Genomic DNA, 72,089 nt, shown 5'->3' on the forward strand with positions numbered 1-72,089 from the left:
CTATCAGACACTGTTGAGTATAAATGAAAACATTGCCATAAATAAAGAGGCAAAAATGCCCCAGCACAAGGATGGTTACAATTAGGAGCTGGGTCAGATTACAGGACTGAGTCTGAGAGCCAGATAGGGACCAAGCAGAAGCCGGGGTTCCATATCTGAATGCCCACTCCATGCACACTTCAAGCACACTCTCTCTGTCAATGTCCTGACCATTGGTGACATTCTTAACCCACCCACACTGGGGTTTTCCTGAGCCTTTTATATATTCTCCTGAATCTCCCTAGAGACTGTGGGTAGGTGACTGGCTTAGGGTTGGGGCGGGCACCCTAGGACAAGCTCTTCTGTCAAGAGGCTGGCCCTGAAGGACCAAACTAACTGATCAATAGGTTAACAAGCTGGTTAGGGGTAGAATTCCAATTGTTCCACTGCTCATGCCTTCTCAAAGTTGACCAACATCTCCCTCCTCCAGGCTGTGGGATCCACTTTGAAGTGTTCTCTCTCACTGGCCATCCCTCAGACAGGCCCTCCCACTGCCTAACCTTTGCCCTTTCTTATTAGCCTGATCTCATCCCAGCCTCCATAGCTATGTTTAAAGTCCACCTCCGGGGAACACACAGATTGAATGTTCCAGATAATTCCTTTTCCAGTCCTGCCTGACATTTGGCTGGAAGGCTGTGTATCTGGACTTCCTGGGACACTGGCTGAGGTTTGAGGAAAGACCTCAGTACTACCTGACTACAGGATGAAGCTGGCCACTGGCTTCTTGATTTTGTGGCTCAGTCTGGGGGATGGCCTGGCTCAGAGTGACACCAGCCCTGACGCAGAGGAGTCCTATTCAGACTGGGGCCTACGGCACATCCGGGGCAGCTTTGAATCTGTCAACAGCTACTTTGATTCCTTTCTGGAGCTGCTGGGAGGGAAAAATGGAGTCTGTCAGTACAGGTGCCGATATGGTGAGTGCAGTGTTTCTCTTCTCGTAAAAACTATTACTGGTGGACTTGTGAACAGCTGGAGCAAGGTCACAATCTGTCATGCGCTTTTTCCTGTCGTTCATCTCTTACGTAGGGTTGCCGGATTCAGCAAATAAAAATATAAAGACACCCAGTGAAATCTGAGTTTCAAATAAAAAACAAATAACTTGTTAATATATTTGAAAAATTGGGGACACACTTATACTGACAAATTATTTGTTGTTCATCTGCAATACAAATTTCACTGAGCTTCCTGTATCGTATCTGGCAAACCTATTATAAAGAGCTTTTCAAGACTTGTTCCCTGGGGCCACTTTAATGAGTTTGTTGTGAGGCTGGTACCTAGGAAAAGGCAGCATGGGTGGGCGGAAAGAATATGAAAGGTCTTTGTGAGGAGTTCTTAGGGATGAAAGCTGAAGCAGAACATTCAGAGAAAATTCCACCAGCAGGTGAAACAGCTTCCTCAGTCACTGTGCTAAGCTTGAAAATGGATTCTCCTTTCCCCCTAATGCAGTTCACACCTTCCTTCAGCTCTGCCAGTCTCTGATGGGCATCAATTTGCCTGACTCTCCCAAGAGAGCTGTCCCTGCTGCCGCTGCCGTAATGAGCAATGGCAGGCTTTCAGTGGATGGGAAGGGATTGCTGCCCACTGACTCTGCCCACTAGGAATCATACCCTGAGCAGGCCTGGGACTGTTCCTCAGGCCTGGTACCAGATGTAGAGTTGTGAACGGGTAGGAGCACCATCTTGCCTGGGTCGTAAAGAGGGTAGCTGGGTGCCAGGGTGCACGTCTGGCTGCCAAACAGGAGCCCTGGGGCCAGTTCTTCCTTCACTCTGCACTGGAAGTCAATGTAGTGGGAGCAGAATGCAGAGCCCTGGACCTTGCAGCTGGAGGCAGGGGGTAACTTCAAACACGAATGAAAATGTTTTTGAAAGCATACACAGTCTCATATAGCATTAATTTTATGGTTTAGTTTATCAAATATTTCATCATGGGATTAGAGATGAAAATGGTGAGTCAGTTCAGCCTAGTGGGAAAACACTGGAGAAATATTTTCTCCACTCAACAGGTAAAACTCAGCTTCAGAAAGACCCAACAAAGCTACATACTTGCTGGACTCACCCAATCAGTCTCTCTCACTCCTTTTTTACCATCCAGCAGAGGAAATCGCTTCCTTCTAAGTAGAGAGTGACTAGGAGACAATGGTTAATTGTTCCTCCAGAACCAAAAGTTTTGCCACATAGAAGTTTCGACCACATAGGAATATGGTGAAAAATGAAGCTGCATCTTCTCTGTGAAGATTCCAGAGGGTAAAAAGCCTGCTCTCTGCTCAGACCCACTGGGACCCTTAGCCTTGTCTTTGTTGGAGATGCCTTGTTCCTGGACTGTTCTCACCTAATTTGCATGGAGGGGGCAGAAAATGGGTTAACTCACTTCAGATATTTGATCAACACAAGTGCTGTTTTCCTTCCTAAAGGCAACACAAGACTGAAGTCTGTGGTTTAGGGTAACAGCAGGAAGTTTTTAGGAAAATAAGAATCAAACCCTCTTCTTCCTTCTCTAGCATAACGACATTAAAAGATCTCAGCAGATTTTGGTTGCAAGCCTCTACTTGGGCAGGGTCGATGTCAGCAGCCACTGGTGGGGGATGGGAATAGTCAACAGAGAGATTGCAGGAAAGCAAATAACTCCACTTGCTCTGCAAAACAGAACCTGTTCAAGGAAGGGCCTGAAAAACACTTAGGAAATAGGGGGTTAAGCTTGTTACCTTTGGAACCCAGCCAAGCCACGAACCTGGAGGCTGTGCCCAAACGGTAGAAATATCTTCTCAAGTTGATTGTGAATCAAGCAGTCTTTTGAACAGATAACATCTAATAATTAACTGGGTCTGTTCTTTTTCAGTTTGCTTTGTGATACATTTCTCGTGCACAGTGCTTCTCTTCTCACTTTAAAGCAGTGGTTCTCAAACTCACTTGTCCTTTGAATCCCCTGGAGAGCTTATTTAAACACTGCTAGTCTCCCACTCTTCTTAGTCTGATTCTGTAGGTCTGGGGTAGAGCAGAGAATTTCATTTCTAAGAATTCACACATGATCCTGATGCTGCTGGTCCTGGGACCACACTTTGAGAAAAAACTGCTTTGAAGGCTACCATCTTTTGCCAGAAGGAACAATTTAGCAACAGTTAGTTTACAAGAAAAAAATTTGATAGAATTTACCACTACTTAAAACAGTGGTCTTCAACCTTGGCCCTGCGCTTAGAATCTCCTGGGGGTCTTTAAAAACCCCTGTCCCCCAAATCAATTAAATCAGAATCTCATGGGTTGGACATAGGATTTTAATCATTTCCCAGGTGATTACAAAGTACGACCAACGTCCGCAGCACTGTTTAAGAGGTCATTCTTGGAGAACTTCAGCCCATGTGTTGTTCAGGTGGTGAAGGTGTGTTTGTATCCTGGTAGCCTACAATAGCACATCAACTGCTTTCTACACTTCTTATATCAACAGCAATTCATTTTTATATCAACACACAAATCTGTACTTGTCAAAGGATTGGGCTATAAATATAATGAGATTCAGCATGATCAATAGCATACACAGCACAAGTGGAATAAGGGATGTGCACTAATGTGAACAATATTCCCTCTCCCCCCCGCAGAGATTCTGATTCAGTAGGTCTGTGGTAGGACCCTAGAACTGCACAGGTGGTCCTGAACCAGACTTTGAGAAATCCTAGGAATGGAAAAGTCATGGCTTTGAATTGGGGGGAAAGGCAATCCTATTGCTGATGACCTTAGGCAAGTTACCTAACTCCCTCAACCTTTGTTTCCTCATGTTTGTGATGTTAATAATACCTACCTTGCAAGGTTGTGGTAAGAATTAAAGATCATAAATATAAAGAATTAAGTGTTATGTATGGAGAATGGCAGGTACCAACCAAATTTTATAAGTGTTATGAGAAAGACAGTTTGGTGAACAGATTTACCATGCATTCCAATTCTTCCAGTTCTCTTTCAACATAAAATAAAAAACCAGAAATCTCAGTGACTAGATAATACCTTCTCAGCTTCTGGAAGAAATTATTGAATGATGATTTAAGTGTTCTGTGCCTTTATGAAGGTCTCTGGAGGAGGATATCTGAAGCAGAATTTCGGTGTCTTATAAACCATGATTGAAGATACTGTCCACACTGTCACATTTTGATAAAAGGACCTCATGATGAATTTCTTCATGGGTTTAGTTCTAAGAAAAATGTATCTTTAAACGTTGATCTTTTTTTCAAGGGATCTTTTTATCTGTTTGAAATCTTAGAGCAAAATTTTATGAACCTGTGAGTTTGTATATTTTTCCAGGGAAAGAATTCACAGCCTTCATTAGATTCTTAAGAGGATCCATAGCCCAAAAAAAGAAAACAGCTCCTGGCTTAGAGGCAGAGATCATTCTCGAGCTAGGGTGACCAGCTGTCCAGATTTGCTGGGACTGAGGGAAGCGGTGGGGGTTCTTAGGACATGGGACTTTCAGTACTAAAACAGGGACGGTCCCAGGTAAACCAGGACACGTTGGTCACCTTACCTCATGCAGTAACTTAATCTTAGCAACCAAATAGAGATTATTGCAATAATTTAATCTTAGCAACTAAACAGAGTAAAATTGTCATAGTTCTGCTTTGTTCCCTTGGTGTGTTACTCATGCTGTATTTGAATGTTTCTGGAATTAAGCAGGATATATATTTCAAATACAGTACTCTGAAGCCTTAGTAGACTCTGGTGGAACACAGACCTTCTTCTGCAGGAAACAGTTGGATGGAGAGAATGGGCACACTCTCTCTCCAGAAGTATTAAACCTTGACCTGGGTGATAAAGCCCCAAAAGTTTTTACTGTTCTTTTCTTTTTCTTTTTAAACATCATTATTATTATTATTTTTATTTATTTATTTGTAATTTTTAAATTTTTTTTAATTTCAGTAACATTAGGTTATAACAATATATAGCTTTCAGATGTATATTGTAATATATTTCGAATTCTGTGTAGATTACATCATGTTCACCACCCAAAAACTAATTATAGTCCATCCCCTCACATGTGAGCCTAATCACCCCTTTTGCCGTCCCCCCACTTCCCCTATGGTAACCACCAATCCAATCTCCGTTGCTATGTGTTTGTTTGTCATTGTTTTTATCTTCTACTTATGAGTGAGATCATATGGTATTTGACTTTCTCCCTCTGACCTATTTCACTCAGCATAATACCCTCAAGGCCATCCATATTTTTACAAATGGTGGGATTTCATCATTTCTTATGACTGAGTAGTAGTCCATTGTGTATATATACCACATCTTCTTTATCCATTTGTTCCTTGATGGGCACCTAGGTTGCTTCCAAGTCTTGGCTATTGTGTATAATGTTGCAATGAACATAGGGGTGCATGTATCTTTATGCCTTTGCATTTTCAAGTTCTTTGGATAAACACCAGCAGTGGAATAGCTGGATCAAGTGGTAGATCTGATCATAATTTCCTGAGGATACTCCATACTGCTTCCATAGTGGCTGCATCAGTTTGCACTCCCACCAGCAGTGTACAAGGGTTCCCTTCTCTCCACATCCTCTCCAACGCTTGTTGTTTCCTGTCTTGTTAATTATAGCCATTCTGACCAGAGTGAGGTGATACCTCATTGTAGTTTTGATTTGCATTTCCCTGATAGCTAATGATGTTGAGCATCTTTCATATGCCTGTTGGCCATCCGTATATCTTCTTTGGAGAAATCTCTGTTATGATCTTTTGCCTATTTTTAAATTGGATTGTTGGTTTTTTTGTTGCTGAGATGTATGAGTTCTTTGTATGTTTTGGATATTAACTCCTTATCTGATATATGGTTTGCAAATATCTTCTCTCAATTGTTAGGTTGTCTTTTCATTTTGTTGATGGTTTCCTTTGCTGTGCAGAAGCTTTTTAGTTTGATGTAGTCCCATTTGTTCATTTTTTCTTTTGTTTCCCTTGCCCAGTCAGACACAGTACTTGAAAATATGCTGCTCAGACCAATGTCAAAGAGCATACCGCCTATGTTTTCTTCTAGAAGTTTCATGGTTTCGGGTCTTACATCCAAGTCTTTAATCCATTTTGAGTTAATTTTTGTGCATGGTATAAGGGAATGGTCTGCTTTCATTCTTTTACATGTGGCTGTCCAGTTTTCCCAACACCATTTATTGAAGAGACTCTCCTTACTCCGTTGTATGCTCTTGGCTCCCTTGTCGAATATTAGCTGTCCATAAATGTGTGAGTTTATTTCTGGGCTCTCGAATCTGTTCCATTGATGGGTGTGTCTGTTTTTATGCCAGTACCATGCTGTTTTGGTTACTATGGCTTTGTAGTATATTTTGAAATCAGATAATGTGATACCTTTGTTCTTTTTTCTCAGGAATCCTTTGGCTATTCGGGGTCTTTTGTTGTTCCATATAAATTTTAGGATTCTTTGTTCTACTTCTGTGAAAAATGTTGTTGGAACTTTGATAGGGATTGCGTTGAATCTATAGCTTGCTTTAGGAAGTATGGACATTTTGACGATGTTAATTCTTCCAATCCAAGAGCACAGAATATCTTTCGATTTCTTTGTGTCTTCTTCAATTTCTTTCAACAATGTTTTATAGTTTTCAGTGTACTGATCTCTCACCTCTTTGGTTAAGTTTATTCCTAGGTAATCTATTATTTTTGTTGCAATTGTAAATGGGATTGTATACTTAATTTTCTTTCTGCTACTTTGTTGCTAGTGTATAGAAACACAACTGATTTTTTTTCAAAGATTTAATTTTTTTCCTTTTTCTCCCCAAAGCCCCCTGGTACTTAGTTGTATATTCTTCAATGTGGGTCCTTCTAGTTGTGGCATGTGGGACGCCACCTCACTGTGGCTTGATGAGCAGTGCCATGTCCACACCCAGGATTCAAACCAATGAAACTCTGGGCCGCCTGCAGCAGAGCGCGCAAACTCAACTACTCGGCCATGGGGCCAGCCCCCAAAATGCAACTGATTTTTGTATGTTGATTTTGTATCCCACGACTTGACTGTATTCCTTTACTGTTTCTAAAAGCTTTTTAGTGGATTCTTTAGGGTTTTCTATATATAAAATCAAGTCGTCTACAAAGAGTGACAGTTTCACTTCTTCTTTTCCAATTTGTATCCCTTTTATTTCTTTTTCTTGCCTGATTGCTCTAGCTAGGACTTCCAATACTATGTTAAATAAGAGTGGTGACAGTGGGCATCCTTGTCTGGTTCCTGTTCTTAGAGGGATAGCTTTGGTTTTTCTCCATTGAGAATGATATTTGCTGTGGGTTTGTCATATATGGCCTTTATTATGTTGAGGTATTTTCCTTCTATACCCATTTATTTAGAGTTTTTGTCATAAATGGATGCTGTATCTTGTCAAATGCTTTCTCTGCATCTATTGGGATGATTGTGTGATTTTTATTCCTCATTTTGTTAATGTGGTGTACCACGTCGATAGATTTGTGGATGTTGAACCATCCCTGAATGCCTGGAATGAAACCCACTTGATCATGATGTATATGATCTTTTTGATGTACTGTTGTATTTGATTTGCTAGTATTTTGTTGAGGATTTTTGCATTGATGTTCATCAGTGATATTGGCCTTTAATTTTCTTTTTTTGTGTTGTCCTTGTCTGGTTTTGGTATCAGGATGATGTTGGCTTCATAGAATGAGTTAGGAAGCCTCCCCTCCTCTTCAATTTTTTGGAGGAGTTTGAGAAGATAGGTATTAAGTCTTCTTTGAATGTTTGGTAGAATTCACCAGGGAAACCATCTGGTCCTGGACTTTTATTTTTTGGGAGGTTTTTAATTGCTGTTTTGGTCTCCTTACTGGTGATTGGTCTATTCAAATTATCTACTTCTTCTTGGTCTAGTTTTGGAAGGTTGCATGTTTCTAAGAATTTATCCATTTCTTCTAGATTATCCAATTTGTTGGCATATAGCTTTTCATAGTATTCTCTTATCTTTTATATTTCTGAGATGTCCATTGTAATCTCTTCTCTTTCATTTCTGATTTTATTTTTTGAGCCTTCTCTCTCTTTTCTTGGTGAGTCTAGCTAAGGATTTGTCAATTTTGTTTATCTTTTCAAAGAACCAGCTCTTGGTTTCATTAATTTTTTCTGTTGTTTTTTTTAGCCTCTATTTTGTTTATTTCTGCTCTGATTTTTATTATTTCCTTCCTTCTGCTGATTTTGGGCTTTGTTTTTTGTTCTTTTTCCAGTACCTTTAGATGCACTTTTAGATTGTTTATTTGGGGTTTTTCTTCTTTGTTGAGGTAGGCCTGAATTGCTACTTCCCTCTTAGAACCACTTTTGCTGTATCCCACAGATTTTGGCATGTTGTATTTTCATTTTCATTTGTCTCCAGGAATTTTTTTATTTCTCCTTTGATTTCTTCATTGACCCAATCGTTGTTCAGTAGCATTTTGTTTAATCTCCACATTTTTGTGACTTTTCTGGTTTTCTTCCTGTAGTTGATTTCTAGTTTCATCCCTTTGTGATCAGAAAAGATGCATGGTATTATTTCGATCTTCTTAAATTTATTGAGACTTGTTTTGTGGCCTAATATGTGATCAATGCTGGAGAATATTCCATGTGCATTTGAAAAGAATGTGTATTCTGTGATTTTTGGATGGAATGTTCTATATATATCTACTAAGACCATCTGGTCTAATGTGTCCTTTAAGGCCAGTGTTTCCTTACTGATCTTCTGTTTGGATGATCTATCCATTGGTGTAAGTGGAGTGTTAAAGTCCCCTACTATTATTGTGTTACTGTCTATTTCTCCTTTTATGTCTGTTAATAATTGCTTTATATATTTAGGTGCTCCTATGTTGGGTGCATAGATATTTACAAGTGTTATATCTTCTTGTTGGATTGTTCCCTTTATCATTATGTAGTGCCCATCTTTGTCTCTTGTTACAGTTTTTGTTTTAAAGTCTATTTTGTCTGATACAAGTATTGCTACTGCCGCTTTCTTTTCTTTGCCATTTGCATGGAATATCTTTTTCCATCCTTTCACTTTCAGTTTGTGAGTGTCTGTAGGTCTGAAGTGTGTCTCTTGTATGCAGCATATACATGAGTCTTGTTTTTTTATCCAGTTGGCCACCCTATGCCTGTTGATTGGAGCATTTAGACCATTGACATTTAAAGTAGCTATTGATAAATATGTATTTATTGCCATTTTGTTACTTTTTTCCTGGGTGTTTTAGCAGTTCTTCTCTGTTCCTTTCTTTTTCTCTTGCTCTCTTCCCTTGTGGTTTGATGGCTTTCTTTAGTGATATGTTTGATTTTTTTTTGTCTTACTTCATTGCTTTCTTATTGTAGGTTTATGATTTGTGATTACCATGAGGATCCTATATAATATTCTACGTATATTACAGTCTATATCGAGTTGATAGGCTCTTTAGCTTGACCTTTTTCTAAAAGCTCTACTTTGCACTCCCCTCCTCCCACGTTTTATGTTTTTCAAATCATATATAGTCTCTTGTTTAGTGTGTCTGTCCATTACCCTCTTATCATTGAAATAGGTGATTTTAGTACATTTGAGTTTTAACATTCATGTTATCTTCACAAGTAGTTGATCTGATACCTTTACCATATTTTTACTTTTACAAGTGATTTTATTGACTGTTTTTTTCTGGTTTTCTTTTTTTTATAACTTTTTTTTAAATCTCTATTTGTGGTCACTGCTTTCCCACTTAAATAGGTCCCTTCAGCATTTCTTGTAGAACTGCTTTCTTGGTGATAAGCTCCTTTAATTTTTGCTTGTCTGGGAAGCTCTTTATCTCTCCTTCCATTCTGAATGACAACCTTGATGGATAGAGTATTCTTGGCTGCAGGTTTTTTCCTTTTAGCACTTTAAATACATCATGCCATTCTCTTCTCGCCGGCAGGGTATCGGCTGAGAAGTCCGCTGATAGCCTTATGGGCTTTCCTTTGTATGTCACTTGTGGCCTTTCTCTTGCTGCTTTTAGGATTCTCTCTTATCTTTAATTTTGCACATTTTAACTATAATGTTTCTTGGTGTGGGCCTCCTTGGGCTGATCTTGTTTGGAGCTCTCTGTGCATCCTGTACTTGGAGATCTGTTTCCATCCTTAGGTTAGGAAAATTTTCATCTATTACTTCTTCAAATAAATTTTCTGCCCCTTTGTCTCTCTCTTTTCCTTCTGGGACACCTATAATACGAATGTTAGTGCACTTGATATAGTCCCAAAGTTCCCTTAGACTGTGCTTATTCTGTCTAATTCTTTTTTCTTTTTCCTGCTCAGCTTGGGTGATTTCCCCTAGTCTTGTGTCTAGCTCACTGATCTGTTCTTCTGCATCCTCTACTCTGCTCTTGAGTCCCTCTGGTGAATTTTTCATTTCCAGCATTGCATTCTTCATTTCTGATTGGTTCTTTTTTATATTTTCCAGTTCTTTGTTGATGAGCTCACTATGTTCATCCAGTCTTCTCCCAATATCTGTGAGCATCATTATGAGATTTTGTTTGAACTCTTTGTCAAGTAGATCACTTGTTTCTGTTTCATTTAGTCCTTTTTCTGGGGTTTTGTCCTGTTCCCTTGCTTGGAAAGTATTCCTTTGTCTCCTCATTATGCCTCTTTCTCTGTGCCTATTTCTATGTATTAGGTGAGTCGGCTATGTCTCCTGATCTTGGAGGAGTGGCCTTATGTAAGAGATGCCTTTTGAGGCCCAGCAGTGTGCTTCCCTCTCGTCACCAGTCCAAATGACACAGGAGTGACCCCTTTGTTGGTTACTTGTGTCTTTCTGCTGTGGAAGGCTTTCTCTTAATGTAGGTACCCAGGGAGTCTAGTCTTTCCTTCCCTGGCCAGCTGTTTGTAAATCCGGTTTGGGGAGCTTCAGCACCATTGGCTACAAAGTCTATCAGCACACTCCTGTTGCAATTTTCCTCTTAATTGGGTTGGTACCCAGTGTAGATGGTTGCTAGGCTCAGGGGTTTACAGTTGCTATAGGCCTCAGGCCTACAAGGCTATTGTCAGGTCTCTTAGGAGTGCAGCTGAGTGGGTCTGGCCCTAGGCATGGGAGCACTCAATTGTTTCAGGCTTTGGAAGGTGGGGCTGATCCGTTTTATGGCTATTTGTGAAGCACAGGTCTTCTGCTGCTGATAAGCCTCACCCCCCACAGGACCACATAGACTGTCAATACAGTCCTGGTCCATGCACACTTCCCAACCCCCTGGAGTGTACCCTGATGCCCCACTGCAAAGGCCTCCACCTCTCCAGCAATGCTCTCCAGAGTTCACCTGGTCCTCACACAGGCCCTGCCCCACAGACGTGCACACACTTGCCTGCCTGTAGAGGATCAAGGCACCCAGTCAATGCAGGCTGACAAGTAGCCTGAGGGCTTGCTGTTGGGTGGGGCTGATCCCTAGGACAGGCTGCCTGCCTTGGCTGAACTGGATTAAATCTGTGCTCCAGTGGGTGTGGCAGGCCCCTGGGCTAACAGACCAAGGGAAGAACGTCAATGGCGTCCACCGGGGTTTGTGTCAGCATGCTTGGACCAGGTCAGAACAATGGCCCCCACCAATGTCTCAGTCTCTGAAGAGGTCCCTCCTCTCACCAAGATGCCCCCAGAGCCCACCAGGTGAGTCTCATTTCACCAACGTACTGTCAGTCTTCCCTCTGGTGATTTTAGGTTGCTGAGACAGGTGAGTTTATGCATGGGCCCTTTAAGACCCGAGTCTTTTCAGCTTTCATCTGATAGCTTTTCTGGGGGTATCCTCACTGAAGTTAATAGCCAGCCAAGCCAGACAGTAAGATCCTTGTCTCAGTTGTGCTGAGTCTGAAGGATGCTTATAGCAGTATTGGCCCCCACTCTGGACCTCAGTCCTCCAGCTGCGTACCTTAGGGTGGCTCCTGCCTGGCCAGCTGAGAAGCTCTGCTGCTCCCAAAGGTGGCTTTTTTTTCCTCTTCAGCAGGGATTTCTGCCTCTTCTGCCTTAGTCAGCACTGTCCCTTGTTGTGGGGGTTCTTTTTTATCCAGTTTTCAGTTTCCTATCCAGGATAATTTTTCCAAAAATAGTTGTAACCTGGTTGTGTTCATGGGAGGAGACGAGTTCAGAGTCTCCTTATGCCACCATCTTGACGCGATCCCCCTCCAGTTTCTAGAGGTTACTCACTGTGATGGTTAATTTTATGTGTCAATTTGACTGGGCCACAGGGTGCTCAGATTTACTGTTCTTTTCAGTGACATAATTGAGAGAGAAAAAGATTGGGCCCAGGAGGCAGTGTACACACCTGTGGGTAGAGCTCTTGGGTTTCATGGCTAACGTTCCTCCTAAATATCCATTTGTCTTTTAAGCATTGTGTTTTATGGTATTTCACTTTATTCAGAAGTTTTTAATTTTCGTAAGATCAAGTCTATCAGTCTTTTTCCTTATGGCCTCCAAATTTCCTGTCTTGCTTAGAAAACCATCTTCATATCAAGATTATAACAACATTCTGCTAGTTTTTCTGTGAAAGCAGCCATAGCTAACATATAATAAATGAGTATAGCTGTGTTCCAACAAAACTTTTTTATGGACACTAAAATTTGAATTTCATATGTCATAAAATATTGTTCTTATTTTCACTTTTTTCCTCATTTAAAAATATAAAACCATTTTTAGCTGGCAGGCTCTATGAAAACAGGCAATGGGCTGGACGTGGGCCGTCGCCTGCCAACCCCTGAACTAGAGAACCAAGTTGTCAGTCTCCCACTCCTAAAAATAGCCAAAATCAGAAAATAAAATTAATCTGTGGACATAATACATTATTGATGCCTAAACTCAAAACATCAAACTGTAAAGACTCAACAGAACTCAAAACTACCAAACTATGATTTGAGGATATAGGACAATGTTTTTGCCTAGACTCAAACTATCATCTTTTTTCTTAGAGCTCTTACTTCAAGCTTCATTCCTAAAGAGAATTTCTGCAGCTATCATAAAACATTGAATACAATAAAAATAACCTTCCTCAATAGCAGGCCACGGGGGAAGTGTTTATTGTTGGTGTTCCATTCTGTTTCTAACTGCAATATCAGAGTTTTATCTTCTGTGAGTTATCAAGTGCAAAAAAAAGGCAGAGAGTAACCCAGGAAACTGGTACTGAGTCTGCTGCAAAAGACTTTTATCAGCAAAATTATTAAAGAGATAAGTTTCACCATCAAATTTAGACATTTTTTCTTCACTAAAATTTTTTTCCTGAATTCTGTAATGCTAGCATATGCAGAACATTTGTAAAAGAACAATTCAAAGAAAAAATAAAATCACCATAATCTCACCTCCAAGACAGAATACACATTTAATCATATGACATAGTGTGATTATTTTCATATGTGTAATTTGATTACTATTATTATTTAATACACTTTACTTATTTCCCCATTCCCAGTGCTTCTCTCTCTCTTGTTCTCTCTCTCTCTCTCTCACACACACACACACAGACACAGCAGGTTAGTAAGGTAGGTTTTATCTCTCAAGACCTTTGAAAAGTAACACACGGATTACTGGTGGGGTGGCAGATTCTGTCAACAAGTACAGTACCTCTCCATTACAACTAACAAGAAACATTGGGTAAAAGTAAAACATTAAAGAAACACACACACACACCCCCACACACACTCAAGCTAGAATGAAATAAAGGGAAACCGTCAAGTTCCAGAAATGAAGAGGAACTGCAAAACCAAAGTGGTGAGCAGGAGCTGTTGCTGCCTACCCTTGGGGCTTTCAGGCTGGAACATTACTCTAGGGGCTGTGGAATGAATTTTAATGCCCACACAAAGAGAGTAAAAATAACTTTCACCTGTAAGAATTGGGAAGTTGGAACTGAACCATTTGTATAAAGCTTAGAACCTGAGGAGCTGCCTAGTCTGTTTAAAAGGGATTAGAAAACCTCTACCCAATATTCCAAGAAAGAAGCAAGGATGCTTTCTATTCACCTGGGGCTGGGGCTTGAAGGAGGAATAAAGAACACCCACTAAAAAAATCACTACCTCAAACATATTCTATGCACAGCTGAGGAATCTGAATTTATACAGTCAGGCACCACGTAATGATGTCTTGGTCAAAATGGACCACCTATAGACAGTGGTCCCATAAGATTAGTACTGTGCAGCCTAGGTGCGTAGTAGGCTGTACCATCCAGGTTTGCATAAGTACACGCCATGATGTTTGCATGATGAAATTGCCTAATGACGCATTTCTCAGAAAGTAACCCTGTTTTTAAGCAACACATGACTACAGTTGGCCTCGTGTGAGAATCCCAAGTTGAGAAATTAACATAAATACTGGTGTCTCAAATATCTTGAAACTCCTAGAGCCACAGCAAGGCAATTGGGGAACTAGTCTGTAGTACGTGACCCAAAGAATTCCTTTAGAAAAACAAGCCCTTCTGAAGATGAGAGCTTACTAAAAAATTACACACCCTGAAGGAGTCAGTAAACATTAAAAGTGAAAGAGTTAGCATCCCAAGGACTGGAGATAATAAAATAATATAACCAGAACATTTGAAGGGCTGGCCCCATGGCTGAGTGGTTAAGATCGTGCACTCTGCTTTGACTGCCTGGGGTTCACCAGTTTGGATCCTGGGCACAGACCTACACACAGCTCATCAAGCCATGCCAAGGTAGCATCCCACATAGAGGAACTAGAAGAACCTACAGCTAGGACATACAACTATGTACTGGGGGGCTTTGGGGAGAAAAAAAAGAGGAAGATCGGCAACAGATGTTAGCTCAGGGCCAATCTTCCTCAAAAAAAAAAAAAAGAAAGAACATTTGAAATTATAAAGGAAATCAAAGAAGGAATAGAAAACATAATTTGAAAAAAGAGAACTCAATGAAAATGAATACACTGACTTAAAAGAAGAATCAAATAAAATTCCAAGAAATGAAATTTATAGTCATTGAAAGAAAAAACTCAGTGCATGGGTTAAATAGAAGAGTAGGCAACCTAGAATTAGTTAAATGGAAAATAGATTTGATGAAGATAGTCAAAATTCAGAATATAGAGAGAAAAAGATGCGAAATATGAAGGAGAGGTTAAGATATATGAAGGACAGAAATAAAAAGATTCTCCATTCAGTAATGAGAGGCCCAGAAGGAGAAACTAGAGAGAATGAGAAAAATAAAATATTCAGATAATGGCTGTGAATTCTCCAAAGGTGAAAGAAACCCAAATCTTCAGATTGCTCCAAGCAGGATAAGGATATACAATCCACATCTAGATACGTTGTAGTAAAACTGTGAGGATGTGGAGAATTGGAATGCTGGGGCATTGCTGGTGGGACTGTAAAATGGTGCTGCTGCTGAAGAAAAGAGGTTGGTAATTCCTCAAAAAGCTAAACACAGAATTACTATATAACCCAGTAATCCTACTTAGGTTATACCCCAAATCATTGAAAACAGATATTCAAACAAATACTTGTACACAATTGTTCATAGGGGTACTCTTCACAATAGCCAAAAGATGGAAACAACCAAAATGTCCATCAGTGAATAAACAAACTGTGGTATATCCAGAGAATGGAGTATTATTCAGTCATAAACAATGAAGTACTGATACATGCTACAACACAGACGGACTGTGAAAACATTATGTTAAGTGAAAGAAAGTAGGCATAAAACGTTACAGATTGCATGATTCCATCTATTTAAATATCCAGAATAGGTAAATCTCTAGAGACAAAAAACATATAAGTGGTTGCCAGGGGTTGGGAGGAGGGAAGAATGGAGAGTGGCTTCTCCATGTGTGTGGGGCCTTCTTTGGAGGGTGATGAAAATGTTTTGGTATGTTAGAGGTAATGTTTACACAGCATTATGAATGTACTGAATGCCACTGAATTGTATACTTTAAGATGATTAATTTTACTTTATATGAATTTCACCTCAATACAAAAAGAAAATAGATAAATTAGACTTCATCAAAATTAAAAACTTTTGTTATTCAAAGAATACCATCAAGAAAGCAAAAAGATAAGCCACAGAAAAGCAGAAAATATTTGCAAATCATACATCTGACAAGGCATTTGTATCCAGACTATATAAAGAACTCTTACAAATCAACAATAAAAAGACAACCTAATTATAAAATGGGCAAAAGACTTAAATAGACGTTTTCCCAAAGAAGATATATGAATAGCCAATAAACACAAGAAAAGATAGTCAACATAATTAATCATTAGGGAAATTCAGATCAAAACTATTATGAGATACCACATCACACCCACTAGGATGACTACAATCAAAAAGACAGACAATAACAAGTGTTGCTGAGGATGTGGAGAAATTAGAACCCACGTACATTGCTGGTGGAAGTGCAAAATTGTGCCACTACTTTGGAAAACAGTCTGGCAGTTCCTCAAAATGTTAAATAGAGTTACCATACAACCCTGGAATTCTTTTCCTATGGAGAAATGAAAACATATTGTCCACACAAAAACCTTTATACAAATATTTGTAGCAGAATTATTCATAATAGCCAAAAAATGGAAGCAACCCAATGTCCCTCATATTCTCTGGCAATGAAAAGGAATGAAGTACGGATATATACTACAACATAGATGAACCTTGAAAACATCATGCTAAGTGGAAGAAGCCAGACACAAAAGGCCACATATTGTATGGTTTCATTTATGTGAAATGTCCAGAAAGGCAAGTTTATAGAGACAGAAAGTTGATTAGTGGTTGTCTAGGGCTAGGGGAGCGGGAGACGGAGAGTGACTGCTTATGCGTATGGGCTTTCTTTTGGGGATGATAAAAATGTCCTAAAATTAGATTGTAGTGATGGTCACACAACACTGTGAATATGCAAAAACCTATTGAATTATACACATTAAATGGGTAAATGTATAATATGTGAATTATATCTCAATAAAGGTGCCATAGAAAAAAAAAGTAATGAAAAAAGAGATCCGAATCATAATGTCAGCTGCAGAATTTATGTATGCTGAGTAACAAGTCACCCCCAAATAGCAAACATTTATTATATCACATAGTTTCTGAGGGTCAGGAATCCTAGAGTGGCTCTTCTGGATAGTTCTGGCTCTGAGTTTCTCATAAGGTTGTAGTCATGCTGCCAGCTGATGCTGCAGTCTCTGAAGATTTGACTGAATCCAGAGGATCTCCTTCCAAACTTATGTGGCTGCTGGCAAGAGGCTTTAGTTCTTTGCCACATGGACCTTGCCATGGGCCTGTTTGCAACATGCCTTCTCCCAGAGTAACTGATGAGAGAGAAAGAGTGTGTGCAAGCCCAAGACAGATGTTGTAGTCTTTTATAACCTCATCTTGGACCCAACATACCCCCACCTCTGCCATATTCCCTTGGTCACACAGACCAACCCTGAGACAATACACAAGGGTATGAATCCCAGGAGACAGGGATCACTGGGGACCCTCCTGAACCACCATCTTATACACATGTTGTACCACAGCAACAAATACCCGAACAGACTGTGACAAAGACTGCTTGTTGTCCCCTAATCTCCTCCCCCTTGTCTACAGTAATAAGCCCCTCCTCCCAACTTTAACCTGGGCTCATGACTGCCTCTATTGAATAAAAAGTTCATTTCCTAGCCCACCTTTGCAACTAGGTGTTGCCATTTGGTTAAGATCTGGCTGAAGGGAAGTAAGGAAGTGATGTGTGTAACATTCTGGAGTGTGTTTATTAAAGAAAGGGGCTGTGACCCTTCTACCTCCTTCTTCCGTCCTGCTGCTTGTAATATGGATGTGTTGGTTGAAGCGCCATTTTGGACCATGAGAGCCAGGGCTCTATTCTAGGGCTGGGAGAGCAGAAAGCTAGAAGCAGCCTGGGTTCCAGAAAAGTCTAGATTTACCATACTAGCCTTATGACCCTTAATTATGGATTTTTATGAGATGTATATTTTTTTAAGCATCTGAATAATACAGTATGTAGGAGATGTAACAAGTATATGGAGAAAATTATAACACTCTATTGAAGGACATAAAGGAAGACCTAAGTAAATGGAAAGCTATATTATGCCCATGTTTGGGAAGACAGAATATTTTAAGAAAGCCAGTTTTCTCCAAATTAATCTTTAAACTCAATGTATTTTCCAAACAAAATCCTGATAATATCTCTTGTAGAATTTACTAAGTTGACTCTAAAACTCATATACAAGAGTACAGGTCCAAGAATAATCAAGACAATTTTTAGGAATAATAAGGAAGGAGGGCTTTAAAGCATAGACTTAATATCTAAAAATTAAAACAGAAAGATGGGGCACAAATAGGCTTCAACTGTATTTGTAAAATTTAATTAAACAGAAAAAATATTTATAGCAAGTTTGGCAATAACATTTATTATGTTTGTATAGTGGGTACATGGGTGCTTGTTTCTCTGGCTTTTCTTCAATTTTGAAATATTTCATAATACAAAGAATTAAAAATAAAATACTTGGTAGGAGAAGGTTAAAGAAAAGAAAGAAAAAAATGCCATGTGCTACCTCTGAGGATTAATTGTTAGCTTGTTTCCTCAGTCTATGCTATGTCTTGCATCGCCTAAAAAGAGGCAAAGGAATTGGTGAAAGAACATGGGTGTTGGATACAAACAGGAAACCTGGATTTATATCCAAATTCCCCCACTTACTATCTGATTTAGGCAAGTCATACAGCCTCTTAGCCTGATTTTCCTTGTCTGGATCATGGGATAAGGTACTCACTGTAGATGACCGTCCTGAGGTCATCTCAGGTCAAGGTCGTCCTCATCCATGGCGACCGCCTTTGATACAACTGACAAAGCTTCTCTCTACACATTTGCAAGATTATAAAATAACTCAAAAGATATGTAGGGGAAACCAAGAAATTCAAAGCTTTTCAGATCTATAATACAAACGCCTGAAATATTGCATAGAGTGTTTTCTTTACCCTTTGGTCAATAATGCTTTCTTTACATTTATGGAATCTTGCAAATTTTCCTTCAAGTTATTCTGAAAAACGTTTGTGGTACTATTATAATTCTGATTCCTTCAGTGGATGATCAGATAGTGTTCTCCCTTTTCTGCACACGGTGTGTGGTCTGACAGTGGATAGAGAAATAAGAAAACTTGAGTTTTAGTTTGGTTTTGCCATAGACCTTATCTTCAAGATCCTGCACTTAAGAAACATTAGAATTGTTAGTAAATAAATGCTTGTAAGATTCTTTGAGATTAGGAGAAAAATTCCAGACTGGTCTGAAGGTTATTATTGGTTTACGACATCATCATCATCATCATTATATTATCACCACCTAATACAGATGTGAATATCTGGTGAAGAACAATTACTTTCGAAGGAAATGGTAAATGTGCTTTTAGATAACTTTTATTTGATGAATGTTCCCAAATGCTTAATTTCTAAATATTTCTTCTGGTTTTCTTTTTTGTCCTTTCTCTTGCTAGGAAAGGCACCAATGCCCAGACCTGGCTACAAGCCTCAGGAACCGAATGGCTGCAGCTCCCATTTCCTGGGTCTCAAGGTACCAGGAAGTGTATGTACTACCACCAATATTTTCTCAGTAGATTGGTTTTTAACTAAGACTAGTCCAAGAGTTATCACTAATGGAAGTGATCACTTATGGAATATGTTGAGCAATCTAATTAAATTTTTAAAAATTGGATATGGACAAAGGGAGATAATTTTCAAAGAAAGTGCCTGATTTTCTTTTCTCAGAGGCAGCTGTCCCTCAGATAAGGCCTTGTGTAGCGATCTCTGAAGCCACCATGGCGAATGTCAGCTGAGCCTTAGGGGATCAAACATAACTTAGTTTGAAATAGAGCTGAGAAGTTTGACTGACTTACATTAGTGAGACTTTCCAGGGATGGGCTGGAGCCAGCTGGTGCTGACAAGTGAGAGCTGATTGTTGCGTTGTCAGGACCCTTGCCACTGGTTGAATTCATGTCTGTAGTGTCAGGTCAGCAATGTTTGCAGCATTAACATCACAGCAATCTGCAAACACATCCACCCACCCCAACCCTCCACACCCAACTGCTGACCATTTCTCAAACTGGCGGCCTCCTCTAAAAAAAATAATACATTGATTTCTTGTAAGACCTTTTAAGGCCCTTTTACCTGTCTCACTTTAGAAAAGAGGTTTTATGTAAAACGCAGGTAGATGGATTTCATATCTAAACTATGATTTTGAATTGTGAATTAATCAGGCTAAACTTCATTTTTATGACAAATCAAAAGCTTTTACTTTGTAATGATTTTCCAAGCAGCATGTTTATTCTTCTAACTAAAATCCTGCTCACCCATGTGGCATTTTTGTGCAAATTGGAAAAAGATCCCCTTTCCTCAAGACAGTTTTCTTCCACTGTCAGAAATTTATCTTAATACACTGATTTTGTTAGAAAAGGAAATTTGACTGCCATTGGCTAAACAGTTTTCTTAATAAATATATAAATCCATGATTCTTGTGGAAGGTGCCCTCTTAGATATGACTCTCTTGTGCACTGCACGACCTGCACAGCTGTCCTCCTAGCCTTGTCCATAATTGTCAATACTGTCTATATGGACATGGAAGGAAGACAATCCTTTCAAATGTACAAATTTATTAGAAAACCCGCATATTTTTGGCTAATATATTTTACTTGATATCAATTTAGTACCTATGGAAGTGGTATGCACTCTATTTTGGGAGTGATGTCATTTTGTTTACTGGTACATATATCATCCAGAACTAGTTCAAGAATTTCCAATTTAGTTGAACTGAATGATAGCCACTATATTTACTGATTCTCAGTTACCTCTGTTGTGACATATTTTTGGTTTTAGGGTGAAGTACAAGCAAAGTAGTTTACTTCAGATATCAGATGATGGGAATATACCCAGAATTGCACAGTCCAGGCAGTTGCCTGGTCTAATCAGTTAGATTATCTCTTAATGTAATAATATTTTTTTCTGCTTAAAAGGAGATTTTAAACTGCCAAAGTCCATATTTTGCTTTAGGTGGGCTTGGAGTAAAAGTTCAATAAGAGAACTCCGAAGGAGACCCAAGAGGAAAGGATCTATGACAGCTGATTAATCCATCCCCACCCATACCCTGAAACCAGGTGTTCACAGCTTCCATCCAAGTCCAAGGGTATATCATCAGAAGAGGTGCAAAAGATTCCGAGATGCTCTACCCACATCTAGACTCCCCCTGTTCCAATCTATTTTATATGCCACAGAATGATCACTCCTGTTTAATCACTCCTTGTATCATGTCCCTTCGTTGCTCAAGAGTCTTTACCAAATCTATCTAGTTACTTTGGAAATCAAGGCCATTCATCAACTTGCCTTTCTCTCTAATTAAAAAAAAAAAGAAAAAAAAATATATACACACATTGCCCTGCTAAGACCTTTGCAGGACTAAACAACCCAATTGACTTGCCCACATATGATTTGCTCATTATTTCCCTGCCTTACCTACTATATCCTAAGTCTACTCTGATCTCTAGGAACTCTCACAAAAAAATTTCTGTTTGATAACTCTATGTGTGGCATTCTATGAACTTAGTTTATGCCACAACATTTACTATTGTTTATAGATCGCTTAGTAAATGTGTGTGTGTGATATTGTCATTTGACCATAGGCCCCTTGTTGTCAGGAATGATGTGTTCTCTATCCCACTCTGCTTCCCAATACATACAGGCACATACACACATCCTTAAAACAGTGCTGTATGGGATGGGTCCCTGATAAATACTGATGACTTTTTGATGAACTGGGGCTTAATTTTTCATACTTCTGAGCCTTGGAATCCTTTGCTCAAACAAAATCTCATGTAATTCAGGTTTTAGTTGAATTTGGAAGTCTCGAAGCTTTGCCCTTTTGATTAACGTCTCAACTTTATTTTTACCACTGTAGTGGCCCGTGAATTTGAAAATTACTAAAATCTAAAATACAAAGAGGAAAAATAGGTCATTGAGTTATTAAACTAATAACTAAGCTGTGATTGAAATTTAGCTTCCTGTGACTGTCAACCTAATGTATCCTCTAGAGTCACTGGTGTTTCTGAATTGATCTGAATACGTAACAGGAATTTGAGAACTGGCTAGTTAATAACAAGGTGGGAAAGGTTGCCTAAGGTCCTTGGTCTAAACGTGGCATTTTCTTCCTTCTCTTGTCTTTCTTCACTTTTCCCCAGATGGACTTGGGCATTCCAGCTATGACCAAGTGCTGCAACCAGCTGGATATCTGTTATGACACTTGTGGTGCCAATAAGTATCGCTGTGATGCAAAATTCCGATGGTGTCTCCACTCTATCTGCTCCGACCTTAAGCGGAGTCTAGGCTTTGTCTCCAATGTGGAAGGTAGGTATCTTAAGGGCATCTACTTGTGAGCAGGGAGTTTTGTGTCCGTTTTTACACATTAATGTAGCCAGATTGCCTTTATAAAGAGACCATCAGAGCTCACTGAACTTTCTTTATAGAACACTGTGCCCAATACAGGAAAGGGCGAGGGAAGATTCTGGGCACTCCACTAAAGTTCTTGCTGTCCTGCCCAGGAGCTGCTGGCACCACTCCTAATGGACAGGCCACACCAAAGCCTTCCACAGATACAAAAATCCATCCTTTAAGACTGGAGACAGAGTCGCCCAACTGGCTTTAGTTATCCATTCCACTGTTAAATAATTTTCCATACTGGGAGTTATTCTGTATAAGACCACTTGGTTTCGTTTAAGCCCTTTTTTTTATTATTTTGTTCTCAGTCAGGGAAAGAATTTTTAAAACCCTATCTTTTTTGTGTAGAAACCTATGTGTACTTGAGGATAATTATTTTTAAACAACGGTTTAGCTACCCAATTTCTGACACTGATTCTGTAGTTTCTTTTTCCTAATTTACCTTAGGAAAAGTTTTAATCCTTTAGTTTCTGAAGCCAGAACATTATACCCAGGTATTAGCATTATATATTTTTAGATGGTGAAGTTTGAAATTCAGGCTTATAAAGAGTTGACCCCATGCCACTGAGAAAGTCAACAGTAGAAAGAACCTTGGATCTTGTTCATAGATCAATGTCTAGAATGTAGTCCTAAAGTGAATGTGTGAGGGCTTAAAAATATGAATACTAAATTAGGCCCTGTAAAAGGGAGTATCACTTTATTTGTGCCTACAAAACGTGAAAAATTGCCTCCTGCTAATCTAGGGTCAGGTCAAATTTCCTTCTTCAAGCAATGTCCTATTCATTCTTTCTCCTAAACATCTATTTGATATACCACTTGCCTGGTTAACTGTCAATTAACCCAATCTCAGGTTCACATCCAATCTATTCATGCCATAGGAACCAGATATACTTTTATACTATACAAATCTGGTCATCTCCACCCTCTGTGTAAGTCCTTCAATAGTTTCTTCTTCCTTAGAATTAAATCCAAACTCCTTGGTATGACGTACATAGCCCTTTCTGATTCAGCCCTAGCTTACCTCTCCAGCATCATCTTGCTTATTTTGGATTTCTCTCCTGACTTCTGCTATTTCAAACTACTTGGTTGATAGCCTGTATCTTTCTGCCTCTTCAGTTCCCTCTGCTTGGAACACTCTGATCATTCATTTTCTTGTTGTTGTTGAAACAGCTTTATTGATATATAATTCATGTGCTATACAATTCAAACACTTAAATGCTTTTTTAATATGTTCACAGAGTTATGCACTCAGTTCCATAAGCAATTTGAGAATACTTTCACTACTCCAGAAGGAAACCCCATGGCCGTTAGCAGTCTCCCCCCGTCCTTCCCCTTCCCAGCTCTAGGCACCCACTAATCTCTCTATCTCTATAGATTTGCCTATTCTGGACATTTCATATAAATGGAATCATAAAATATGTGGTCTTCTGTAACTGGCTTTTTTCAATTAGCAAAGTTTATCCATGTTGTAGCATGTATCAGTATTTCATTCCTTTTTATTGCTAAATAATATTACATTGTATGTATATAACATTTTATTTATCCATTCCTCAATTGATGGACATTTGGGTTGTTTCCATTTTTTGGCTCTTATGAATAATTCTGGTGTGAACATTTATGTACAAGTTTTCCTGGAGGCATATGTTTTCATTTCTTTTGAGTATGTTACCTCAGAAGGGAATTTCTGGGTTATATGGTAATTTTATGACAAGCTGTTTTCCAGAGCAGCCACACCATTTCACATTCCCACCAGCAATGTAATAAGGTTCCAGTTTCTTCACATCCTTACCAATACTTGTTATTACCTGTCTTTTTTGTTATAGACCCTAGTGGGTATGGAGTGATATCCATACTGTGGATATGATTTGCATTTTTTGATTTGCATTTCCCTGATTGCTAATGATATTGAGCATCTTTTTATGTGCTTATTGGCCATTAAATATCTCCTTTGGAGAAATTTCTATTCAGATCCTTTGCCCCTTTTTTAATTGGGTTGTCTTTTTATCATTGAGTTATAAGAGTTCTTTGTATATTCTGGACGCAAGTCCTTTATCAGACATATGATTTGAAAATATTTTCTCTCATTTTGTGGGTTGTTTTTTCACTTTCTTGATGATATCATTTGCAGCACAGAAGTTTTACATTTTGATTAAGTCAAATTTATTTATTTTTTTCTTTTCTTGCTTGTACTTTTGGTGTCGTATGTAAGAAGATTTTGCCCAAACCAAGGTCACAAAGATTTACTCCTTTGTTTTCTTCTAAGAGTTTTTTTTTTTTTATTTTTTAGCTCATATGACCCATTTTTAGTTAATTTTCGTGAATGGTGTAAGAAAGGGCTCCGACTTCATCCTTTTGTATGTGGATATCCAGTTGTTCCTGCACGATTTGTTGAAAAAGACTATTCTTTTTCATTAAATTGTCTTTGTACCCTTGTCAGAAATCAATTGACCATAAATGCAGTGTTTATTTCTAGACTGTCAATCCTATTCCATTGATCTATGCCACGATCACACTGTTTTTATTCCTGTGGTTTTGTAGTAAATTTTGAAATGAGGAAGTGTCCTTCAACTTTGTTCTTCTTTTTCAAGTTTGTTTTGGATATTGTCAATCCATTATATTTCCATATGAATTTCAGGTTCAGCTCATAAGTTTCTTTAAGAAATGGCAGTTGATGGGGCCAGCCCAGTGGCACAGAGGCTAAGTGTGCATGTTCCACTTCGGGGGCCCGGGGTTCGCCGGTTCAGATCCCGGGTGCAGACATGGCACCATTTGGCAAGCCATGCTGTGGTAGGTGTCCCACATATAAAGTAGAGGAAGATGGGCACAGATGTTAGCTCAGGCCCAGTCTTCCTCAGCAAAAGGAGGAGGATTGGCAGCAGATGTTAGCTCAGGGCTAATCTTCCTCAAAAAAAAAAAAAAAAAGAAATGGCAGTTGGAATTTTGATGGGGCTTTTGTTGAATCTGTACATCAATTTGAGCAGTATTGCCATCTTAACGAAATAATATTTTCTGATCAATGAACATTAATATTTTTCCATTTATTTGGGTCTTCTTTAATTTTTTTCAACGTTCTATAGTTTTCAGATCACAAGTCTTTTGTATAATTTATTTCTAAATATTTTATTCTTTTTGATGCTATTGTAAATGGAATTGTTTTCTTAATTTTATTTTCAGATCATTCATTGATAATGTATAAAAATACAATTAATTTTTGTATATTGATCTTTTTTCTTGCAACATTGCTGTGGTCATTTATTACTTCTAATAGAGTTTTGGTGGAATCCTTAGGCTTTTCTAGACACAAGCTACTGTAACCTGCATATTGTCTTCCTTTCTAGTTTGGATGCCTTTTATTTATTTCTCTTGCCAATTGCCTTGGCTAGAACTTCCAGTACAATATTGAATAAAAGTGGTGAAAGCAATGTTGAGATTAAACAACATGCTAAGAAATCAAAAGAGAAATAAAAAAATACCTTGAAATAAGTGAAAATGGAAATACAACATACCAAAACTTATGGGATGCAGCAAAAGCAGTTCTAAGAGGGACGTTCATAGTGATAAATACCTACATCAAGAAACAAGAAAAATCTCAAATAAACAACATAACTTTACACCTCAAGGAACTAGAAAAAGAAAAGTAAACAAAGCCCAAAGTTAGTAGAAGGAAGGAAATAACAAAGACCAGAGCAGAAATAAATGGAAGAGAGACTAAAAAGACATTTGGAAAGATCAATGAAATTAAGAGCTGGTACTTTGAAAAGATAAACAAAATAGACAAATCTTTAGCTAGACTTACCAAGAAAAAAAGACAGTAGACTCAGAAATAAAATCAGAAATGAGAAAGGAGGGGCCAATCCCATGGCTGAGTGGCTAAATTTGCATGCTCCACTTCAGTGGCCCAGGGTTTTGCCAGTTCAGATCCTGGGTGTGGACATGGCACTGCTTATCAAGCCATGCTGATGCAGCATCCCACATAGCACAACCAGAAGGACCTACAAGTAGAATATACAACTATGTCCTGGGGGGCTTTGGAGGAAAGAAGAAGAAGAAGAAGAAGAAAAAGAAATGAAAAAGAAAATGTTACAACTGTACCACAGAAATACAAAGTATCAAAAGAGACTAATATGAACACTTATATGCCAACAAATTGGACAATGCAGAAGAAATGGGTAAATTCCTAGAAACATACAACATACCAAGACTGAATCATGAAGAAAACGAAACTCTGAACAGACCAATTGCTAGTAAGGAGATTGAATCAGCCATCAAAAATCTCCCAAGAAACAAAAGTCCAGATCCAGATGGCTCCCTTTTTAAAGTGGTTTCAATATTTAAAGAATAATTAATCTTCCATTTAAATGGTTTCAACATTGAAAGAAGAATTAACACCAGTCCTTCTCAAACTCTTCCAAAAAAAGAAGAGGAGGGAACACTTCCAAAATCATTTTACGAGGTCAGCATTACCCTGATACCAAAAACAGACAAGGATACCACAAGAAAAGAAAATTACAGGCCAATATCCCTGATGAACATAGATGCAAAAATCCTCGAAATATTATCAAACTAAATTCAACAATACGTTAAAAGGATCATATACCATGATCAAGTGGGATTTATTCCAGGGATGCAGGGGTGGTTCAACATCTGCAAATCATCCCCAATGTAACACATACATTAACAAAATAAAGGATGAAAATTATGTGATCATCTCAATAGATGTACAAAAATCATTTGACCAAATTTAGCATCCATTTATAATAAAAACTCTCAACAAAGTAGGTATAAAGTGAATGTACCTCAACATAATAACATCATATTCAGTGGTGAAAAGCTGAAAGCTTTTCCTCTAAGATCAGGAACAAGACAAGGATGCCCACTCTCATCACTTTTATTTAACATAATATTGGAAGTCCTAGCCAGAGCAATTAGGAAAGAAAATAAAATAAAAGGCATCCAAATCAGAAAGGAAGAAGCAAAACTGGCGCTATTTGCAGATGACATGATATTATATATAGAAACCCTAAAGACTCCACCAAAAAACTGTTAGAACTAGTAAATGAATTCAGTAAAGTTGCAGAATACAAAATCAATACACAAAAATCTGTTGCATTTCTATACACTAATAATGAACTATCAGAAAGAGAAATTAAGAAAACAATCCCATTTACAACTGCATCATAAAGAATAAAATACCTAGGAATAAATTTAAACAAAAGGTGAAAGACCTGTACATTGAAAGCTATAGGACATTGATGAAAGAAAGTGAAGAAGACACAAACAAATGGAAAGATATTCTGTGCCCGTGGATTGGAAAAATTAATATTGTTAAAATGTCCATACTACCCAAAGCAATCTACAGATCCAATGCAATCCCTATCAAAATTCCAATGGAAGGTGTTCTGAGATGCTTTCCTTAATAATTCTTACCCTAAAAGGATAGAGACTCTTTCTGTGGGCTCCCATACCACCTCAGGGTTACTTCCATCATGGTGTAGTATAACTATCTGTTTACCTGTCCATCCTGTCCACCTCTTTGTCCAAACTGTGAGATCCTTGAGTTGGGATCTCTTTGGTCTGTATCTCTGATGCCTAACAGAGTGGCTGACCAACATATCCAATACACACACACATATTTTTTCAATGAATGAATGGTTACTCAGCCCACACTTGTACAGGGAAAGCTATAGGAAACACAGTAGTGTTATCTGGGAGTACTCTGCAAAAATGTTAGATTTTTCATGGAGTGGAGCACAGTAATACAGGAGATTCTGATTGCTAACCATGGTTTTGACCTGGAGGCCCGTAAAAGGAAAGTACTTCAAAGTGTATTCTGCTTTACTAGATTGGATGGAAGTTTCTCGGAAATAGCTTTTCTCAAATGCATGTTTTCCCTTTTAATTCTGTATTTGGATTACTACCTCTAATTTCTCTGGGTATCACGTCATCCCTGGAAATATGTTGCTTCTTCAAAATTATTCAAACTACTTGGGGTACTCCTATATATTAACCTTTATATTTCTCTTCATCTTTTTCAAGTAGCCTGTGATTCTCTGGCTGATACTGTCTTCAATACCGTATGGACGTTGGGCTGCCGGCCCTTTATGAATAGTCAACGAGCAGCCTGCATCTGTGCAGAAGAAGAGAAAGAAGAGTTATGAGGAAGAGGTAATTCCTTCCTGGTTTTGAGTGACACCACAGCTGTCAGTCTTGGAGATGGTAGTATGGCAGATGTGTCTCATACTTTCTTTCAAAAGTTTGAACACCACAAAGCAGGAGAAAGGAAACATTATTCTACAGCTGAAAAGCGAGTCCCATCCTTTGAGGAGAATTGGAAAAAAGCATGGAATGATTTGAAGACTACTCGTCATGTTAACACTGGTCGCCTCAACCAAGATATATTTGCCTGGAAATTCAGTTCTTAGTTTAAAGACTAACATACTGGGATTCCTGGCCTTTGATAATTATATTCATGGGTGAATATAATTCCCTACTATTTGAGAGGCAATGACTTGCCTCTGGTCCATGTTTCAGTTGCCAGTAAGCATCTCACATCTAATAAAGTGCACTTTTTAGAAAATTTGAAAAGGGATAAGTGAATTCCATTATCACCAATATGCTTCCATTTCATTTAGAAAAGAACAGAACCCAACCTGGTAAGTTCCACCAATGATAACAATTATTCCCACTGGTACTAAAGAGATAAAAACAGGTGAACAAGGTCGGAGGTTTACCTGATAAGGCCAGTGGAGGTGGAGGTTGAATGGAGCAGGTCTCTGAGGTCCCGTTTTCCTCCCTCCGTGAACTATTCATGTTGACATTCCCAAGTCCTCAGCTGTGTTAGAGTCATGTTAAGATCTGGGAAGCACTTGGTAAAAGCTGCCACTGACAATAGCTAGGTAACGTCCCTGAAATCTGACAGGTATGAGAGACAAAGGGCCATTCCCTAAACTGTGGTTCTTCACCCTGACTGTGGATTCGAATAACCTGAGGAGCACTACAAACACAAAGAATCTCTGGGTGCGGTGCCTGCATACTGATATTTTCTAAACGCTCCCCTAGTGATTCTGATGCACTGTGAGGGCTGAGGGCCAATAAGGTCAGGGATTGGCAAACGAAGGCCCATGGACCAAATTAGGCCCAACACCTGTTTTTATAAAGTTCTATTGGAACATAGCTATGCTCACTTTTGTTTATGGCTGTTCCTGTGCTTACAACAGCAGGGTTGAATAGTTTTGACAAAGATCGTATGGCCCAGAAAGCCTAAAATAGTTACCATGTGGCCCTTTACAGAAAAAGTTGGCCAACTCCTGATCTAGATAATTTTCTCCTTTCCCTTCCTTTTGCTAATTTCACTGGTTCCATTAAGAGTTGTTGATTGTAGCCATTTCTAAAAAGAAAAAGGAGAAAAACTGTTTTTTGATCTTGTGTAAAGCCATAAAATCAATTGGCTTACTAAGAAATTGGGTTTAACTGCAGATAAATTTATCTCTGTGGTTTATGATATTTATTTCAATAAAATTTATTAAGCACCTAGAAAATAGAGTATGGTATAATTTTTTACCTTTTTCTATTATCTTATCAGTCTGAGGGCATAGAACGCCAAATAACAGGGCAAATGGTGCCAAATTTTAATTTTGTCTACAGTTCAGTCATTGAACCACTTAAGTGCATGTTAATGAATTTATTAACATTTATTAATTGAAAATATTTCACTTAAAACAATATAAAAACATCAAAAGAAAATATCACAAAAGAGAAAAACCAAAGAGAATTTTTAGTACATACTTAGATTGATAAACTTCCAAATCCTCTATAAGTAATCTGTATTCGAATTAAAATTTCAGGGTATAATTATTATTTACATATTTAAGGAATCATTGGGTATTTAAGTCAATTTAAAGCAACTATTTAACTTTTTAAGTTCTCCATTTGGAATATTATACTCAACTTCTGATTTAGTGGTCCTACCGCACTTAAGTGTTTTATTGCGGGAAAGAAATGGGGGCAATAGACTGAGCAGCTTTCTGGGTGCGCAGCGTGGCTTCCAACTTTAGGAGGATGAAGCCCCACCTGGGTCAGGTTGGTCAGCAGTGAGGTGACCTTTCCTGACTCAGTGAGCTGGAATCAGAGCGACTTGGTTCTGGGAGTTTGTCTAAACCCACAGTATTAAAGAAGCACGGTGTTCTAGGGTGTTGACTGATGTTCTCAGAGGGTGTGGGAAGTTCCAAACAGGCGGGCAGCCCGAAGCCAGGACTCAGATGTTGGGCCATCCTAGTCCTCCCAGTCGATGCTGATTGGGCCACCTGTCAGCATCTGGCTCTGTGGACCAGCTGTGTCCTCTCCTTCCACTGCCTCACGGCGCATTCGCCGGTGGCAGCCCTGGGCACAGCGGGAACGCTCATCCAGCATTCCACAGACAAGGACCCGGCAGTGCAGAAACACTTCCTAGAAAGACCATAATGATAATTAACAAAAACAACGATCGCCAATGCCACTTGTGGGGCACTTTCTAGAAGCAAGACACTATGCTAAATGTTTCATATATATATTATCTCATTTCATCTAAACAATAGCCCTTTGAGGTAGATGTTATCATCTCCCTTTTATGGATGAGGAAACTGGGCCTTAGAAGGGTAAGGAACTTGCCCAAATTCACCCCTTTACTAAGGTGGCAAACGCACTGAGGCCCGTGGTGATTTAAAACCCCACAGCTATAACTTCCGCCTTCGTGCAGGGACGGGAGAGGCCTTAGTGAAGGCCACAGCTGCTAACGCTAGCATCCTCAGTCTTCACGTCAAGGTCTAGGAGTAACACTGGCTCCCACGCACTTCTGTGTAAAACAACAAGCTCTTTCTCCAATCTTCTTCCTGTAAGTAACTTCCCAAAGCGTGCTGCCTGGTGAGGAGGGAGGTTAGGATTAGACATCATGTTAGCAATCGTTCTGGAACAGCCATGTAGCTGGAAAGGACGTGAATATGCGTACTTAAATGCAGTACGTAAAAGATTTTTAGTTTCTTAAGCTTCCTTTTGTTTCTTTCAACAACTCTACTGAAACAAAAAACAAAAATACTTCCGCCTTAACATACTATATGTAGCCTCTTATAACCTCTATTCATGTATATACACTTTAAAAAAATGTATCATTCAATTTGCATATAAATTGTTATGGCAACAATTTTTCATATCTCTTTTTTCTATATTTATCATTTTAATAGCTGCATAATATTGCATTAATTGATATCCTATCTGGGGGCTTTTTTTCACCCCCCCCTTATAAAAATGCTCTATAAACACATCTGACAAATCTCATTTTTGTTTGTTTTTGAGAAGCTGTCGGAATTGGAATTTTTAGATAAAAGAATATGATGATTTTATGGTTATTATTACATATTTTCAGTCAACTTTCTAGAAAGTGTATCAATTTATACTGCCACTCTATATTTCTCCCTATAACCTTGCAAGTGTTGTAACTTTTATAAATTCAATATGTATAAAATAGTGTCTTTTAATTGTTTTAATTGGCATTTTAAGTACTATTTTCACTGAACATTTCACTATTTGGCTTTTCTGTGAATTTTCCTTTGCCATGTGACCACCACACAGGTTTCTTCAACCATGCCTGCCCACAAGGATTTAAAGTTGTGATCATACAGTATGTTCTTTGAACAAGCACAGTTATTTTATTGGAAGGGAGGCAGATAATTGTGACATTCATGAAGGTGTTAAACTTCTAGATGGTCAGTTTTACAGCATTTTTTCATAGAGATAATGCAGATCCTAACTCTGGGTTCATAGAATGTTACAGATTGGGACATCAAGAAAGAAGGGTAGGCGTGGGGGTGGTTTACAAGCTAAAGGTATTCTGCTCACCTTGTGGTCTTTGCCCACAAACTTGAAGACAGGGACCTGGAAGTGCTTTGCTAGGTGATCCCGTGATGTGTACTGCTTCACTGAGTCATCAGAAACACAGCTGAAGGTAAGAGAGGGTAGCATGTAACTCTTGATTGTTTCAACAGAAGTGAAAAAAGAATCTAGTCCAACATATTTGGTCCAAGGGGAGGCAAACTGGGTGGAGGAGGCTGGGCTGCACTCAAGCTTTTTGAGAATGAAGGAAAAATGAAATTTCCTCCTTGTGAAGACATCTCAGACCCAGCCCTGCTCATTAACGCTGTCTGTCCCATCTATCATTCACTTACTGGGCACAAGGACCTCCTGTTAATGTACTGAAGTATTAGCAACAGCAACGACATTTATTTCAAAGGTAGCTTTTGAAATAAAGATAGCTTTATAAGGCTGTATTTTCATTTGTAATATACCATAGGAATTCTGCATTCACGTACTTTATTATTGGTTTGAGATAGCTTTTCTTTAACTAGATTTTCTAAATACTTATTGGACACCTAATCGACACTAGCTCCTGAAGAGTCAAAGGTGAGCAAACCCCAGTTTGTGCATCAAAGAGCTGCATAAACAGCTAAGTTTCTTACAGAATAAATGGTTATATTAGGACAAAGTCATTCACCTCCATTCCTTTTTGCTCTCAGTCAGTACCACCACAGGCAATATTATTATTTTTTAACTGATGGAATGACCGTGAACCTTCATTCCTTCAGGATCGAAACTTCTGGTTGTTGTATTTGATTATGATAATATTTTATTAACCTTTATTACTGCATATGGAAGTACTATGAGGTATGTAAGAAATTCCATTATGTTCCAGCAGTGTACTCTCCAAAGTGTTTTAACTGGTTTAATTCCAAATTGTTTTAATTCCTCTTTTCCCTAATTTAATGCTAAGTTGTAGTTTGATAGGGTTTTGGGGTTTTAGTCTCAGATCTACTGCTTAAAGTGAACTTCCTAGGCTCACCCAGGGTTGGCTGGGGGAAAAGAGTCTTTATTGATTCTCCATTTTGAGGCCAAGGTTTAGTATTGATGAACCTTTTCTCCTTAAAGGCCAAGGATCACACTTGTAGTGGCTTTTCCAATCTGAATTCTAAAAGAACTTTTTTTTATGAATGTATTTTCCTTTTTATGGATAACTAAGAGTTCCTACCTACCAGGCCAGGAAAAAAGTGGGGCTCAGATATAAAAGCCTATGGAACTGATATGTGCTCCACATGCTTACAGATCACTTTCTAGTTCATTGATAATTGCTGTTTGAGTGCAGTTGAAAAATCCAATAAAATTGTTTAAAAATAAGGCATCTTGACTTATATTACTACTACTGCCTTATTCCCCTGGACTGAAGAGACTCGAAACATATAATGTGTTTTCTGTTATTTCTTGTATTTATATACTCATTTTCATTTTCCTGAGGTAAAATGAATTTATGCCATCTTCTGATTATGTTCTATAATAAATATTTATTGCATATCTAATCTGTGCAACACACCCTGCTGGCTGCTTCAGAGGATGTAAAGATGAATAATATGGTCCATGACTGCAAGGAGTTTATAGTCCAGTATCTACGACAATCAGAGCAACACGATATTAAAATGGCACTTTTCATCTAAGTGCCTCATCCTTTTCAATTTATATTTACGTAAAAAATGCTATTATTTTTCTTTAAAAGAGAAAATGAAGCAGAAAGAGTTGTTACAGGGTAACATATTACAGAAGAGAACCCAGGATAAATTCTGCCTCTTGATTTGGAGTTAGTGGTGATTAGACAATGCTAGTTTGTTAACTCCAAGTTCATGTGCTAAAAGAAAAGATGGTATAGGAAAATCCAAAATATCTGATTACCCAATATGTTTGTTTTTCTGGAGATTAACTTTAATTCTACTTTGCTCAGGCTTGTATTAAATTATTTTGCATTCTCAGGTCATATGCCAACAAAAACTAGAGGAAGGTGAATCAGAAGTATTAAATATCAGGGGAAAATAGCCTGATTTAAATGTAAGCTGAGGACAACAATCGAACAATTTATAAAAATAAGTAAACTGCATTATGTTTATCTTAGGGCTCTGGACTAGCCCCAAATTACTAATATGACAAATGCTCATTCAAGAATTCATTTGGCAAATATTTAATGCCCCTTCTGGTAGGCTAGGCATTGAGGAAGAAGGAGAAGGAAGGAAGGTTTCTAGTTCAGATCAGAAGGAATCAGGGAGGCTTCATGGAGGAAAGAAACCCTGCTGAATCTTGAAGGACCAGTAAGAATCAGACAGGAAGAAAAGAGGAAGAAGATTTCAGGCAGAGGAAACAGCAGGTGCAGAGTCAGGTGGGGTGCAAGGAGTGATAGAGTTTGGGAATTGCCCACAGTTCCCTTTGGCTGGAGCAGAAACTGGAGAAGGCAGAGGTCAGAGGGTGAGGCACAGTGAGCCAAGCTGAGAGCAGGATTTTATCTTGAGGGCTCATCTCACACGTACCCTTGTGTGTTATCCGTTACTGCACTCGAGATGGAACTATTTGCCTGGGAACAGTGTAAATAGGCCTACACTGAGCGGTTTTGAGTTCCTGCCTCTGCTTTTTAAGCATTTTAATTTCTTCTACAGCATTTTTTTTTTTTTTTTTTTGCTGTTTTGTATGTGCTAAGGGCTGGAAAATTAAACAGCACAGCTTCTTAGAAAACTATACACTTTAAATATGTGTATTTATTATATGCAATATACTCCAACAAAGGTGTAAAAAGTCATTTAAAGGAACCAAAATTCACTCCCCCACAAAAAGTAGATCCATTCCCTAATCTACTTAGCACTAAGTATGTGACTGAAAAAAAGAATTTTAAAAAATGATGCTTCTACTCCTCATTTTAAAACTTTCTGGAGATCACTTTAAGTTGGCAAGAAAACAAAACGGCTCCAGACCTCTCGGAGACCTATTACTGGCCATCCAAAGCAGCTTAGAATGAGAAGTCTTCTGCATTCTGAAAATAAGCTAAGGAATCTGAGGCTAGAAGTCCTCCTGCTGGTAAACAGTTAAATTCACCAACCAAAGGAAATCAAGAGCTAGCCAAAGGTTTTCAGCTTGTGTATATATATTTTTTCCTCTTGACTGGCTGCCCAGGGGCTCTGGGAAGCTGAGATTTGAGAGTTGGGATTTCGGAGGCTGTGTGCAGAAGCTGTCCTACAGTCCTAGGTGAAAGATAACGAGGGCTGGAATCAAGACAGTAAGAGTGAGATAGAAGGAGGTTGGGATGTTGCTTCTTTTAAAAAAGCTTCCAGGTGGTCCTCATGTGCATCAGGGGTTGGAAACCACCGTGCAAGAGATCGATAGCTGCAGGTGAAGGCTGCCTGTGGCAAGAGATCCAGGGAGATAAAAGCAAAGTAGAAATTTCAGAGTCTATTAGGCCGATTAGGAAAGGGGATGCACCTGAGGCGCACCTGTGGCGCCCTCACTTGTCCATTTCTATTAAGCTGACTCCTGACTCCACCTGAGATATATCCCACCTGACACTGAGAGCAAGGAAGAAACTGATGAGAGACCACAATGAGTTTGCCAGTGTGAGTGTATTACATTTCCTGGGAAGGAAGCAATGGGTGTGACAACTGCTAGGCTTCCAATGACACTGTGAGACACACACAGTTCTCAATCCAAGGATCCTCGGGAAATATGAAATCTCCTTTGTATAAAACAAGCAAACAAAACTAAACTTCACTTGTTCTTTCTTCTTCTAAAACCTACCAAGTACTTCTTCGCTCTCCTTCATTACCAAGCTTAAGAGGGATCTACATATGCTGCTTCCACTTCATCCTTGTCTTGCACTTCTCAGCGCCACCTGGCACTCAACGCTGTCCCTTCTCTCTGAGCAGGTTTATCAATGCTATAGTTTCAACAATAAACAGGGGTGACTCTCTGTCCTTTATCTCTAGTCCTGACCTTGCTCCTGGGTTTAACTGATAAGCATTTGCAAATGTCCACTGAACTTCTCTTCCAATGTATCCTGCAGGCATTTACAATTCAATATTATTATTTGAAATTATCATATTCAATATTTTCACGTCAATCTGCTTTTCTACCTACATCCTTTCATCTTGGTTAATGGCATTTAGTCAGTAATCCAGCCAGAACCCTTGGAATCATGTTTGATTCCCCTCTCCCTCACCAGTTTTTACCTTCAAAACATCAATAAATGGTTTCTGAACTAGTTAAGAGCTCACAAGAGTGCCGTGTCATTTTAGGATATGACTGAGCATGTCTGTGCATTTAGAGGTCGGATGTGAACTGGGGATAATAAACAGTTTAAACAGCATAATTACCCATCCCGGATAAGGTAGTACTTCAGGATCTCATCGATCTTGGATGTGGGAGTAGCAAAGCAGCTCTCCACCAGGCTTTCTAAGCCATTCACGTGCACCAGGGGCTCAATGCCAAAGTAGAGGGAGTCACGAAGCTTGAGGGTGGGCAGAGCTTCCCGGTAAGGCTCTTCAAACTCATTGTCCTTGAAGATCTCCAGAGTGAACGGGAAGATTCCATGACTGCGGCTCATGATTTCCAATGGAGTGTTTCGAAGGTTGGGAACGTATCCTTCAGAAATGGTGTAGAGGCGCGGAAACTCGCAGGTCACCGGGATCAGCAGTTTGCTGGTTCGGATGATAATGTCCCCGCTGCTTCCTGGGGTCTGCTTGGGTAGACCTGTCACAAGGTTGCTAGCCACGATCTTGTCATTCACCACCTGAGCCAGGCCAGGGCCAGGAGAGGAAAAGGTTTTATGTTTATTTTCTACAGATTTGGTTTACTCCCTTTTGACCACAACATTCTCCAAACTTCTATTTATTTCAAAATACGTTAGAGATTTGGTTGCTGAAGCCTGAAGGTTTTCTTTTTTAACTGTTTCTCCTCTTTTTAGCAAGATGTTCTGTTAAGAGTTTTACATACTATTTCATGGTTAACTCACACATTCCTTCAGAGTATCACTCATAAAACCTGAACTGTGCAGAATCAGCAAATTTAAACTTCTGATATTTTAGAAAAGAACAGCTTCTGTCTATTATATTTTTCTAGACTCCTCCATCTGGTGATCAGGCTGCAGCATGACCTTGGGCTGAACTCATCCACACGCAGAACTTCAGCTGTCACATTTATACAGATGATTTTCAGTTCTTTATCTCCAGCCTTGTCTGCTTTCCTGTGTACCAGAAACTCTGACTCATCATTTCCATTTGATTATCCACAGATACAAGAAACACAATTTGCCTAAGATGGAACCACCTTCTCTCGAATATCTCCCCCATGTCTCATCCAAAGTCTAATTAGCTCTCTGATTTTCTCTTAGTCGGATTCAATAAATATTTGTTGAATCAAATGGTCGCAAGGGCCTCTACATGGATCTCCTGGATCCAGGTCCTCTTTTTTTCTACCCATCTTGCACTCTTCTGATTTCATTACAACAGTGCCTGCCTAACCCCATTTCTACAGGATAAAGCCCAAACGTCTCACCCTAGCACACAAGGCAGATCTTTGGAAGCACAGTCTCCCCCCATCTACTTTTCCAGTTTCCTTTTCCAACAGGAATTCCTTGCCAGTCAGGCTGTATTGCCCATTCACTCAGCATAAGGCTTAAGTACTCTCATCTCTGAAACGCTCCTTGTTTCCCACCTGAAACGCCCTTTCTTTTCCTCTCTGCCTGTGTAAAGCACACACATGCTTCATCCCAATTCAAGTCCCGCCTTTCTTGACTGCTCCAGTGTTTGTCCCTTTCTGGACTCCTATAGCACCTATCGCCTGTGTCACCGTCTCTTATTTATATTTTGTGTGTGTTGTCATCTCGATACGACTGTGTACGTTCCTAAAAGTCAGGAATCTTGTTTCATATATCCCTCAGACTCCTGGGCCCAGGGCTGTGCACAGATATTTCGGATGAAAGTACAAACCTTTTACCTCCATCTGGTTCAATACTCAAACTCATCTGCTACCTTATAAATGAACCATCATCTACACCAGTTGCTTTCTTCAAGTAAAATAACTGGTCAGAGGGAATGTAGCCAGCCTCGGTACTAGTGCTTATGCACTAAGGAAATTGTCTGCACATATTGGACAGGTGGGACTATTTGAAAACAGAAATAGCAGAATTCTTCTTAAGTCCCTGTCCTCATAGTGCTAGGACCAAGGCAAATGCTCAATAATATATTTGTTAATGAATGGCATACGATTTTTTTGAGCTTCATTCTTTCATGTGGAAATACTTCATCTATGACACAAGCCACACTGCATACTTCTGTCAACCACCTCCCAAATAACTGGCTTTTGATCATTTCCCAAGTGTCGTCTAGGAAGAACCTACATCGACCACTGTGCCACACGTCTTGAGGGAGAAGAGGATGTTGACATGGGTGCCATTGGACACTCCTCGGCAGGAGGTGTTGGTCAGGAAGAGCTCCAGACCGCCAACCAGGTCCCTTGGGATGTTCACTTCAATGGTGTTCGACTTGCACAACACAGGGACTGCAGCAGAAAGAGCCTACCGTTAGAACAGGGAAACCTGAACTGGGAGAAGGATAAGGAAGGCTTCTAGGAGAATCATTTCACCCTCACATGATGAGCTTTTTGTTTTATCCTCAAGGAAATCATAAAGCTCATAAGGCTCAAAACAAGTTGGTGTATAAAACCAGGACTCCTGGGGCTGGCCCCGTGGCCGAGTGGTTAAGTTCGCGCGCTCCACTGCAGGCGGCCCAGTGTTTCGTTGGTTCGAATCCTGGGTGCGGACATGGCACTGCTCATCAAACCACACTGAGGCGGCGTCCCACAGGCCACAACTAGAAGGACCCACAACGAAGAATATACAACTATGTACTGGGGGGCTTTGGCGAGAAAAAGGAAAAAAAAATAAAATCTTTTAAAAAACCCAAAACCCCCCCCCAAAAAACCAGGACTCCTAACTCCCACAGTTGTAGTCAAATAACGCTCCTCAAATATATTGTTCCCTGAATGAGGAAATATTGTGTTCAAGTTCCAATTCAACAAACATTTATTTCAGTGTGGCTAGCAAAACTCCATGAACTGAAACACCAAAAGGATTACTTTTAGCACAAATACAATTTATTGGCAATATAGAAAAGTACTGCTTTGATATAGGCTTAAATTATAAATGGTACTACTTTGACTTTACCATTAATTACTGCCCCATAAAGGGAGGTAATAAAAACAATGTTAGTGCACTTGGGGAAGAGTTCCAAATTATCCTTGCATTGCTCAGTAAACCATAAACTCCGACTATAAATTCCACTTTAATTTAATACAGAAAAGATTGCTTTTCCTTAGCATTCCCATGCCGACTTCTCCAGACTCTACAAATACCCTAAAGGGAACACTTACGGGCATGGTCAGAAAATATGTGAGGATGATATCAATATGTGAGGATGTATTGTAAGAGTGGCATAGTATAAAGAAATCAGAGATAGGTGCCCATTAAATATTTGCTGGATGAATGTACTGATATTCTGGACATACATAAGTAGACTTCTAGAAAATAGTTCTCAGGGGATTGTTGACGCTCATATTGTAAGTGTAGGGAGAAGAATCAGTTCCCTAGGGCTTTCAACTTAGTACCTGTTAGAAAAGAAAAGAACTGCATCAATGTCTTAGACTTCTTGCTGAAAGAGCTGGTATTCTAAAAGATGAGAATCTGACACACTTGGGTGAGGAATGCAGAGAGATTCAAGGGGAGGAAGTCAGAGCAGAGGTTGAGCCCATCTGGGTACTACCTTGGCAAGTGTGGTTATCCTCAGACAGCACTAAGCCCCGGGGGCATTCACACTGATAGGCCTTCTCAGACATAAGGCAAGAATGGCTGCAGCCACCGTTGTTATTGTGGCATCCTTCAATGTCTGCAATAAAAACCAAAAGAAAAGAGAATGATCTTATAGCCCTCTTCCCCAAGAATTCTGATTCTTAGGATGGCATTTTGCACCAGGGATTATGCTTGACTCATCACAGTATCAATGGGGCCTAACCCAGTCACTGAGACACCTGGAGAAGCCCACAGAAAAAAAATGTTTATTTAGTGTTTTAGCTACAAAGAGCAAGCTTACAACATCCACAGCTCTAATCACTCAAGCTCGTCATTTTGTAGAATGCCCTTCAACCTGGATTTGCCTGTTTTTCTCATGGTCACGATTTTGGAGAGGAAGACCCAAAAGTCATTTCTTAATTGCCATAACATTTAATCCACCCAATTTGAAATTCTGTAGGGTATTGCTGATGTAAAAGGGACTGACAGAATATAAATTCACCTGGACCAGCTAGGTGGCTCAGAGTTATTGCCAGCTGGTTGGATCGTCAGCCCTTCTCTTCAAGTCTCTAGAAATAACAGCACTGGAGATAGGGGTCTTGGGCTGACATCACACTATAAAAATGAGCCTTAGATGACAACTAAAAGAGTCCATTCAACTGAGCTCTTTGTGACATTCCTCTTATGAGGTGGTTTGAAAAGCTTCCTTTTTTAAAGTTTTGCACTTTCAAAAAGCATGCTCAATCAAATGGACAAAAAGGAAAAAATATTCAGTTGAAAACTGAAGAAACTGCTGTTTGATTTCATAGTCAGCAGAAGAAAAATAATGACCTTTGTGGGCTCTGGACATAATCTTTTAGATCAAGGGTCCTGAGACTCTGGCCTGCTGCATGTTGCTGAGGATAACGTTCTATCGGCACACAGTCTCTCCCATTCATTCACCTATCGTCTACGGAGGCGTCTCACTAAGAGGGCAGAGCTGAGCAGTTTCAACAGATTCGTGTGCTCCACAAAGTCTGAAAAATTTACTGTTTGGCCTATACAGAAAAAGTTTGCTGCCCCCTGTTCTAGGGTAAGATAATAAAAGGAAATGCTTCTAAATCATCTAAGATGCTCAAGGAAAGATACGAGCTGATTTCCAATTGAAGCTGTAACACTCAGTTCAATAATAGTGAAAAGAATAGTTCTTTGGAACGTCAGTAAATTAACTTGGGATGAATCTATTTTTGTGAAACATATAGAGAGAATAAATTTGCAATGAATTAATCTTTAGAAAATTTAAGAGAGATTAGGCTACACCTGTTTATAAATCTGTATAATTAAAAAGGATAAGAGCACTCCTGTGGGCTTTTGAAATAACTGACAATGCTATATAACAGTGTAGACAAAAGCATAAAAATATGCTGTAAGATGTTAAAATCAACATTAATGGAAATTTTTTTCTTAAAAATGATCTTCATTAAGTCATTTAATTTCTCTGGGTCTCAACTTCAATACTTGTAAAACGAAGGTGTTGGACTACATGTTCATGCACTCAGGATATTTCCAGGTCTAAAACTGCAAAGCACAAAATAAATTAAAATTCTAAACTGGCTTAAAGGATTCAAGTCTCCTACAAGGATAAACCAAAATGTTTAGAATGGATATATCCGGCAAGTGGGATTGTGGGTCATTTTAGTTAACTTTCTTTTACTCCTCTGTATTTTCTTCTATGAACATAACTCTTTCATAATAAAAAAAAAAACAAGAAAAATTACTTAAAAATTAAAAAGAGATTTTTATTAACAAAAAGAAGATACAATTATCTAACAGACTAGCTAAAGAAACAAATATGTTTAGACTATTAATAAAACTTAAGGATTTAAAATACAGATCTTAATTCTAAAGTGTAACTGATATACAAATTTTATCTTCTGCTAAAATACTTTTCAGTTATGATTATTAGGTTTTAAAATTATATGAGGATTAACTGTAATATTCCAATAAAGCGCTCATGAATAATTATAAATATTTCTCATGGAACATTTCATTAATATTCAAATATGCAAAGATTATTGCATAAAATAATTAAGATTTAAGGAGGATTCAGGACATTACCCTTATTCAATAAAATTTAAAGCACATTTAGTCTTGTTATAAAGGGCAGTAGTTTAATATTGTGCCTAATGGTCCCTCAGTTAACAATGCAAACTTTGTTGCATGGAATAAATTGTGGGCACTAGACATAATTTTTCCCTTTGGGGTGGTATTTTATTATTTTGAATATAACTAGAATAAAGTGAGCTCTTCTATTATAGTCTATTGTGCCACAAATTCAATTATCCTCTGGAACAAATCATATGTCCTCTGTGAATAATAATAATTAAGCCATTTATCTCTTTATGTAATCTGCAGAGAGTTATTTTTTGTCCCTCAACTCTCAATGTCATGAGGTTCAGACTTACTAGAGCAAGGTGATGAAATTTTAGCTGTCATAATTTGCAAGGGCAAATGTGCCTTAGAGAAGGGACGTTAAGTTTTATATACTAATAGTACACAATTTCCATTTCAATTATTTGGCATACATTATGAATTCTTTTTTACTACTTAATCATATGAAATGTATACAGCACTTCTGCTATTAAAAATAGATAATTTTGGGGCTGGCCCTGTGGCCTAATGGTCAAGGTTTTCTGCGCTCCATTTCAGTGGCCCAGGTTCTTGGTTTCGAATCCCAGGCATGGACCTACACCACTCGTCAGCCAAGATGTGGCAGTGACCCACATACAAAATAGAGGAACATTGGCACAGATGTTAGCTCAGGGCTAATCTTCCTCAAGCAGAAAAAAGAGGAAGATTGGCAACAGATGTTAGTTCAGGGAGAATCTTCCTCAGCCAAAAAAAAAAGAAAGAAAGAAAGAAAGAAAACAAGAAAATTTTACTTAACTCCAAAAAATGTATTAATCTCCAATTAAGCATACAGGGAAAAAATAGGCTTCATGTAAACCAGTTTACTTCCAAGATGCTAAGACTTACTTATGAAACTTGGTTAAAAACACAAACTCTAAGGCCCATCCTGCCTCACTGAATCAGAGCCTCCAGGAGAGAGGCCTATGGAGAGGCTGGTTTAAAAGCACCCTGGTGAGTCTTCTCAGCGGGGAAGCTTGAGAAACACTGCTGTAAACCGTTTGTTATGCCACTTGCCTCTGTTATCTTGCTACTCTAGGTGTGCTCCTTGCACCCACAGCTTAGGTGTCACCTAGAAGTTATTTAGAAATGCAATGTCTTCGCCTGACCCCAGACCTACCGAATCAGAATCTGCATTTTAACAAGATCCCAGGTAATTCGTGGGCACATTAAATCTTGAGAAACACAGAATACCCTATTTTTGTTTTATTTTATTTCCCCGATTAAAACATGGCTCTCTGCCTCCTGCAAAATGCAACAACTCCCTCCTGTTAAATCTTGGAGACAAAATCAGTAGTGAATTCTGTCTGTGACACGAACATCCTCGGTGATGGTGGACTCCTTTTGTCATTTCTTTACACAGCCAAATTGTTACTCTCCTCTAATGTTGTGCAGTTTCATGAACATCAAAGAGTAAGCCAATGGCTCAGCTTGGGCTCTTCATTTGAATTCCTGCTTACTCATTCTTACCTTCACAAGTCTTGCCATCACTTTTTAGCACACGGCCAGCCCCACACTCACAGCGATAGGAATTTTTGAGGTTTACACAGATCTCACCGCAGCCACCATTGTTTTGCTCACATTCATTTTCATCTGTAGAAGAGAAACCACATTATTACATACTGCTAAGCAACTCCAACTTTTCCCAAGCCCCTTAGCAGAATCTCCACATCTTTTCAGATCCTGTTGATACACTTTCGACAACCCAACCCCCTCGGTGTGATCCGGTATAACCACTTCTATCAACCTGATCTCCACCAAGTTATTCATCCATTTGCTCTCTGCCAGAGCGGAAGGCACCAAGTTGCTTGCCAGTTCCCTCCTAAGGGCAAAACCGTGGGGAAATGAAGTTACTTTTGTTACTTGGGTTCACTTATTTGTCTGTATTAGTGAATCTCATTTTCTCCAATGTGTTCCTGAAGATTTCCTAACTAAATACAAACCTATAAATCAAATTGAGTTTTAAATACATTTAAATACATATATTGCAGAAGGAAATATCTGACAAAATGTTTTGTGAGGCAGTCTTTTGTTATAACATGAACAACCGCCCTCAAAATCTATTTTAAATATTAGAATATTCTCACATTGTAGTTAAGCAATGATTGTTAACTTTTTAAGGATCTGATGGGGGCCAGCCCTGTGGCCGAGTGGTTAAGTTCGAGCGTTCCGCTTTGGCGGCCCAGGGTTTTGCTGGTTCGGATGGTTCGGGCGTGGACATGGCACCACTCATCAGGCCATGCTGAGGTGGTGGCCCACATAGCACAAACAGAGGCATTCACAACTAGAATACACAACTATGTACTGGGGAATTTGGGGGGAAAAGAAGAATGTGGCAAAAAAAAGAAGATTGGCAACAGTTGTTAGCTCAGGTGTCAAGCTTTAAAAAAAAAAGAATCTGATGAAGGATACAGACTCTTGCTACAAAAAAGTGCACAGCTGGCAATAAATGTCGATCTCCTTCTTTTTACAAACAAAGAAAGGGAAGCTTGGGAGCTAAATTTGTCAAGACCTGGATATAGGATATAAGCCAGGGACCGGAGCTTGAAACCCACAGGGTGACAGAAGGCATGACCTTGGGCCCAGGAGAGGAGATAAGCTGGAACTGAAATCTTGCTTAAGTCCAGGACCCCAAAAAAGGTCTCCCAACAATGAAAGGGGGAGTAGCAGAACTTTGCTCCAAGGCCCAGGGAAGCAGTAAGGAAGCTTTCTGTCTGAGGTTCTAGAAGAGAGAAAAACCTTCATAAACAATGGAAACCCCAAGTTGGGCCCTGTCATGGTTGAAGTATGAAGTTATATTTCCTACATAGTGTGGGGATATTGAAGCTGAGAAACTGTTAAATTTGGCCTGGACTGGTAAAGCTTCTGTGAAGCCTGACAGAAGCCTTTGAAAAACTGCTCTGTAGTGAAACTTCCACAAACCAGGTGATGAGTGGAGTCCCACGGAAAAATAATTACAACAGGAGGTGGTTTGCCATAAAACACTACACACGAGGAAGTGATTCACTATGAGAGAGAGCTGGACAAATAATAAACAGAAGGCTTTGAACTGGAGATAACCAAATAATCCAGAAAAATTCATAATACAAGGATTTTAAAAATCACTAAACTGATAAAAGCAAGGATAGTAACCAAAATAAAAGAAGTGTGTAACAAGACAAAACAGAATTGAAGACAAACAAACAAACATGTAGAACTTGTAGAAATGAAAAATGTGGTCTCTGAGATCAGAATCTTCATGGGGCCCCTACTACCTGAAAAATGGATGGTGAGAGGCGTGAGCAACCTTCCTGGATGTGGCCACACTGGTGTTTGGGTCCAGGCCTCTGTTTCAAGCCTGTATTACTTGGCTTGGGACTGATTTTTTAAAAATTTTAATTGAATTCATAATAGTTTACATCAATGTGAGATTTCAGTTGCACATTATTTCTCGACTCTCACCACATAGGTGCTCCCCTTCACCAGCTGTGCCCACTCCCCACCCCTTCCCCTGGTAACCACTGAGCTGTTTTCTTGGGAACTGATTTTTTAATGTAAGGGAGAAATAAACTTCTACTTACTTAAGCCATTGTTATTTGAGGGTTTATTATTATTTACAGCCTAGATACTCTATGCCCCAACAATTCCACTTTTATCGATATACTGTATAGAATGCCTCATGGATGGGGTAAAGTATCATTTTTATGTTAATTTTAAGAACATGCAAAACAACGCTATATATTATTATGGGTACATATATAAATAATAAAATCGTGAAAACAGAGACCAGAAGAACACACACTAACTTCAAAACACTGATTATCCCTAGAGGGTGAGAGAGGAAAGTGAGATGGAGTGAGCTGGCTTTACTTGTATCCGTAAAATTTTATTTCAAAGAAAAGGAAGAATAATTTAACAGAAATATAAAGCAAGTCACATGTGTAATTTTAAATTTTCTAGTAGTCACATAGAAAAATTTGTTAAAAGAAATTGGTAAAATTAATGTTAATAAGATATTTATCACTTAATCTAACATGTCCAAAATATTTCATTTCAATGTATAGTCAATAATAAAATGATTGAGATATTTTTCCTTCTTTTTTTGAACTAGTCTTCAAAATTCAGTACAGCATATCTCAACTCGGATGCTAAATTTCCTCAGAAATACTTGGTCCATATTTAGAGTCATAAAATTTACAGCTGGTTACTCAAGATGTCCCAAACTTTTCTGGTTTTCCAATGACTGAATCAAGTAGCAGTTTTAAACATAAAATGAAGTAAAATTAAAATTCAGTTTTTCAGTCACACTAGCCACATTTCAAGAGCTCCATAGCCACACACGGACAGTGGCTACTGTATTGGACAGCATAATTCTAGACTATCCCTACAGATGATATAAATTTGGCTTGTGGCTTTAATTATAAACTATAAAGGCAAACACCATTCCAAGTGTTCAGAAACACAAACTGGAAAATGATGGGCTCTGAGTCAGGAAGAGTTTTTTGATTTGTCCCTTTGATCCTAATAGTCCATTTCTACTTCAAGATTAGTTTCTTACCAAAGCATGTCTGCCTGTCGGGGCCCAGCACGGTTCCTGGAGAGCATGTGCAGTCACTGGGATCCAAGCAGCTGCCATGGCAGTCCTCATCACAGATGTCATAAAAATCTATGGAAGGACAAAGATGACCTTTCATGAGGGGTAAGGGCCAGAGGGCATTCCCATTCATGAGAAAGCCTCAAGAGTTCAGTCACGGGGTACGAGTTCCTAGCCACCATCAAGAGAATTCTAATTGTTCAGGGTTTACATAACCCAATGGAAAGAGATACTGCCCCGGGACTTCTTCTGTCATTTAGATCAATGATTCCCAACTTCAGATCCACAGGCCCTTGGGTGGCCATAGAGTTTCTGCAAATCTAACGCCTCACCAAACAAGACCTGTAGACTAAATAATTGTTATGTCCTACACTTCTATGGACTCTATTTTTTAAATGTGTACAGATTTTGATGGGATTAATAACACAAAAATTCATTTAAAGGCATTGCTGATCTCATTACTGATCCCTTTATGTATAATTTTTAAAAATCACTGGATACTATTCACAATGCTGCCATATGGATCTCTGATATATATCTTAAAAAAGGGTCCCTTTCTATTCTTCAGGAATTGTTCAGAAATCTAAGAACAGATCTCATAAATCACAGTCTGGAGGTATCTGTGGCCCTAAATCAATGTTATTCAGACTCTGAGATACTACTGTCACCATGATGGAACTTCATAAGGCACTTTTCTCGTTGATGCCATCTGTGGCCTTGTGAAGGAGGAAGGAGAGCACGGGGAGGGTACTCACGACCACAGTAGACATGAAAGCAGACACTGGGCCTGGTCAGACGATACACATAGTAGCCTCCAGGGCAAGCCTTCACCTCCACCGTGGTGTTCCAGAGGCAGCAGTTCCCATTGAAGCTCGCACAGGCCTGGCGTTGCACAATGCCATCACCTTCTAGAGGGTGGCTGCCATTGAGCCAGACAGGTGCATGGGTCCCACAGTGGTTTTCTGGTATGCAGAAGGTGGGCATGGCATCCCCTGCCATGCCAGTGAAGCGGTACCACTCCCCATCCACATGGTTGTCACATAGAGGTGGACCTTGAGACTCATCAAATTGGTGGTCAGTATTCCTCCAGGGCTCATTCAGACTGATGTAAGCAGAACAAGGATCTAGGGCTGGAGATGAAAAGAACACCTCAGAGGCAGCATGTGTTTCAGGTCAAAGTGGCAACAGCCTGAGTCCACCTTCTTGGTCTTGCATTTTGGCTTTTTGGAGTTCAGAAAGAAATAACCTCAAGTCCCAAAAAGTTGCTGTTTAAGGTTGTTCAAGTTGACTTAAACATGTTTCATAAACGCCTTTTACAAAATTATTTCATATCTATTTCAAGTTTAGTGTTAGCATTGGACTGAACTTTTTATTTGCAGTAATCATTTAATAGAGGGATGATTGTTCAGACCAAGGGAGTTGAGGATTATAGTCTCCTTGAATTCTGCACTTGTGAGACAATATTTTGAATATTGTGTTCACATCTGGAAGCTATATTTCATGAAAGTAATGGACAAACTTGGTATCCAGAGGAAGGTGGCCAGACTGAGAAGGGAGGCTGAAAATTATTTACTGGGGAAGAAGTTGAGAACTATAGGTCAAAGAATATGCATATCAGTTTTCAAAAATCTGAAACAGGTTTGTGGAAGAGGAGGTAGGTATTCTGTTATAACAACAAGAACAATTGTTATGGAGAATCACATTTCAGTTCACCTACTCAGTAATGGAGAGGCTGTATGAGAGTATGGTAAATTCCTCATCTTTGGAAATTTTCAGAAAGTATTTGGATGCAAGATTCCAAATGATGCAAGATTGCTCGTTTGTAAGCAAGACTATGGGTGGAATTTTGCACTAGTGGGAAGTTTGACTTAATAATGTGTAAAGCTCATTCCACTGAAAAGGAAAAGGCCTCTGGTGCATGTCAGCTGCTTTGAAATGTGCTGGCAAGTAGTTATCAAAGATATTCTCAAAGTGAATTTTGGTATATATTCCATCAGCTTATTGAAAATTTCATGAACTTTGTGTATTCACAATTAACCACAGAGTCGCTATCTATAATACAGCAACATTTCCCAAGCGCACATTTGCAGCGCATAAATTGCATGAACAAATACCAAAAACATTTTAATGACTGAAGACACCAATATCCCCAATATTCTCACTGCTTCCCTCAATTTCAGGGAATCAGTGAATTAATGTAGGCATCTACTGTCCTTATGAAAAATCTAGAAAACCAAGAAATTCTAGAAAGGAACACTAGCCAGAGAGTACTATCCTTCTTAATGCAGGTGAGGCTGACTTAACTGACATTGTAGGCAGGGAATTCACATTAAGGTTGATACATTTTGTGGGCAGGAAATTCAATTTTAGCAAATACTGCACAACAATTAAATGTGGATGGGCCATGATCATAAAATCTAGGTTGTCTAGAAAATATTTTGGATTTTCCCAGTCTACATCTGAAACTCAACTTTACTCTCTAAACTTCAGCTGCTTGTAGAGGAGGGTGTAGCCTAGTGCTAATGGCCCCAACCAGAACGTGACAGCTTGGGGCAAGAAACAAGTAGGATATTGCAATTTCTGGAAATCACATATTTGCAGAGTTGCATATGGCAAGAGCAATCCTCTCCTTTAAAAAGTCTCTGAGGTGTCCCAATTGAGCCCTAGAATCTAGTTTGATGTCCCTTGAAGGGAAGAAATGTCCTCATATAGACTCTCTCTCCTCTCAAAAGGGAAAAATTCCCTCATCTTCTCTCCTAGCTGTGGTTCTCTTCTGAAGCAAGGTTTCCAGGGCAATTTCACAGGCGATTATAAATTCATAGAAATATTTGGCTCATCTCTCTGGCTCAAATTTTATAAGCAATGGTTAGGTACTCAACTTTTAATGGCTTTTACAGAAATTCCCAAACCTCCCTCAATAACATGATTTATAAAGTTTCTCCTTAAACTTAATTGTCATTTCCTGTGCTATTTGTTAAAAGCTCACTTTCTCTCTTGTGGTAGGGGATATATGGCACAAACAGGAGAAATTTACCAACAATCTTCTTAAAATAAATAAATAATATATGTTTTTAAAAATTACCCACGCAATATTTTCTAACATTAAATATACCCATTCCACTCCACCCTCTTTTAAGGCAGTAATCCAATCCTTTAATAATCTGGCCACTGGTGTTAATTCCTGTTTTCACTCTCAACATGGAGCCGGGAATTTGGTATTAAGCCTATTGCGTCCTAAACTGCTGACATATATACTCCTCAAATGGGAGCGCTTCAAAAAGAACAGCCCTGAGGGTTCCTGTCAAAGTTCGAGTCAGGGAGTCCCCAGCTTCCCAGAACGCAACCCTGCCTTTTGCTAGGGCCTGACTGCCCTACCGGTTGCCCCTCCCTGGTGCCCCTAGTCAGGGCGGGCACCTCTCAGCGGAGGAGCGTCCCCGCCCTTTCACCCCGGTGTTTGCAGAACTGCCCTCAACTCGAAGTACCCCAAACTTAGGTGTGCACCCTGGATGCGCCTCTCCTGTGCTTGCCGTCGCCCTACTCTGCGACCGCGCGCTGGGTCCGGAAGCCCCACTCTCCTTTCTTCCTTCTCCCTCCCTCCTTCTCTGTCCCTTCTTACTCTCCCCTAACGCTTCCCGCTTCCCCACCTCCTCTCCCCTTCCTCCTTTCCTTCTCCCTCTTCTTTGCTCTCACTCGTCCCGCCCCCACCCAAATCTCCAGCCCGAAAGTTCTTCCTTTGTCTTGCTTCTGACATTGAGTCAAACGTCTTTAGAAGTGCTGTAAAAAATAAATAAATAAATAAAATCTAAAAGCTCTAGGAGGGAAGAAGGTGTATGATGGAAGGGACAGGAGGTACTAGATGAAGAGATAGCCAGGGAGGAGAGCAGGAAGAAAGGCGAGTGGAAGCTGAGGAGAGGAGGACTTTTGCTAAAGCGACTCTTGGTTAGGTATTGGCAGCAGATACAGAGTGAGTAATTAAACTCAGCTCAAGCCTATTTGTTTTTAATAGACTATTGTTTAGAAGAGTTTTAGATTTGGAGAACAGCTGAGAAGCTAGTTCAAAGAGTTCCCATATACTCAGCACCCAGTTTCCCATACATTAGTATGGTACCTTTGTCACAATTAACGAACCAGTGCTGATACATTATTATTAACTCAACTCAGTGGTTTAGTCCAATTTCCTTAGTTTTTGCTTATGTCTTTTTCTGTTCCAGGATCACATCCAGGACACTATATTACATTTCATTTTCATGTCTCCTGAGTCTCCAGCCTATTTTTAATGTCTATCCCTAAAGATGCTAGTTACCATGAGAACCCTGAGTTACTCTGAAGGAATAAATCAGGGTCAATTAAACAGTGAGCTATGCAAGAGTGCCAGGAAGGAGGGTTCTCTCCATTTCAACCTCCTCTCGCCCTGGCATCCAACTAGAACTTAAATTCTATTTGTTAGTAACTGGAAGTGCAACTTGTCTTTGCCTCGTTGGCCAGTTTTGTGCCAAGCCTGAGGAGGGGGACAGTTTAGGATTCACTCAATCTTTGCAAAAAGTCATATTTTCCGATGTCAAGAATAGGAAGTTTGATTTATCCAGAACTGGGCCTTTCATGGGGACAGAGCACTCCGTCCGTCCCTTGTATTCATTAAAGAAAAAACTTTATCCTCACCTCTAAAAATCATTTTTTTTGCTTTTAAAGTCGCAACTATAAAAGTGCCTAGAATATGAAGAGGTTAGAATTCCTTTTACACATATTCCAAGAAATACTTAGCTCGTGAAAAGCTTGGATATGGCAGATCCATGGAAATTCTGGATGTCCAGACAAGAGACTAAATGGAACATGAAACAAATCCTCTGAAAATATATCTACATAGGTTATCAATGACTTTCCTTACAATATTCTAGAACCAGTATTTGGGATACTGGAATCTGCTCTTAATAATTTGTGCAATAATAGCAAATTCCCACAACAAAAAATGCATTGTGCCAAGTACTCGACACAAGACTCACCCCTTGGTGACACAGGTGTGATTGTGATGAAGAGGCAGGTGAGAAGCAGGAACTGAGGCATCCTTCTGGACCAGCCACCAGAAACAGACTGGAAAATCCTCATAATTCCAGTTTTCTTTTGTCTCCTTTTTTAAGCACTTTCTTTTAGAGGCCTCTGGGCTCTTATGAAGAAAGACTTTTCAGTACTTGTTGGGGCTTTATCAGAGGAAGAGGATGACTGGGATAAGGTGTCCATTGCTCTGGCCTTGACCCCAGATAGAAGCTTTGCTTTACACTGTTAACAGGGTTATTTTATTGATATTTTTCTTTAGGAAAAAAACCCTTACAATCCCTCATCCTCCTATTGTTTCCACTCCAGAATTCCCTGCAATGAGACCTCCAGTATCTTATCCAGAAGGGAACTTCAAATGAGGGACATCCTCTCACATCAAAATCTTGTTTGGTGACTGCTAAGAATTGAGTTCATGATGTCGCAGCCATAGCATTGCATACTAAATGAGAATGGGATAAAGCCAAATTGTTGGAACTGGTCATTAGGAAATGTCTTGGTTGGAGGGTCAAGAAGTTTACAATAGCACACAAAAACGTAGTAAGGACAGGTATGGGAAGGAGACGATATTCTCTTGAAGAAAGCTCTTAAGTCTGTATTATTATGATCTTTGATCTCAAACTTCCTAAAGAAACAAGGTTTCAGTTGTGTTTTTACCAATGCAAGCAGCACTACCTCATGTTTTCATAGTGCCTTTCTTCCCAAAACTTAAAATGGTTTAGTGTTATTTTACTAATTCTCACACTAAGATAGGATAGGGGCTTCAACTCATTAAATTAACAACACGCTGAAAAGTAAGTGACCACGTTTACTGGAGTTTCACTTTTAGACAAAAGAGGGAAAATGTCTGGACATATATATTAACATGTCACCAGATACAACCTTAGTAATTACAGGTTTGGAATTTGCCAGCTCCCTGAAGTTCTGTGGTGTGTGGACATCTGAGAAGTGGCAAGTACTATTACTGAAGATAAGTGTGAAGGGGAAGGATAAAACGAAGGGTGAGGAAAAGGTTTTTGTTTGTTTAAGTATTATATTCAACATGGATCTGAGTGAAACTAAAATTTTTCTCCCTAATCTTATCTTGACCTGATGCTTTGGGCTTCTGTTATTCCTATACTTTTTCTCATCTATGTTTCTTTTCCTAATAACCAAATTTCTAGTGACTGGGAAAGGAATATTATTGTCTTTAGGAAGTAGTCCCTAAACTTGTCTTCATAATTTCTTAGCACAATTAGTTACTATGCTAAGTGCGTTCAAATTATTATGGCCCCTTTCCTCTAAGGGTTTCAGTTCAGTTAAACAGTAGTGCTTACCAGGGGCCAAGGGCCGTACTGGTCAATGGTTTTTGACAGTGACTAAGGAAAACGTGGTCCCTGCAAGCACAGAGTTTATAGTCTAGCAAGTGGTTTCCATTGATCTAAACTTGTAGTTAGCTGCTTTATCACTAATGCTAGTGGAACACGGGCAATTTGCTGCAATTATTATTATTAAGCTGCAATTTGATGGCAACAATGGATGACTCTGGGACCGAGGAATTGTCTCATTGCAGGATAATGCTGCTAAGTGTCAGCACTCTTAACAGAAAAAACAAAACCCTGAAATTTCCTGTCCCTATGAAGCCATTTGAGTGCTTCATGTGTGTTGCAGAGAAACAGAGGACGTGTGCATGAGATAAACCCAGATTTGCTGCCAGGATTGATTGTCGGAGTCAAGGACTTTTACCAGATAGCCCTTTGGCTCTGTAAACAAGCATTCCCAGGATGGTAGGATTTTTTGTGTGCGTCATTCCTGTTTTTTCCTTTTTGGTTGACCTGCCCTTTCATTTTAACTTTTTATGATGAAAAATATCAACTATATACAAAAGTAGAGAAAACAATAATGAACACCCATCTATGATATTTACTAACATTCTGTCAATCTTGTTTCACTTATACACCAGTATGCATTTCTAACATATGGTCTTCTTTACATAATCATGTAATTATTACGTCTATTACAAAAACTAGTAATAATTCCTCAATATCATCTAATACCCATTCCATATTTAAATTTCCCCAATTATTTAAAAAATTTTTTTCTTGCTGGTTTGAGTCAAGATTCAAACAAGATCCATACATTTGGTTGTGTCTTTTAAGTTACTTTTGATCTGCAATGGTCTCCCCTCCTTTCCCTCTGCCAATGTCATTTATAGAAGAAACCCAGTCATTTGTCTTATGGAATGTCTCTCATCTGGATTTGGCTGACTGCTTCTTTTGGTATCGTTTAGCCTCCCTTCTCCCATATTTAATGCTAACTCTTGTTGATATTTGATTTCCCTAAAGTATGTGTTATTAAATTTAAAAACAAAAATACTCTGGTGACACTGAAGGAATTTAATGCATAGCGGGTACTGCTAGAAATAGATCAGTTAGGAGATGAATAAACTGGTCTGCTGTTCAGGAGAGATCTGAGCTAGAATAACAATTTGAGAGCTACCAACATATAAATGGTAACTGAAATGGGGAAGTGGATGAGATCATCCATGGTAAATGTGGTCCCAGATAGAACTTTGGGGAAGCCTAACAGCAAAGATGTGGGCAGAGGAAGATGGCACCACAAAAGAGACAGAGAAGTAGAGATGTGTAGAAGGAAACCCAAGAGTAGACACAGGAGCTGAGGACAGTTTCAAGAAGGAGGGATTACTCAATGGATGATGCATTTATAAAACATACATAAATGAAAACTTATACAGTGGGTCATTTAATATACAGTAGGATTCATTAAAATTAACCTATACATTTATCCAAAGGAAATAATCGTGAAGTGCATCTTGAAAGACAAGGAGTTTGGACATTTGCAAGACAGCAATGAACTAAGGGTTGTTGGCAGTGATAAAAATGAATTACAACCCTTAATGTTTGGGTGAAACTGAGTTCCAAAATCTAAGAAGTCCTACTTTTCTGTGAAATATTTCCAGGTAGATTAAAAAAATTCAACCTATTTGTATTTGTTTTTCTAAGTGTCTACTGTGTGCTTATCACTACATCCTGATAAGCAAGACACAATAGTACATGTACACAATAGTACACAATAGAACATGCTCTCTGTTCTTTCCATTTACCATATTCACCACACTCGCCAATTCTCCAGTCACTCCATTTGGTTGTTTGATGATTGGAGTCACTGATGAGTGTAGATAGATGCCCTCTCTGTGCCTCAGTTTCCTTCTCTTTAAAGCAATGGTTTGACTAGATCAATAGTTCTCATCAGAATCACCAGGAGGGCTTGTTAAACACAGGTTGCTGGCCCCACTCGTAGTTTCTGATTCAGCAGAGATAAGATAACTTGCATTCTAACAAGGAGATGCCAGGTTGCTGCTCCAGGGACCATGCTGAGAACCTTTTACTTTTTCCAGTTCTAAAAGTCCATGGTCCCTCAGCAAAACTGCATTACCTACACTCACTACTGGGTTGAACACTCTCCATTATCTGTCCCCACTGAAGATTCACTAAAGCCTAACAGAATGTTGTAGAGTATGTAGATAGTATTTGTTGAATGCAAACAATGGCTCGACATTTTCAGTTGTATCTTTTTACGCCCTACACTATATCTCAGGGATGTCTGTGTTAGGTTGCTATAAGCTGCAAGGAGACAGGACCATAGTTATGGAGGCTCTTTGTACATCTCACACTGCATTAAATGCAGTCAGCCATCGAATACATGCTTTTTGATATGCTTTCAGGCAGCACGTGAAATTTTCCTGTCTGGTAATCATTACAAATTTGATACAAACTCTTAAAATAATGAATATGTAATCTTGGTTCATCTTTGAACAACTTTCTGGAGTCCAGGAGACTACACTGGGCAATCTGGTGGCCTGATATAATGGAGATTTTTCTTGTTAATCAGGAGATAAGGATATTAGTCTCAGTGCTGCCACTGGCTTTATTATGATTGTTATCTCTTGACCTCTGGTGGCTCTGGGAAACTAGGAAAATACTGACCATCCTAGGTTTAGGAAGAATTAATGAAATGCCTGTTTTTAAAATATAGGCTCTGGGAACAAAGCTTAATTTCAAAATAGTATTTTTATAAAAATTAATTTTAGAAGGAAAAAGTTCCCACAGGAAAATAGTTTTTTGTTTTTTGGTTTTGCTTTAAAGAATGAGATGCTACGTTTCAAAAACTGAATATTTATTGTTCCAGAAGGTACATTGCTTTTTTTACATATTTCATAAATGATACAGGATTTTACACGTGTTCAATATTTTGCTATTTGTTTAAAGGACTTTTCTCCATATCCTCCCTCCCTTACCTCCCACACACCCCGAAAGGATTTTCTCCTTGCACTGTGCTGTTTCTTCTTAAAAACTCTGTGCATAAACAGGATAAATGGTTTAAAAATAATTCACACAACTTAACGAAAATAAATGAGGGAAGGGGTTGAACAACTTGGGGGGTGGTCAGGGGAAGGAAGTGGGAGGAGGGTTTGGGAAGTGGAGACATGCATCCTTTCATTCCATCATGCCAGTGGAAGGGGTGGTGGCAGGAGCAGCAGCAGCAGCAATTCTGGCTGGCCTTCAACCTCTGCAAGGCACCTGGAGTCTAGGTTTCTCATTTACAGTTTCCTTTTCATACACAAGGATCCCAAGGAGAAAGAAACCCCTTGCCACAATGAGGAGGGATGAATCATGTAAAGAAAAAAGCCAATCAGCTGTGTGGCAAGTCCCATCATCCCTTCCATCCTACCCCCACAGTAGTTAAAAACAGGATATTAGACACAGATTCCTTTGAGTCTTCAAGTGCAGATGTCATCTGGAAATATGGTAGAAAATACTTTGATAGAGTATAAGATTAATTCTTCTTTCTTTCAATTTAAGATAAGAAAAAATAGGGTGAAGAAGGTAGGTTGAAGGAAGCCTAGAAATGTATACCTGTATAAAGGTAAATTGCACCCTTTGAGATCCACACTTGATTTACAACTGCTGAAGTGGTGGAGGTGGGAGGGCTCACGAAGTGTGGAAGTGTGTGTCCTTTGCGATTAACAAAGCCTCCAGACAAGGCAGAGCCAAAAGGGTGGCCTGGAATGCTGTCACACAAGCATATTAACAGCAATGAAATTATTCTGGTTCTGAAACGGCTAACAGAGCCATGATTTTTAGCCAGTTTGTAAACTTTCTATCTTCCTTATTTGGTAATACAGCTAAACCCTCCCCTCTCTGATTTGAGTTGTGGAGGGAGAGGGGAAAATCAATGGGATAGAGAAATAAATGAGGGAAATTTTGTCTCATCTTAAAGATTAAGTAGTAAGAAACAAAACAAAAAAACATCATGCAGTGTTACCAATGACTCCTAGATAGTGATCCAGTGCACTGGAATATATAGACTTTTAAGAAGGTATTAAGGGATAATTCAAAGTGTCAATTATCAGTCATAAGTTGGTTCCAAATATCATATGGATAAAATTAGTGTAACCAGCAGGTATGGGTGGTCAGAAAAGGGGCAGAAGCGGGAGAGATTCCTGGTAACTTTGCAGAGACTGGGTCCAATTTAAAATAAATGCTAATGACATGGGTTCAGGCTGCATTTGCCAACCACATATCTTAAGGATTTGTTTTTCTGGTATATTTATTTACTTCTATGTCAAAAATAAGAAAGGTTAAATTAAAAAAAATTAGAGCTGAGTGGGGTGCTGGTGTGTTACTGTTTTGCCACTCCTGCAAAGATGCAAGAAACAAACACCCCCAGCATCATTTTCCCTTGATGAATCTCTGAATATATAATGCATCACTTTCATCCAGAAACTGAGATGCTTGATTAAGACAATATTCCCTAAGCCCTTTGAGCTTCTATTCCACAGAGCCTGATCCTCAGATTTGAACATTCCTTTCTTCCCTAAGATGCTTTTCATTTTTGTTTTTTAATTAAAGGTAAAAACCCTCTACCCCGACATGGCTCCCAGCTTCCACCTGCAATGCTTTAATTAAAAAGGCAATAGTTATAAACAGGCGTTCTTTCTGCTGGGATTCAGAGGTTCTTTGAAGATCAATCTTTTTCACCAATTTGTCGGAGGGGCAGATGTACTTGTAATGGGTCTCTCAGTCTCTTAAGGTCCATTTCTGCCTAAAATAGAAAAAAAAAAAAGGTGAGAAAAACTGGCTAGTGAAGCTTTCAGTGATATTACCATCTCCTGAGAAAAGGAAATTGTCTTTCCTCCAGCACTGTGAATCACAGAAAGCATGTCAACTACTCTCAAAATAACAGTGCCAGAGGCAAAGGGCTTTAAAGACAGGATCACAAAGCGGGACAGAAACAGAAGTCTGTTCTGGTGCTTTCGGCTATCAGCAGAGCCTCCAGAAAAGGCTACACAGTCAACAAGGCAGGACTCAGAGGCTCAGCAACGTGGGAGCACCTGATGCACCTTAATGGCGTTTCTCTAGAGGGAAGCCCTTACACAGGCCTTTGCCTGAAGCCAGAACTTTAATTTATGCTGCTTGAGAATTTACCTATTTGTCCAATAGTTGTTAATTTTTCCACTAGTCAGTGATTTTTAAAACAGGGATGTGCAGTCAAACTGCAGCACTTTCAGACTCACACGTGCTCGGGCCTCACCCCTGAGAAGTTGGTTTAATAGGCTTAGGGTGGGGCCAAAGCATCAGTATTTTTAATAGCTCTAGAGAGGATATTGATGCATTCCCTCCAGTTGAGAACCACCACACAGAGCAATAAAAGACACGACGAGCCCACTTAGGCCAAGGCAGGAAGATGGATTAAGCCTATTCAAAGCCCAACCTCATCACCAATAAGGGACAGAGAAGGCAGAAAAGGTCCAGTGGAGAGCAACTAAACATTAAAGAGGAGGGAAGAGCTTCTAGAGATTATTTAAAAATCTCTAAAGTTATAGAAGACTACAGAGAAGAGGAATGAGGAATTATTCACCAAAATTAAAGATATCAAAGTGAGGAGAAGGCACACTCAAAAATTTGAAAGAGGTAACTAGTATGAAAAATAAAGTATATCAATCTTTTAAAAAAGCATCCTCCAGTTCAATAATCTCTGACCTGCGCCTGGCAAAGATTTCCAGTAGTCTTTTTCTCTTACCTGGATTTTATTTTTGCTCCATTGCTACCACACACTTTAGGTGAGAAATCTTTGGATTAATTATTGTAGAAAGATTTTAAAAAGAGAAAAGTAGGAGCCAGCCCGGTGGCGCAGCGGTTAAGTTCGCACGTTCCGCTTCTAGGCAGCCCGGGGTTTGCCGGTTCGGATCCCGGGTGCAGACATGGCACCACTTGGCAAAAGCCATACTGTGGCAGGCATCCCACGTATAAAGTAGAGGAAGATGGGCACAGATGTTAGCTCAGGGCCGGTCTTCCTTGGCAAAAAGAGGAGGAGGATTGGCAGTAGTTAGCTCAGGGCTAATCTTCCTCAAAAAAAAAAAAAAAAAAGAGAGAGAAAAGTAAAAATAGATAACTGTAAAGAAACAGAAATGAAAAAAGTAAAGACAAGTCTAAATTTTCAATATGCTAGTCTTAATAGGATATATGGGACCCATCATCTTTTCACCTGTTTGTGCTATAAAACATTCTAGATAGGTGTCCATGCTAAAATAGTACTTTTATCAATTGAGGAATAAATTATATAGGAAGAAGACAGTTGGATCATTCTTTCAGTTTACTCATTGAAGTACTGTGGATAATAATGATGATGATAATAATAATAATAATACAAGATGGGGCTGGAATTTATTTTTATTTTTGGAAAACTTGCCTGAGCAATTGCATCCTTGAGTTGATTGTATTTCTCTAGGTCAAAACGTGACTTTTTGGCTCCTTTATGAAAAAATAACAAGTATTGTCTGTCTCTGGCTTCTGGATAAACATATTCCTACAAAAATAAAGGAAAAATTAAAGTATTAGTCCGTAGCCTACTACTTTCCCAAAATAAGCATTTACTGTTGATTAGATTTAATACACATACACACATATAGGATATGTACTGACTTGTGCTGTTAAATGTTTATTTCTTAAACATTTTTGATTGTGAAACACACAGAATACACAAAACTGTACATCACAATGAATCATTACATAATGAATATGTTAATCATCACTAGGTAAAGAAAACAGAACCCTGCCAACAACCCAGAAGCCTCCTCCTGCCCTTCCCAATTACTAACCCTTCTTTTCCCCCCTAGAGTGATCACTGTGTTTGATGGTAATTGTTTTCTTGCTTTCTTTACAACTTTCTTACTTAAGCATGCATCCCCCTGAGCCCTACAGCTCAGTTTTACCTGTTTTTTGAATTATAAAAATGAGTCAGATAGTGTGTATTGCGTATGGATACTTTCAGTCAATATTCTCTTTGTGATATTCATCTTTTGTGTGTAGCTGTAGTCTATCTTCATTGCTATATTACATTCTACTGTATGACTACATCACAATTTACTTATCTATTGTACTACTGACAGACTTTTGGGTTGTTTCCAGGTTTGGGCTATTATGACTAAGACTGTCAAGAATATTTCTGGACTTATCCCTTCTGTTGGGTATATACCTAATGAGTGGAAATCCTAGATCATAGGGTGTGCCTGTGTTCAAATTTAAGAAGTGATATCAAAGAGCTTTCCAAAATGGTTGTATCAATATACTCCCATCAGCAGGATATGAAAGTTGCCATCACTCCGTATCCTTGTCAACACTTGATATTGCCAGTTAAAAAAATATTAGCTATTCTGGTGTGCATGCAGAAGTACTACATCATATTTTAAAAACAGCCTTCCTGAGATGTAATTCACTACCATACAACTCACTCATTTAAAGTATATTAGTCAATGGTTTTCAGTATAGTCACAGAGTTGTGCAATCATTACTACAATAAATTTTAGAACATTTTCATCATCCCCAAAAGAAGCCCTATACCCTTCAACTGTCACTTCCCATCTCCTTCAACACCTCCAGTTCAAAGAACCACTGGTCTATTTTCTGTCTTTATAAATTTGCCTATTCTGGACATTTCATATAAGTGGAATCATATAACATGTAGACTTTTGTGTCTGGTTTCTTTCAAGGTTCATCTATTTGTAGGATGTATCAGTACTTCATTTCTTTTTATTGCCAAATAATATTCCATTGAATGGATATACATTTTATCCATTCGTCAACTGATAGACATTTGGGTTGTTTCCACTTTTTGGCTGTTATGAATAACGCTGCTATGAACATTTGCATACAAGTTTTTATGTGGACATAAGTTTTCATTTCTCTTGGAGATATGTAGCATTTTCCTGATCACTCATGAGGCTGAGGTCTTTCATTTCATATATTATTGGCCATTTGCATTCTTCTTTTCAAGTGCCTATTCAAATCTCCTGCTATTTTTTTCTATTGGATTGTCTGTCTTTTTCTTACTAATTTGTATATATATTCTGGAAATAGATACTTTGTTGGATATACATACTGCAAATACCTCTTCCCAGCCCGTTCCCCCTCTTAATAGTGTCCTTTCATAAACAGAAGTTCTCAATTTTAGTTTAGTCTAACTTATCATTCCTATCTTCTACGGTTAGCACTTTTCATTCTGTGTAAAAAGTCATTCCCTATTCAACAGTAATTAAGATACTTGCCTATATTATCTTCCAGGAGCTTCATTGCGCTACCTTTCATATTTAGATCTACAATCCATCTGGAGTTAATTTTTGTTTATAGTGTAAGGATGGGGTCATTTCTTTTTTTTTTTTTATATGGATATTCAATTATCTTAGCACCATTTATCAAGACAGACTTTCCTTTCTTTGCAGTGCCATCTTTTTAAAATCAAAAGTTGACTTACACTGGGTCTGTTTCTACTTTCTCTCTTCTATTCCACTAGACTACTGGTCTATTCTTGTGTCGCTGTCTTAATCACTATAGTGTTGTAACTAAACTGTAGTCTTCATAGCTGACAGAGTCAATCCTCTTACCTAGTTTTTCTTTAAAGGTTTATTGGCTTTTCTTAGTCCTTTATATTTTCATATAAATTTTAGAAGCAGCTTATTCAATTCTTTTCCCCCATCCCCAAATCTGCTGGGATTGCACCGAATCTAAAGATCAGTTTGGATAAAACTGAGATTTTTGCAATATTTACTTTTCTAGTCCATGAACATGCTATATACCATTATATTTACTAAGTCTCCTTTAATTTTATGTATTTCTACACAGAGGGCTTCCCTGTATTTTGCATGATTTATTTCTAGGTATTTTTAAAAGTCATTTTAAGTTGCATCTTTTTAAGTTTCATTTTCTAACCATGTGTGACTGGCATACAGATAGATAATGTAATTGATTTATGTATATCGACCTTGTATCCAGTAATCTTAAGAAATTCACTTATGGATTCTAACCAATTACCTGTATATGCTTTTTTATTTTTTGATGTACAAAATCTATGAATAATGCCAGTTTTCTTTCTTTCCACTATTTCCATCTTTTGTATCTTTTTCTTGCCTTCTGCACTGGCGAGGACCTCTTATTCAAAGTTGAATACTTTTACCCTCTTTCCAGACAATGAAGGGACATTAGAACACTTTAAGTCCACTTACCCCCTCCAGACTTATATGCCATTGTTGTATATTTTATTTTTTTCTGTATTTTAAATTCCATAAGAGTTTATTATAATTGTTTTATACATTTAATATTCATTTGGATTCACTCACAGATTTACCATTTTCATTGCTCTTCATTCCTTTCTGCTTTTCTGACTTTCCATCTGTGATAATCTTTCTTCTGCTCAAAGAATACCCTTTAATATTTCCTTTAGTGCAGATTTGATGGTGATGAATTCTCTGCTTGTTTTTTTTTGAAAACATTTTTATTTCACCTTTATTTTGGAAGGATATTTTTGCTGAGTATAGAATTATAAGTTGACAACTATTTTCTTTCAACACATTGAAGATACCATTCCACTGTTTTCTGGCTTTCATTTCTGCTGTTGAAAAGTCAGCTATCAGTCTAACAGTGACTCCTTTGAAGGCAGGCTTTTCTTTTCCCCCTTTGGCTGCTTTTAAGGTTTCTTCCTTTGTCTTTGTCTTTTGAAGTCTTACTATTGATGTGCCTACATGTGGCCTTTTCTTTACATTGGTGGTATTTGCTAGGATTCTTAAATCTATAAATTGATGTCTTTCATCATTTTGCAAAATTGTCAGCCACCAGCTCTTTAAATATTGTTTCTTCTCATTCTCTCTCCTCTCCTCTGAGATATCAATAAAATTGAATATATATTAGGCCTTTTCACTGTACTCTCTCTATCTCTTACCCTCTCCTATATTTTACTGTGTTTGTCTTTCCATACTTCATTCTGAATAGTTTCTTCTGATTTATTTCCAAGTCACTATATCTCTCTTTAGTTAAGTCTAATCTTCTGTTAAATCCATTAAATTTCATTTATAGAATTTTCATTTGGTTCTTTTTTCTTAAAAAAAAAATCAAGTTATCTGCCAATATTCTCAACCTCACCTTTTATCTCCCTGAATATAGTTAAGTATAATTATTTTAATGGCTATGTCTGATAACTCCAGTAACTGGATCCTCTATCTCTGATTCTAATGTCTATTGTTTCTGTAGGTATTTCCTTATATATCTACTTATTTTTGATTGTGTGCTTAACTTTGTATTTGCAAAATTATTTGTAGAAATAATTTAAGGTTTAGGATAATGTTATCTCCTCCTAGGGACAATTGATGTTTGCCTCTGCCTAGAACCTGTGAGCACTAGCACTCTGGGATTACCCATGTTCTAGAACTACCTCAATCCAATTGACAGGACTGGGATGACTGAAAGATGAGCTACAGTCTCTGGGGGAGCCTATTGCAGGTTCACTCTTATTCTACAACAGTGGCCTTTAAAACTTTCAAACCAAAGTAAAAGTGTTTCACCTACTTTAGCAATCCCTAGACACCAATCTCTACAGCTTCAGTCCTTCTAGGTTATCAAGTATGGCTCAGTTTCTTGGCCTCTCAGTCTTACCCTTAATCAGCATAAGTCCTTGGAGCAAAAATCACATCTAAACACTAGGTTCACCATCCTGGGACGACTCTTCTTCTGGTCCTTTCCTGGAAATTTTTGCTATCTTGTTAGCTCTCTAGTGTCTATAAGCAGATGTGTTTTATGTTTTCTCTAACTATTCTAGCTTTTCTTAATGGGAACATTGCTCTGATTACTTAGTATGCCATAACTAGAAGCAGAAGTAAATATTTAATTATTGATGATGACAGATAATGGATGAATAGTAGCTGAAGGGACTGTGGAAGCCTTTTAAATATGGATAGAATTGAGGCCTGAATCAAGTAACATTCACTGAAGGGATCATTGTGGGATTAAAAACTTGAGGGAAAGCCCTCTACTTTCATCTAAATTGCTCTTGCTAAGCTACTTACTTATCTGTGCTGAGGATGTAAATGTATACACTAATTAAGTTTATTCAAATTCATTCAATGCTCCCTCTTTTGGGCAAGCATTTACTAAGCACTATGTGCTAGACTCTGTTCTAGAAATTTAGTGATTTGATAATAAGTGAGAAGAGATGCAGACAGCTTGGTTATGAAGGAAAGAGAGTCAGAGAGGGAGAGGTTGATAACATAGGGAACACAAAAAATAAACTGGAGTAAGATGCTGGAAAGGGGAATGGGATTAAGAACAGGTGGAAGAGCTAGCCCTGAACAGAAAAATGCCACCTCTTATTTGAGCTTGAAGAAAATAGTGTGAGAGTAGGTACAGATATTATTACTCACAGAGTTTAGGAATTAGGAAGCTTGCATCTGTTAACCTCAATTTTCTAGGAGAAGTAGGAGGTAAGGTTAAGGGTGGGAGAGGGAGCTTGAAGTGAAGTCTTAGAATAACTATTGTGGCCATATGGGGGAAGGAAATCTAATTAGAAACACAGCAGCAGCCCATTCCACACTATTGCATGATTTTTCTCTAGCAACATTTAGTAGCCTAGATATAGGATAAATGGCTAGATTTATCCAAGATTAGGAGTTTACAAAGTACATATTATGGAAAGACAATGGGGCAGAGACTGTAGCATACTAAGAAGAGAATGACAATATACTTTAAGTTGGACAGAAAAAGAAGCAACATATGAGGAAGGTGATAGTAAATACTTAAGAGAGAGAGGTCAGGGGCCTAAAGGTCTGGATGAGGTCAAAGGAGAGAGAGAAAGAGTGAATAAAAGGGCTAGAAGGAAAATAAATTGTGGCCAGAAATTATCATCCTAAGTTATAAGTGGGACAGTTCTAGGAAAGAAGGTCCTGAATGGCCATTGAAGTGGTCTGCTGGAGTAAAATACAAATGACACTTGTTGGAATTGAGATGACAAAGCATATTAAAGGCTGAGTCAGTGTTTCTTAACACCTTTTTGTCATTAGTGTCCCACTAATTGGGCTTTTTAGATATTTTTTCCCTGATTGCCTCTCTTCCCCCCAAAAGGTTTAATACTACAGGCATACTGTATATCTGTTTATGTACTGTAATATCTAAGACGTTTTACTTCCCCAAACCAATTTTTGCTCCTTTGGGGGCGACACCCGTCCATTGAAAATGAATGGGCTAGAGTGTGGACTGGGTGGTCCACATGTACCCTGAAGTAACTCCGAACAGCAATTACTGTCAGGCTCCTTTTTTGCATAACAGAAATTGGTACTTAGGTTTCACTGAAATATTAGTAAAATTCAGTATTCCACTTCATTTTATGATTTCAAAGAACCTGTCGTCTTATAAAGATTCTTTGGAACTTAATATACTGTTAGGACATATTTAGGTTGCTAACAAATTAGCATCTCATTGTAACAACAGTTTGGAAGAGTTTAAATGCTGGTGAAAAGGCATTTTGCTTCATGGGTGTTAATTATGGATACTGACATGGAAAAGAATATTAAACGTGAGAAACTCTATGTACATTTTATTTGGTCAATGTTTTCCTATTCACAAATGAGCAAATTGTTTACCACTGCTACTTTGCAACTTGTCACTTGGGGGCAGCCAAAATTCTTGGGAATCACAGAAGTCTAGCATTTAACTAGTAGGATAGATAGGCTATTAAAGATATAAGGCACTGTGTTAGGCATGGTAGGGAAATAAAAATTGGAAAAAACTGAATGCCTAGCATCAAAAGATATTATAGCCTAGTAGAGGGGAAAAGACATTGTACGTGAATAATTATAATACAAGATAGCATAGGATGAGTGAAATGAGAGGCACAATGTGCTACAGGCATTCAGAAGAGGGAGAGATCAAAGTTGGCTATAGGGAATTGATCAAAGGTTCATGAAAGATATGCATTTAAGTAAAATGTGAAATATGACAGATCAACAGGGAGAACTTTCTCAATGAATAGAATGATGTGAAGTAACGAATGAATGAAGTGGTGGAAAACTCAGGGCATTTTTGGGAAATGAAGAATATGATTTGTTTAAAACACACAGTACACATACAACAGAGTTGAGACATTTGGAAAAGACATATAGCAACCAGTTATGAATATCAGGCTAAGGAGTTTAGACTTCAATCAACAGATAAAAAGAACCCATTAAAGGGGTTTATGAGGGAGAGGGAGAGGGAAGAAGAAGAGGGAAAGAAATACAGACAGACAGACATATGCAAGCCATGTCCAGATATGTGATTAGATAAGACTGATCTGGTGTTCACAGTTCTGTTCGCACAGGATGCCCACTACGAGTCACACGTGGGCCTAGGTGCTGGAGACTCTGAGTAGACAATGGCAGGACATGAACAGTTTACTGTCTCTTTTCTCTACTAGACATGTTTGGGAGGCCCAGAAAGATTAAAGAACCTTCTGGGCTTTCATTTCCCCCCACATAAATAGGCCTATGACCACTGACCTAACAACAACAGAAACAAAATGCCTATGTTCAATAGCAGCCATATAAAAATATAAGAGAAACAACTCTCAGCTTTGTTCTGAAACTTAAGAAAATAGAAAAAGATTCCTCATATGTCTCACTTACTTCAAATGTTTTTTATCCAAGGGAGGCTGGAGCTGTGGTATCACATATATAATAATAAGTGATAGTAAATCCTTCATACTTCCTAACCTGACACTATGGATTTCCAAGCTACTAAAAAAATAGTACTGGCAATAAAAATTATTTCTAGATACTGATATTTAAGAAATGAGCCTTGGTTGATAAAGAATAGAATAGTGATTAGATATCTAATTTTCACCTCTCTTCCATGAAGGAAAAATAACAACCAACAGCTGTACTCTTAACATACTTAGAAGGAGCCCAGAGTTTAGTTTAACTACTTGATTAGCTATCACCAATTCTCCATTTCAAGAATTCAATAAAAACAGAGAGCTTGGGACTACCCCATCTGACTGTTAAATTAATTACACAGTACATAAAAAGCCAAGCCAACTTAGCTGAACAAGTTATCCTACAGCTGACCACTCTTCTCCTTTGCCCTCTTATTCTATTGCTTACTATAATATTTTTATGAATTTAGTGGTTTATGTGGCTCTTTTAAGTCTGTGAGCTCCATGAGGGCAGAAGCCATGTCTTATATGTGTCTCTACCTTTAGCACCTACAATAGCACCTGATACATAATTGGCAAGCATGTGCATGTGCACCTACACCCGTGTGCGTGTGTATGTAAAAGGATGAATGAACACTTAAAGAGAACTGACCTTAGAAAGAATATGAGAGAAAAGAGAATTACTTTGACAACTAAAACTTCATTACTATCTCATAAAAAGTTTCTTGAAGAGGAATTCTCACCTGGCGTGTCATTACAAAATATGCATACATTGCCATGGCACTTCCGTAAGTGATGAAGTAGGTGACTGGCTCCATGATGTCCCAGGAATACTCCCACCAGGTAAGCCGGGCCAAAATGCCAAACTGTGTGGCCATATAGGCAAGTCCACCCCATAGCACCAAAGTGGTCCTCTTCTCAGCTTTTCTGCTAATCTCAATTCGTACCTATGGAGCACACATGATCAATCAACTGTCAGGCAGTTTGACATAGAACCAATTTTAAACTTTTATTTAAATTGTTCTATGCTCACTAAAGAAACAGGACTCATAGTCAAGACACAAGCTAGTCTCAGTTCTAATAAATATAGCTTGTCTTCCTAAATAGTATCTGTACTTTCACTGAGTAATGTTTTATAGGAGCAATATTTTATAAGACACGTGTTTTATGTTTCACCCTTGAAATAGCTGAAAATATGGTGAAATTATGGGAGCAAATAACTTAGTTTCAATAGCTCTTCATCCAACCACAAGATTACCTTCTTTAAAAGAGGGAAATGAAAACACGCCAGTGTTCTCTCACTGTAGCATACAAGATTTACTCTATTATCAGTTTTTACTTAAAAAGCCTATGAGGGGGTGGAATAGCACAGTGAGTGACAGCATGGACTCTGGATTCAGAACGCCTGAGTTCAGGCCCTAATCTGCAAATCGCCATCAACTTCATTACTGAGCTGTTCTGAGGATTAAATAACAGAATACAGGTAAAATACTTAGCACAATTCCTGGCACATGGCAAATATTCAATAAAGGATGATAATTATTTTATCATAACTGGTACATTAAAAATGCCTTACATTTTGAAAATCTCATCCCCCTTCACAATAGTTTTTCCAGTTTAATTTATCACAATGTTTCTAACAGTCTTAAATTTAATGAGAACAACCCTGAGATACAAGTTCATTATTTTTAAAGAAATCAGGAAAAGCACAATATTAACAGTGTTTGTTCCCTTTCTTAATCTTTAATATAGTCTAACTTCTTAAAATGGAAATACTTGCATTACCATTAAAAAGTGAGGATGACACATGTTCACTGTAAAACATTCAGAAAAGTGTAAAGAAGAAAAATCAATCATAATCCTCCTATGCTATTAGCATTTGGGAATATATTCCTTTTGATTTTTTCTTTGTGTGTGTGTGTAGCAATATGCGTAACCCATTTAAAAATTGGATCATAGTATGCACTAATACGCATACTGTTTTATAATTTACTTTTCATAAAATATCATGAAGTGTTTTCTATAACACAGACCTACATAATCATTTTTAATAGTTGTGTAATATTCTATATAATATTAATTCTTAACTTGGTTAAAATCATTATCCACTACACTCAGACCCTTTCTTGATAAGCAATTTGTCTAATCTTTGTGGTAAAGGTGGTAAATCTGGTTAAGGGCAGTACATTTAGACCTCAAAGCTCTAAGTCCATTATCAAGGCTCCAAAGTCTTCCTTTTTAAGTCCTTTCTTAGCTTTAATTGGAACTTTTTAATGATTCAGTCCTCAAAACTAGTGGACTAATTTGACATAACTCAATTACATAAAGATTGGAGGGGGGAAAAATCAAACATATATGCTCTGGAAAAAATAATGGTGAAGAGAAAATTTGTGAAATTTGAATTTGCACCTTTTCCAGGGGCGCCAGTTGCTCTTTGAGATCCTCTAATCTTTCGATAAGCTCCCTTTCCTTGTTTAACTGGTGCTGCTCGATGCACAGCGTGGTGTACAGCTGCTGGACCAGTGTCTTTACATCGTTCAGCGTTGCTGCGTTTTCATGGCTTAAGAGGTCTGAAAGAAAGGGGTTACATTTTCTTTTTAAATGTATGCCTTAAATGAAGAGTTGCTATTCCTAGGGCTATTAGACAGTGATAAAAACAAGGCAGATGCAGCCACTATAGGGATCTCACCTTCACTGTTAAACTGAAGAAAAGTGATAGTTCTTTTTTAAAAAGGAGGGTCTAAAAATCCTAGACAGTAAACTCACGTTTGGGCAACTTGAAAATTTTGAAACCAACATCCACCATTATATTTTTATAAGTCTAAATGCTATAAATGAGGCAACAAATAATAAGAATCTTCATTAGATAAAGACAAAAAATTTAAAGCAATATGTTAAAAACTAGTACAGAGGTTTAGAATCAATCTGATTATCATGCTTATTAAAATATTGATCTATAATTGATCTGTGGTCTTGCCATTTTAATTGGTGATATTTTCCCCCAACTTACAGTATTTCAAATTTGCAAATACAAATGTATAAGTAAAAATACCATTATCCTAATAATCTTAGCCCCCATACACCTGCCCCTAGCATACCAACTTTTACTTATTCTTGCTGGGGAAAGATACACAATACCTTCATGGGCTTCAATCATGCTTTAAAAGGCAAGAGGTTATAAGAATGATTGAAAAGGTACAAGATTAAATTCTTTGATTCAACATACTCTTCTCTGAGTAGCATGTGTTTCCAGAAATCTAAAAATTATGTTTTGAGAATCTAATAAAAAAAATCAGCTGATCTCAGCTGTTAAAGAATTAAAAAAAAAAAAAAGCACTAGAAGTAAAGCTTTTGTTTTAGAATCTTATTAGCCTTAAATGTGACATTTTGTTAGGTATAGCACAAGGTTAGCTCTCTTCTAAATCAAAATAAGCCACAGTCAGAATTAGGCAAGTATTTCAAAGATTCTTCAAGGATATCCTTTAGTACAGTTACCACAGAAATTCAATCAATGAAAAATTCAAATAAGGGTAGCAAATTGGATTAGAGAGGAGCTGATATAGTAAAATGGGCCATAGCACCTAGCACAGTATCTGGCATGCTTCAGTAAATGTGTGCTGCATTAATGGAAACAGATAAAAGCAAGAACACTGAGTTCTAGAAGTCATCTATGTCAACAGGGTCTTCTTTGCACTAAAGTTGCAGCTCACATTTGCATACAGCTTTACACTTTCCAAAATTACCAGAAGAGGAAACTACACTCCGGAGGGCAGTAACTTGTCTAGAATGTCACAGTGAAGTGGCAGAGTCCACATCTCCTGATGCCAAGGCCTGGAACTGAGTTACAATGCTTCTATTATACCAATATTAATATTTCTCCCGCAAGCTCGGTCCCCTTTCAAAGAGACAATTCCTTAGGTAGGTATAAATTATCTACGGCTAACAAAATCTCCTCACGTATATTATCCCACGTTATCCTCACAATAACAGCATGAGTAAGCTTGGTGCCCACAATTTATAAATGAGGAATTTGAATCCCAGAGAGATAAGATTAACAAACATTTTTGTACTCTATACTGATCTAGTCACTATAGAGGGGAAACAAAAAATCAAATATGAGGTGGTTCCTCTCCTTAATGAGGTCTAATAATAATATTTACCAAGTTGCAGAGCTAGTAGGGACTGGAAAAGATCTTCTGACTAGTAGTCCCATGACTTTCCTACTCTATGCCCTATCATTTTCCATTTCAACTTTCAATACCATAGTTAAACTGTATTTGCTTAGAAGTCCAACGAGAGTGGGAAGGAGAGAGGAAGGGAGGGAAGGAAGGAAGGAAGCAAGCAAATAAGCAAACTAAATAGAATCTCTCTTCTTCCTTTTCCTAATGAAGCATGGGCATGTTAATGATCAAATATGTAGGACAATCAACCTGAAAATGTATAAAATTTGAAATCAGGCTTGCAATTTGTTTTATGAAAAAAGTAAGTTTATATTAGAACATCATTCATTGGAGACTCATTAGTTTAAAAATTAATATTCATATAATGGGTTTTTCTCTGTAGGAAATTTATTTTTTATGTCAATCCTTTATGCCTTCTGGGTTTTATGTTATAGTTAGAAAGGTATTTCTCACTCCAAGGTTAAAAATATATTTCTCTTTTGATTCTTTCAGTACTTTTAATATTTATTTTTCTTCTTTAAAATTTAAATTTTTGATCTACACATGCTTTGACAAGCACTTCCATGTCTAGGTATTTTTTCCTACATATACAACACTAATATACTTCCTAAGTGACAGACTTCAATGCTGCAATATATACTATAGCAAAAGATGAAAACAACATAAAAGTCCATCAATAAATTATAAAATAAGCAGTTAAGTGAATGGTGATATACATTCATACAATGTAATACATAGCAGCTGTGAAAAAGAGTGAAGAATTCTTTATGAACTGGTATCTTGAGATCTTCAGAATACACTGTTAGGTGAGAAAAGCAGTTTGTTGGTTTCACATCTTGTCAATTTGGCTAAACTGGAATTATGTTTCCCCAAATACCTTTCCCTGTATGGTTCCTGATTAGAGTTAACCATAAGAGAAATTCAAGTGCGATTTTGGAAGGCAGAAGTAAAGCAGAAGCCATTATACTCTGAAGGCTGTCATGGGTGGCAGGGAGAAACACATGCAGATGTGCCTGCAGATGCCAGCTTGTGCTTGCTCTCCTCTG

The 72,089-nt window shown here is 38.4% G+C and overlaps 3 protein-coding genes across 5 annotated transcripts in view; 1 reads left to right on the forward strand and 2 right to left on the reverse strand.

The window, feature by feature from the left end:
• Positions 1 to 612: 612 nt before the first annotated feature.
• Positions 613 to 29,924, forward strand: PLA2G12B (phospholipase A2 group XIIB). Of its 3 annotated transcripts, none has more exons than XM_046652125.1 (4): positions 613 to 953; positions 19,406 to 19,494; positions 22,136 to 22,301; positions 28,428 to 29,924. In XM_046652125.1, the coding sequence occupies exons 1-4, from the start codon at positions 743 to 745 to the stop codon at positions 28,547 to 28,549; spliced, it is 588 nt and encodes a 195-aa protein (XP_046508081.1). In that variant the 5' UTR covers positions 613 to 742; the 3' UTR covers positions 28,550 to 29,924. The 3 variants fall into 3 exon arrangements, with proteins under 3 accessions (XP_046508081.1, XP_046508082.1, XP_046508083.1); XM_046652126.1 differs by having other exon boundaries at positions 28,431 to 29,924; XM_046652127.1 differs by having other exon boundaries at positions 19,406 to 19,482.
• A 133-nt stretch (positions 29,925 to 30,057) lies between these two features.
• Positions 30,058 to 51,935, reverse strand: OIT3 (oncoprotein induced transcript 3). The gene is made up of 9 exons (XM_046652124.1): positions 51,802 to 51,935; positions 47,557 to 47,931; positions 46,766 to 46,873; positions 43,699 to 43,821; positions 40,037 to 40,159; positions 38,617 to 38,777; positions 36,593 to 37,008; positions 32,262 to 32,361; positions 30,058 to 30,836 (listed from the first exon to the last, which is right to left on the reverse strand). Exons 1-9 carry the CDS (start codon positions 51,902 to 51,904, stop codon positions 30,663 to 30,665), a joined length of 1,683 nt encoding a protein of 560 aa, XP_046508080.1. The 5' UTR covers positions 51,905 to 51,935; the 3' UTR covers positions 30,058 to 30,662.
• Positions 51,936 to 56,009: 4,074 nt separating this feature from the next.
• MCU (mitochondrial calcium uniporter) overlaps positions 56,010 to 72,089 on the reverse strand; it is a 191,252-nt gene continuing 175,172 nt past the window's right edge. Inside the window, exons 5-8 of the mRNA XM_046654736.1 lie at positions 69,272 to 69,432; positions 67,606 to 67,809; positions 59,603 to 59,719; positions 56,010 to 57,955 (exon numbers count right to left, since the gene is read on the reverse strand). Of these exons, the coding sequence (XP_046510692.1) occupies positions 57,878 to 57,955; positions 59,603 to 59,719; positions 67,606 to 67,809; positions 69,272 to 69,432 (560 nt within the window). The 3' untranslated portion in view covers positions 56,010 to 57,877. The remainder of the gene's footprint in view (positions 57,956 to 59,602; positions 59,720 to 67,605; positions 67,810 to 69,271; positions 69,433 to 72,089) is intronic.

Source organism: Equus quagga, chromosome 2, assembly GCF_021613505.1.
Source record: "Equus quagga isolate Etosha38 chromosome 2, UCLA_HA_Equagga_1.0, whole genome shotgun sequence".
In the NCBI taxonomy this organism is placed as follows: Eukaryota; Metazoa; Chordata; class Mammalia; order Perissodactyla; family Equidae; genus Equus; species Equus quagga.

Bases quoted from the DNA above. Each gene is read 5' to 3' on its own strand.
- PLA2G12B (XM_046652125.1), top strand. From the start codon at position 743: ATGAAGCTGGCCACTGGCTTCTTGATTTTGTGGCTCAGTCTGGGGGAT. The intron at 19,495-22,135 runs GTATGTACTACC...ACTTTTCCCCAG, and splicing joins GTCTCAAGGTACCAGGAAGT to ATGGACTTGGGCATTCCAGC. The intron at 22,302-28,427 runs GTAGGTATCTTA...ATCTTTTTCAAG, and splicing joins CTTTGTCTCCAATGTGGAAG to TAGCCTGTGATTCTCTGGCT.
- OIT3 (XM_046652124.1), bottom strand. From the start codon at position 51,904: ATGAGGATTTTCCAGTCTGTTTCTGGTGGCTGGTCCAGAAGGATGCCT. The intron at 38,778-40,036 runs GTAGTACCCAGA...TTTCTGCTGCAG, and splicing joins GGATAACCACACTTGCCAAG to TCCCTGTGTTGTGCAAGTCG. The intron at 32,362-36,592 runs GTAATTATGCTG...TCTTACCTTCAG, and splicing joins TACTACCTTATCCGGGATGG to CTGTGTTTCTGATGACTCAG.